General features: G+C 41.8%; 1 protein-coding gene across 5 annotated transcripts; it reads left to right on the top strand.

The window, feature by feature from the left end:
- The first annotated feature begins 9,864 nt into the window (after window positions 1-9,864).
- On the top strand, window positions 9,865-31,945 carry MELK (maternal embryonic leucine zipper kinase). 5 transcript variants are annotated; one of them, XM_026073269.1, is made up of 18 exons: window positions 9,867-9,882; window positions 10,008-10,051; window positions 10,793-10,893; window positions 11,185-11,270; window positions 11,687-11,803; window positions 12,348-12,491; window positions 14,025-14,093; window positions 15,195-15,287; window positions 15,795-15,893; window positions 18,876-18,944; window positions 19,504-19,602; window positions 20,569-20,655; window positions 21,931-22,059; window positions 25,802-26,027; window positions 27,638-27,731; window positions 28,177-28,345; window positions 29,955-30,058; window positions 31,270-31,945. In XM_026073269.1, exons 3-18 carry the CDS (start codon window positions 10,830-10,832, stop codon window positions 31,445-31,447), a joined length of 1,827 nt encoding a protein of 608 aa, XP_025929054.1. In that variant the 5' UTR covers window positions 9,867-9,882; window positions 10,008-10,051; window positions 10,793-10,829; the 3' UTR covers window positions 31,448-31,945. The 5 variants fall into 5 exon arrangements, with proteins under 5 accessions (XP_025929055.1, XP_025929054.1, XP_025929053.1 ...); XM_026073270.1 differs by lacking the exon at window positions 10,008-10,051 and having other exon boundaries at window positions 9,865-9,882; XM_026073268.1 differs by lacking the exon at window positions 9,867-9,882 and having other exon boundaries at window positions 9,932-10,051.
- Window positions 31,946-70,258: the final 38,313 nt, after the last annotated feature.

Genomic DNA, 70,258 nt, shown 5'->3' with positions numbered 1-70,258 from the left:
CCCACAGGCTTACAACACCCACAGCGGGCTGTCCCCTGGTCCTCTCCTCCCAGGATCTGCTCTGGGCCCTGACCCACAGGCTGGCCAGTGGGCCTCTTGCCCCTTCACCAGCAGAGCCCCACCTGGGTGAGCTGCTCCTGCCCCAGCCCCATGTCCTTGCCAGCCCTCACCTCCTTTCACGCACCCGCTGAGAGCGGGGAGCTCAGCCCCCAGCACTCCAGGCACAGCCCTGCTCACCTCCATGGGGGCAGCCCACGAGCTGGCACGCTCTTGCCCCACTTGCTCAGACACATCTTGCCCCTGCCCAGCAGGCCCCTCGCACTCCCTACCCAGCGCCCGCCACCCACCACCCCCAGCGCAGGCACCCACGCCTCAGAGGCCTTCTCTCTGGGCATGCACAGAGCACACTCGACCACACCAAGGTGGGCACCAAGGACATTTTATTCAGCGTTCACCCGGCAGGCTCTGGGTGGCCGAGGCCGACAGAGCCGCAGGGCTGGGGGATGGCTGTCAGAAGGGCAGCAGCCCCTCACTCCACAGGCTCAGCATCTCTCCCAGCAAGTACGCCAGGCGGGCGTAGATCTGCTCGGGTAGCAGCCACAGCAGCAGCCGGTAGAGCAGCTCCTGGTCGTGCTGGGAGGCGTAGAGCACCACAGCGCCCAGCACAAAGCCGACAACCAGCTCCAGGCAGACAAAGAGCACACAGAGTCTCCTGAGGGACAACGGAGGGATGGGAGATGAGGCAGGGCCGATGCATCCCAACCCTCTCCCGCCCCGCACCCACCGCTGGGCTGCAGGGACCCCGTCCGGGAACCCCACCATCTGCCCCCCAGACACTGCTCGTCACTCCCTCATGGAGGGTTGCAAAAGAGCCACCACAAGCCCAGAAAGAAGAAAGCCCAGAGCAAGGAATACACTCCCGGCGCGTCTTTCCCAGCTGCAAAGCCCACAGACAGCGAGCAGGACACCCCAGCACAGGCCAGCTCGCTGCACAACAGCCCACACATGGGCCCCAGGGCACAGGGGACTCGAGGACAACTCACTGCAGCCACGTAGCGATGCCGCATCTCTTCGCCAGCTCCTCCCTCTCCTGCAGGTCAACACTGAGTGGGGACACTTGTGGGGTCTGTACAGGGCTGCACGGTGCCCCTCTCCCCAGCAAGACCCCGCCAGCCATGGCAGGCCTTGGCGCTGCCTCTCCCCCTTACCAGCTGGGCTTCCACCAGCTCTGGCAGCACGGAGCCCTCCACCTCAGGCTTCTGCTCCATCTGCTGCTTGCTGCAGGCAACAGGGCTTGCTTGGACCAGGACTGGCTTCCATGGCCATTGAGACAACCCATAGCAGCATACTACAACCCCTCACCAGGGACCGGGGTCTCCTATCGCGCCACATGCTGCACACAACCCCCATGCCCTCCCTGGGGCTGGCACTGGCATCTGCTGTGACTCCAGGAGTGGCACAGAGCCCCCGCGTAGCTCTGTGCACAGAGGTGTGCCTGGGCCCCACTCACTAAGCATTTTCCAGCTCCAGCTCCTCCACTTCCTCTCGAAGCTGCCATATTGCAGCACGCAGCACCTGGGAGAGGGAAGGCTCATGCTCCATGCGCCTGCTACAGCCTCCTGCAAAGCACCCGGCCAGTGGGCACCCACCGCCCTCTGCCCTTGCCCCCTTGGCACTACCTTCACCCGCTCCTCCTGCTCACGCAGCTGCTCCTTCAGCTGGGCCGAGCGCCCTTTTGCCTGCAAAACACAGGACACACAATGCAGGGAGCAGAGGTGGCAGCGGGGCAGCCCCCTCCCCATCCAGCCCGAGGGCTGTGTCCCCTCGCAGCTCCCCTGCTCCAGGGCACAAGCAGGGCTGGCAACGGACAAGGCCAGCCAAAGGTAAATCACGGACGCTGGCCCCTGCGGCAAACAATCTACCCAGACCCACTGCTGGCCAAGCCTGTGGGGTTCACGGACCCCAGCGCTAGCACCCTGCCATGCACACTGCCAGCACAGCTCTCCCTCTGCCCTGTACCTCGTCCAGCTCCTGCAGCCTCATGCCTCTCTCCTCCTTGGCTGCCTGCAAGCGCTCCTGCAGGAGAGGAAAGCAGAGGAGAGGAGGAGAGGAAGAAAAGCACCCAGTAGGGAACAGTGTTTCTCCCTTGAGATCTCCTGGCAGCAGGTCCCAGGCTCTGTGCCCTGCTGCCTGTCCTCAGCCCCCAGCTCCCACTGTGGTGCTGCCCCTCACATGCGGCTCCCCTCGGGTATCCAGCTCTGCAGGCACCAGGGAGAAGGCAGAGGCCCCCAGCCCAGCTCACCTCCAGCTGCGGCAGCAGCTCCTCCAGGCCCTGGAGCTCCTGGCGGCTGCTGCAGCCCCGCTGGGTGAGGGCACAGTTCTCCCTGCGCAGCTCCTGGGCAGTGCCCTGCAGCTCCTGCTTCTCCTCCTGCTGCGTGGAGAAGGTGCAGAGCAGTGCTTCAGAGCAGGGCAGCGATGGCCCCCAGTGGGGCTGCAGCAAGGGCAGCCCCAGCCCTGTGCACCACCAGCACTCCACACCTACCAGGCACCACAGCAGCTCCCTGCAACAGCCCCTCTCCTGCTGGCTTTGCTCCAGGTGCTCCCGCAGCCTGCTGAGCTCAGCCAGCAGCCCTTCCGGCTCCTCGGCCACCTTCCTGCACCTCTGCAGCCTGCAGCAAAGGGGCGCCATCAGATTTGCCCTGCACAGGCCCTCCCACCAGCCTCCCCTTCCTCCATCATCCTTCACGCCGCAGCCTCCCCAGCCTCCTGCGTCCCTGTGCCCAGCAGCATCGGGATCACCCCACCTGGCCGCCTGCTCTGTCAGGCGGGCGTTTGAGCCCTGCAGTGCCTCATGTTCCTTCTCCAGCATCTCCAGGAGATTCATGAGCTCCCACCTCTCTGCCCTCACACGCTGCAGGGCCAGCTTCAAATTGGCCACCTCCATGGCTTGGGCTGCGCGCTGGGAGCCAGCACAGCGTGAGTGGGGACAGCCCATGTGCTCGCCCATGCAGGGACGCTCACACGGTCACTGCCCTCCCTGGCACACACACACACACACACACACACACACGCAGGTACATTCACACACATGTACTTGTATGTACCGGAAATGATGCCCTTGTGGACAGGGGTTATGAACATCCCATGGCTACGAACAGGCACCCTGCTCCCACGCAGTCGTGCCACGGGTGTTTCTGCGGACACAGCTACAGCCCTCACCCGTGGGCAGGCATGCTCCGGCTGTGGCACTGGCAGCTCCCCGAGCCCCACCGCCCCCAGCCCACGGCCCTTCCCGTGCCAGACGTGCCCCACGCAGCTCACCTCCGCTCTGCAAGCGCGCCCCGCGGGAGCCCGGCCGCCTCCGCCAGGCAGGGCAAGAGGAGCCACTGGCAGCGGCGGCTCTGGCGATGGGCACCGAGAGCTGCTCCCAGCCCCAGAGCACGAGCCCAGCACCCGCCGCAGCACCTTGCTCGCTCGACCCCCCACGCCTCACACACATGCTTGGCAGGAGCCTGGGTGCAAGGCAGCTGGGCGAGACTCTGCAGCCGCCTGGGCAAAGGCAGCGGTGCCGCACAGTCACAGTAGCTCAGGGCCGTTGCCAAAAGCTGTCACAAAGGGCCTGTGTGAGCACTGGCCTGGGGGCGCCCTGTGTCCCTGGGCAGGCACCCGCCTCCTTCTGCTCCCCCAACCACGGCTGCATGCAGGGAGGGCTAAAACACAGGGCTGGAGACACGAGGAGAAAGGCAACCCCTTCTTCCTCCAGGCCTCTTCTGCAAGATTCAGGATGGCCTTGCCTGACAGGGCTGCCCACTAGAGCCACACCTTGGGGACTCTTGGGAAACAGGGACACACAGCCAACACATGGCCGACTCGTTGTCCGCCATGGGGGCAAAGGGCTTGCTTGGCCCCCTGCTCCCGAGCGGGCACGTTTTCCAAAGCCTTGCAGTTGTGTCTGGGGGCTGGCGGAGACTGGCCCTCACCACCTGCCTGCCTCTGGGGGCAGCAGTCATTCTGGGGCTGAGAAGGCAAGGAGAGCAGTGGGGCACGTCTGCTAGAAGCGCCGTGTCCGCCCCCACCGAGGTCAGGAGCGGGCAATGGCCTGCTGGGTGCTGTCCTCCCATTTGCAGGCTCAGCGCTGGCAAAGGCGGGTGCACATCCTGCTGCGGGCAGTGCGGCCGTGGGGGCCACGGGGACAGGATAGCACTGTTAGCGCGTCTCTCCTCAGGTGGGGGGCACTTCCCCTGCACCGCTAAGTATTTCTACTCCTGTAAGGATGTATTTCCCGTGCTCGCTTTAGCGAGGGAACAAAACCTACTTGCCAAGTTTCCCCCTGTAGTTTACCGCCCCCGAGACTGACACACTGCTGTCCTCTTGTCTGAGCAAAATGGCATGAGTCTACGAGTTGTTTTGCCACAGCTTTTGCCACAGGTCACCCTCTCCTTGCAGCCTCTTGAAACAAATCCTAACCCCCAGGGTGTCCCAGCCACGCGCGTAACCATTGACCTGGCCATTCTGCCTCACAGTTTTGTAATGCATTTATTCTAGACCAGTGATCGGCCATGTGACTACTCCACTTCGCCTCAGGGGTTTTTTTCCCCACACACCTCTACCATTCACTTGCCAATTCTTTTTCACACCGCTCTCTAGCCACTGGGTGCCTCCGGCCCGCACAGCATATGAGTCCCTATAGACACAAGGGGCTCCTTGCTCCAGGGCCAGTTCCACCGCTCTGAGCTCTGCCGGATGGGCCGAGCCATCCGTCTCCTCCGGGAAAGCTTCTCTGGTCTCCATCGCCAAAGCTGCAGCTTTGTCTCTCCCCTCTTCCATGTGTTTGGCTGCTTCTTTGCCATTCACCAATGTAGACCAGAAGCCCGATCCCAAACTCAAAGCCCCAAACCCATAAATGCTAACCCTCTCCCTGTAACCCCCTGACAGAACAACTGCTGTGCCACAAATCCTTGCTCCGAGTTAATCTCAGAGGTAAAATGATTTCTTCAGGTTTATGTCTGACGGATCCTGTTTTCCCATATGGTCACTTTAGCCATGAGATGTGTATTGAGGAAGGAATTTTCCCCAGATCTTACTGACAGATTTCACTTTTTTTTCTATGTTTCACAGCCCAACCACAAAACGCAGCATTAACTGCATTAGTCAGAGTATGTAGGTCTGGTTATTCAGGGAGCAGAGAACTTCAGGGAGGAGTTGACTTGACTTTTGTACCTCCTAAACACTTTGAATACATACTCAGTTGCATGGGGATCTCCGTTAGTGAGCTCCCATGACACAACAAAATCCAACAAAAAAACATGCCACACAGAACAACAGGTCTCCCCTGCCATAACTGTGAGCATTAACATAAAGAGCTTCATCAAAGCCAAAACTGCCACTATGGTCTTGGAAGGAAAGGACCTTACAGGCACCCAGCTGTTCCCTCTGTACAGAGCTCCACCCAGTTCAAGCAGTATCATCCCACCAGAGGTCTGCAAACATCTTTCTACTGGACAGATTATTGCCCTGTGGAATTCTGCTGGCAAACAGGGTAATAGGCAGCCTCTAAAACACGCTTCAGACAAAATTAACTGGCTTAGTTAAAACAGCTGATGAGCAAACTCGACTGATTCTGCCTGAAGCTCATAAGCCCTCCACTAAAACATGAGGCATGGGGCATATTCAACTGGCCCARGCAGGAGCCGGAAAAGGATGTCTATCCATTGTCTAAAAAAATACGGAGTGATAATTAAAGCATCTTGACGGTGTTCTAAAATGAAATAAGATTTTTTTTTTATTGTTATTATTTAAAAAGGAAGGAGAGGAAATATTCTTTAATAAGGAAAGAAATGTTCCTGGCTGCAGAAGCTTTGGTTTGCGCCTACAGATCCAGAACCTCCCCTCACGCCAGCCAGAAGAGCCATGGTAGAACTGAAGGACCATTTTGTACAATTACTGAAAACATGCAATCCAAGTTTAAAAGAACCCCAAACAAAAGCTGCTCGGGACACACTGACGTGTTAACTCCATAACACAAAAGATGCCAAAGAAAGTTCACAAATCGCATAAGAATTACCCCGTAAAGTATTTGAAAGTTAGTGTACCGGAAAAATGCTCCTACTCTGACGCCTTTTCCCACACCCTTAGCTATCAAAGCGAACTACATTCCAACTCCAGCAGCTCTGTGGCAAGCCCCTTTTCTTTTGCATAGTACATTTCTTTGCTATCCCCTTCACGGACAGAAGTCTACCTCCTCTCCTCGCTGCCCTTGGCAGGTCCACTATACAAACCCCTACCCATCCACTTGGTGGTAACCCACAGAGAAATTCACACATTTCTTTTTTCTCTCCCCTTCGCCCCAGTTTCATTTCTTGAAGGCAATTAGCAGTTCACTTTGTGGACCTGGAGTCCACAGATGGAGCATATAAAACAGGCGGGTCTCTACCTTTACAGCTATAGCCTGAGCTCTGCCTTTAGAAACTAGATAGAATTAGGATATTGGTACAATTCTTTATTTTCTAATTCTTATTTATTGAACATAGCATCAAATAGACAAGAACTGGGAAATCGGTATAGCGCTTCTCTATGCTAAAAAGGTACTGTCCTCCACAGTCCAAATTGGCAGAAGACCTACGTCAGATTCCTCAACAAGGAAAAAGACGACGGTCATCTGTGTGGCTTCATTTATAAGTACGAGTAACGCACGAGAGCCATTTTGTTCTCCAGAATGATGCATTATAAGGAAAAACGTCAAGCTTGTTTTCCAAGTGCCTTAGGGATGTGCTTCACCAAAGAAAATGCCTGAAAGAAGTCGCATACTCAGAAGAGAGACTTCAAAAGAAATACCTCACACCTAGGCAAGCAGACTCACAGAGCTGTGCCAAAATACTTCACTGAACGGTGAAGCACTTTCAAAAGTACTGACTCTGACTTTCACAGACCACACTTTGGAAAGCTGTATTGAAAGCTACGCCACGGCTATTTCTTGTCAACAGTTTTATTCATTACGTTCCTCTTTTTCATCTCTATTTTTAGGTCGGGTTTAGCCAAATGACCCTATTACCCTTCTTGTGATGCAGCTCCCCTGATCTGGCTGCGCCAGAAGGGGCGGCTGCTTGTCTCTACAGCAACACTCTGTTACTATTCGGAAAAGCAACACAGGCCCCCCATTCCCAGGGAAGCTGACTGCGGGTATTCGTCCTCTTCTTAGACCTGTCCCCATGGGATGAACCCTCAGCCTTTTCAAGGATGAGGCAATTCTGCACAGAAGGTTCAGGTATACATGACAATAAGAAAGTTTAATGGACAGAAAAGAACGACACTTACTAACATTGGAACAAACGCTTCCCAGCAAGGGGGTTGTGCATGGACATGAGCAGCGAGGCTCTAGCAGAGACACAAGCAGCAGCTGGTTTTGAGTGGCGGAAGGCACGGTCACAAACTTCTGTCACCACTAGCAATTTGCAGTTCTGCCGGCACCTCCGGCTCTGGAAAACGGAAGTCAAATGAATACATTCAGCACTTGCTATACACTGTTGCTCATTCCAGAATGACTGGAAAGGCACTGTGATTGATGCAGTAGAACGTGAGATAGCAAACGAGCCGTGTTGAGAATGTGACTGACCGAGCAGCTGAATGCCGGCAACGTGTGCATACAACAACTAAAAGGTGGGCTTGAAAGAAAAAGGAAACAACTGGTCCTCCTCCAAGAATGTCCTATGCATTTGTGTACTTTCAAAAAAGGACTTCATGATTGTTATGGATTAAAGACCCGTGAAAGGGAGAGAAACGTAAGCAGTCTCCAACTCCACCAAATTTAAAAGGAACACTGATCCAGCTGGGATGCAAAATGCTGTTTTGTTTAGTTTGGAGAGTTTTCAGTCATTCCTACCAGCTCTTTGGTTTGCAAAATTCTTTGAGATGAAGTCACAAGGCTTTGTATGACTCTCTGCTTCCTGGAAGACTACTTGACACTCTTAGGTCAACCAGAACTTTCTCGTTGGTTGCATATACGAACAATGGCTACAAAATGGAAGTGGCTAGTGTTCTGTCACTTCATTTTGAAATGTTTACAAGGCACAGTGAATTATGGAGAGCTTTCTGGTAATGCACAGACTGACCCTGGTGTTTTCTGTTACATAAACACATTTCACCATTGCTTTACACGCCTCCCATTAGTTACATGTTTTGGAGAGATAGCATTCCTTGGAAAAGGATCTTATACGAATAGGGTTACCTTCGGCGCTAGTCACGTGCTTATGTTTATGGCTCTCTTTGGACACTTATTCGGCGTTGAAGCCTCTAGATGGAAGGGAACTGGGCAAGAGTTCCTGGAGTCAGAGCAGCAGTCTGTGGTTCAGTGGAAAGAGTAAAACAGGCAGAAAAGCTTTTTTTTTTTTTTAATTTATTACTGAGGATTATTTCTGTTATTATTAACAGAATTATTACTGAAGAATATTTCTGTGGATTGGCAGCAAACACAAAGTGCTGGAGCTGGACTCTACAGTCTGGGCAATAGCTGTTTCCCAAACACTGCTCTACAGTGTTTGACTTGCACTCCCCCTCTCACCAATTACATGCCTTCTGGGGAACACAGCCAATCCTGACAGTACCTTTTAACGTGTCCTTACGGATCCTTTTGGAAAAAGGTGGGTAGGAATGCTCATGCACACGTGACTGGAACCTTTCCTTTCTCCCAAAGGTTTCTCTGTGCCCCATCAGGCAGCTCAGCTGACACGATGCTGAGAATCTTCGACAAAAACTGATGAGGCATTCCTGGATATTCTTGTGGATAGAAGGGTAAGATGTTTCTCGTAACTGCTGCAGTGCTGAAGAAAGTTCCTCACAGTGCAGAATCTTCAAGAAAACTGTGAAGGAGTCGAAGGGCTTGTCTGAAGGGAATTGCAAGGTAATCTCTTCTAACGGAACTGCGACGGGAAAGGAAGTCCCTGCGTTGCAGAGTTCCTGCTCTTCCTCTCCGAATGCTGAGGAAGAAAGATCCCTGCATGAGCTGCCAAAGAGCCATTCACTAAGTGGTGTTACTAGTTTAGGCAATGACTCTAGAAAGTGGACTAAAACTTGCCAGGTCCAAGCTGTTAAAGCTTCCAAGATTTTCTTTTCGAAAAAAAGGGATTGCTAGAAACAGTGAGTAGTCTGTTTTTCCATCCAGAATTGCTCACCTATGATGGACTCAGTGTTCAGGAGTGCTTTCATGCGCCTCGTTCAGGGGTAATACCGAGAAAACACACAGCACAAAATGGGCCCTAGCACTTTGCGCCTTTATCCCATTAGAATTGTCACAACGGAGCGGGTAGGTTAGAACGGGTCAAATGAGGAAAAGTTTCCTGAGACAATACTCCGTCAGAGTGTCCAAAAGCCTGTTTTTGTGAGGGTGGGTGGGGCTCCTTGTCAAATGCAGGTTATGCAGATAACTCAAAGCAAGCCTATTTAACATCTAACCTGTGGTTTTGCAAACAGCTGTTCTCTTCTCCAGATAGTATCTTCTTACCTATACCCTTCAGTATTTGAACTGCAGATGCTCAGAGCTTTGCCACGAGTCCCTGAAGAAACAATCTTAGAAGCCCTCACAACCTGCCCGATGAACAGAGGAAATAAGGGAAAATGAAGAGGCTCTGGTTAAAATAACATCTTACACGGGTTTACCTATCCACTACGACTATGCCACGGAAAAATTTAAATCAGTAGAGAGAGTTCCTACTGCCGTGACCAGCCCTCCGGTGCGGGGCAAGCACCGCCCACTCGCGCGCCGAAGCGGAAGGAGCGCTGACTCTCCCAGCATGGCGTCCATGCTATTACCCCCTCCCCCTCCCCCGCACGCACGCACGCACGCATGCACGTACAAATAACGCGCCGACCTTCTTCCCATCATGAACGGTTAGTTCCCTCCTCTTTCCGGGAAGAGCTGCGACGGTGATTGGCCGCTCAGCTGGCCGGGCCGGATGTGGGCTGGCCGGCCGGGGTATTTGAAAACTAACGGCCGTGGTGTGATCTCTCCTGAGGAGTGAGGTCTGCGCGGTGCCGGGCGGGCGCGGCAGCGGCGCGGGTAAGAGCCTCCTCTCGCCTGCGGGGTGGGCGTCCGGGGCCAGGGGGCTGCCGAGGGCCGAGCGCCAGCCGTCCCGCCCCGGGTTCGGTGTTCCTCGCCGCGGGGCGCCTCTGTGGCACCCGCCGCCCGTGCCCCGACGGGGCTGGCGCTGCGGGCGGAGGGGCCGGGCGGCCTCTTGCGGGTTTTCCCGCAGGCGGATTCCCAGGGGAAGCAGGACGACCGCTCAGTGCCTCTCGGCAGGCAGCTACCCGCGCACCAGGTCCCGGGAGCTGGTGTGGCCCCTGCCCCCGGCGCGGATGAGAACCTGGAACCGGCCTGGTTGCGGCTGGGGCCTCTTTCAAGAGCAGTAGTCGCAGCGACGCGCTTTTTGCGCCGTGACCTCCCGTCTGGGTACGGCCCCCAAGATGGAGTGGACCGTAGTAGTGCTGAAAGGTCGCCTTTTCCCTTGGCCACTGTGTTAGCGAGGACTATGCATAGGTATAACATCACCACTACAGTGAAAACAGTTACCCAGCCTTGCAGCTAACTTCTAGCACTGCACCCTTAAAAGGGACTTATATTTTACATCCTTAGCCTCAGGGCGTTCAGCAGTACTCATCTAGTGAGTTTACAGAAAGATATCTAGCATTTGATTATGAAAGCAGGTGACTGCTATGCTGGAGCTGCAGCACATTCTTTCCAAGCCTATTAGTATGTCTAGCATAGACAAACATGGACACCAGTTACACTTTCTGATTGCAGGTGCTTAGAAGAACTGCAGATCTTTGCCAGTCTCAGAATGGCTGCAGGTGACTATGAGGAAATTCTCAAGTATTATAAACTATATGAAACGATTGGAACAGGTAAGCTTAATCTGTGAATGAAAACAGATGCAATTGATCTTTCTTGATTCTTTAAGTATTTATCTGAATTTAGACTATCTTATTTTAAAATCTATGGATCTGGTGTCAATTGTAGATTTTTTTGGAGCAGAACTCTGAAATTGTAGTTGGAAGCTGATAAAATTGATGACTTCTTCCCATAATGAAGACGCAGCAAATCTTATATGCCACATGTTCTAATGTAACTGAGAGATTATAAGGAAGAAAGTGTGTGGTTGCATTGATCTCTAAATGTCTCTTCTGGAATTTCAGGTGGATTTGCAAAGGTTAAACTTGCACAACATTGTCTTACTGGTGAAAAGGTTGCAATAAAAATCATGGACAAACTAGCTCTAGGGGTAAGTCAAGAGATGCATAAAAGTTGGYAATGTTGTCTGTTTATCTTATGGAGTTCTCAACAATGCAGGCTGCTGCCTGCTCCTTGGCCCTGAAGGACATAAATCTTGTGCCCTGTCTTGGAGAGGACAACATTCTCTGGCTGGAAAACTGATTAATCAAAAACTATTGTACTAATTTGACCAAAATAGTAATGAAAATGCTAGTTGTTTTAGATCCACTTCTTCAGGTGTTGCTGATGAGTGTGCCAGAATTCTGGAGGAGTAATACCAAAGCTGTTGCTGAGTTGAATTTGAGAAGTTGACTTATGCTGTCATTTATATGCAGTGAATTTTTTTCCATGATAGTTTGCTTACTATGATGCACAGTAGTCAGTTATATAAAAGTAGTCAGTTTCATGAATCTTGTTGTCTCCTAGGATGACTTGCCTCGTGTTAAAATAGAAATTGATGCCATGAAGAGCTTAAGTCACCAACATGTTTGCCAGCTGTATCATGTGATAGAGACATCCAAGAAAATATTCATGGTCTTAGAAGTAAGAATTGTTACTGATGTTTCTGCCATGGTTAAGGTTACTATTCTTAGCTTTAGCAGTAGATGATGATAAAGTTCAAATTAAAGTATTCTAAACATTCTATCTCAATGCATGTGTTCAGGATTCATTAATTTAAAAACAAAGCTGATAATCTGTCATGTATTCTATCTTGTAACAACTGCTATTGTATGTTCACAGTAATTAAAATAGTATTATTCTTAACTTACCCTTCAATTATTTTAAAATGACATCAGGAAGAACTTCAGGACCCTAAATATACCAAATTTTGTCATCTCGCAGCTGATCTATAATGATGTCTGACACTTGCCTGAAATTTTATAATTGATACTTTTAAGCTTGTTTGGTCTGCCACAGAGGTGACATATGGCACATTTGAGAACCTTTGGGCATTACAGTAATAAGGCAAAGGAAGTGAAACAGTATGCTCTAGTTGCTGGCCAGTGTCTTCTCTGCATTCACTGTTACTTATGTCTCATTAATAGATTAAATATATTCTCAAGTACTTTTCCCTGTCTTCATGTAGTATTGTCCTGGAGGAGAGCTGTTTGATTACATCATTTCTAAGGACCACCTTTCAGAAGAGGAAGCTCGTGTATTTTTTCGGCAGATTGTCTCAGCAATTGCTTATGTTCACAGTCAGGGGTATGCCCACAGGGATCTCAAACCAGTAAGCCTGAATAGTAGTCAAATATTTATAACAAATAATGAATATGGACTTTTATTTCCATGTTAGTAGCTGAAGTAAGCTATACCTTTTTCATTATCTTGTGCATAGAAGGCCTTTTTCTATAACTTCTGAAAATACATTATTTCTACTTGCTACTACTACACTCCTCAGCAGAGCTGAATGCAGCTGTATCTGAAGAATGATCTTCCTCCAAAAGAGCAGTAGAACCACACGGGCCAGATGAGAATGAAACAGGGATATGGACTTAACTTTGATTTCAGTTAGGCATTTTTATTATCTTCTGTGTTCCAGTTTGTACCTTGAGAAACCTTTATGGTACCTGTCTGTTCAAACTGTCCTATTTTCATGCCCCAAGAAAAAAAGCCACTGATAGTTTGAATGAATGGTGCCTATAAAGAGGGTGTAAGCTGAGACACATCCCATTGTCCCCTTCCTGTGTCTTTTTTGTCATTTCAGCATAGGGATAGTGAATGGAAGACTTGAGTCTGTTTCTCCATGAGTTGATTAAACTTTGTATTTTTAGTGATGCTTATTTCTTACTGAAAAAAGCAAATTCTTACTGTACAAGCAGTTTACCAGATGACTTATGAAATTTTTATCTCCAAAGAACTTCCCCACAGAGAATCATTATTTGTACCTTTGGAGGTAGTGGGCTTTTAGCCAAAGAGCAATTTTGGAGCAGCTGAAAGCAACTTGTAGAGGCTTCTACTTTAACTTTCTGCTCAAAGCAGGGTCAGACCAAGTTGCTCAGGGCTTTATCTAGTCAGTCTGAAGATGGAGGCTGCATGATCTTTCCAGGCAGCCTGTTCAGTCCTTCATTGTCCTCATAAGGAAAAAAGCTTTTCCTTATATCTGGTCTGAATGTCTTTGTTTCTGCTTATGCCTGCTGTCTGTCATTCTGCCACCAAGCATGGCTGTGAAGAGCCTGGCTCTGTCTTCATGCCCTCCTTGTAGATGCATTAAAAGGCTGCTATGAGGTTTGTTTCCTGCCCCACCACCCCCTTCAAGTCTTTTCTTCTCTGGCTGAACATCATCCTCTCAGTTCCCTCTCATGGAGCAAGTGCTCCAGCCCCCAAGCAGCTTCAGGGCCAACCACTGAATTTGCTTCAGTTTGATATCTATCCTGTACTGCAGGGCCCAAAACTGGATGCAGTATTCTAGATGTGGTCCAAGTGCTGAACAGAGTTAAAGTAACTTCCCTCAATCTGTTGACTGTGCTTCTTTTAATGTGACCCATGATACTGTTGGCCACCTTTTCTGCCAGAGCACGCTTCTGGCTTATGTTCAGCTTGCTGTCTACTAAGACCTCCCAAGTTCTTTTCAGTAGATTTGAACTTTTATTCCCCATCTGAAATATGGTGTATATACTCATTAGCAGGCAATCTGAATCTCCAAAGGAGAGTTTCAGGTAGATTCTAGCTGCTAATGGCAAGAAAAAATTAAGGTGAAAGACAATGTGGTTCCTTGGAGAATTATGTGAAAAGCATTCATTACCACTTTCTTTTCCATCAGGAAAATTTGCTGATTGATGATGAACATAATTTGAAGCTGACAGACTTTGGACTTTGTGCAAAGCCAAAGGTAGAAGTATGAGTTGTTTTCACAGAATAGAACTAAGTCAAATACTATACACATGTAAAAGATGCATATTTGATTTCAGAGTGCAATGCAATGACTTAAGCCTCTATGTTCAAGCTGTTTGCATGGTTGTCATGCAATTGGTTTTTACTTGGTAGGGCTTTAACTGCATGTGTGACTATGAGCAAACTTAAACATCACTTTCTCCTCTTACATCTCATCTTTTATTATACTCTAACACTGAGATTATCCTACAGTATGTATAATAATCCTTAATATAAATTTTAAGTTGGTGTGCACATTCTCTCATAACTTTAAACTGTCTTTAAACTGTCTTTGTTCAAAAGATTTGTACATATGTGGAGACTGTGGATACAAGTAAATAAATAGCTTTTGCGGGTGACACTTATAGATATCCTGGTTCCATATGCTTGAATCGAATTGTTTCCTGAGTTTAAAATTGATTTCTATGAGCCTTTTTCCCTTTGGTAAACTTAACATGTGAATTGGGTGCTTCTAAGAAGCAATTTAATGGAAAGAAGGTCTTACTGATCCAAAGACAGTTGCTTTTTCCCAAAACTGTTTCTTTACCTGCAAGATACTCTAATAGGTTGTTAAGACTAAAGTAGCATCTGCTAAGTGATATAATATCCAATTTCCAGCTGTCTAGAATGAAGCCCAGGCAAAGTAATATGGTAATAGTTTCTTCACGAAGCTATTTCATTAAATATTGTTACAGATAGCCAGCTGGCCTCATGCCCAGTAGCTGCTGGATCACTTTCTCCCAAGTTTCATATGTATATTCCCTTCACAATTTTGAAGGGAAGTACTTTTGTTAGATGAAGAGCTGAAGACGACTATTACTTTCTGAAGGTAATAAATGAATGAGCAGTTCGGGAACTGAATGTTTATAGGATGTTCACTGTCCTGAACAATTTTCACTTAGTGAAGTCATAGATTATAGCAAAACAAAAGAGGAGGTCAATGTAGATGCATGGCAGAGGAAAATGAAGCCTCCATGGTCTCTAATGCCTCATTGTTAGAGGCTTTAACACAGTTTAAGTCTAATGCTTCTGTGTGATTCAGTTTTCTGTGGTGTTCTAGGGTGGCCTTGATTATCATCTTAACACATGCTGTGGAAGTCCAGCTTATGCAGCACCAGAGCTAATTCAAGGCAAAGCATATATAGGCTCAGAGGTATGTAGCACAGTGTTGCTTTTTTTTTTTTTAATAACCCTGAAGTTCTTAAGGTCATGAGCTCAGATGCACACACTTGACTTCCCTCTCAAATATTCCTGTATAACATTGCCTAGGTAGTTTTGAGAAGCTAGCCTTAAAAGTCATAGACCAGAATAACACATATTGCACTCTACTAGTCACAGGTCATGCTGTTGGCTAGTTCCTTGTGATGAGTTTGCTTTCATTTTTGCAAGAAAAATCCTTGTAGATTGAAAGTAATGCAGCAATTTCTTTCCCTATCAAAATTTGAAAAGCCTGCTTCTGATGACCTGAGGAGAGAACATTGGTTTTAGCAGTGCTCTAGCTTGAGTGGAAGGAAAATTGAATTCAGATTGTATGCTTGCACTAGGAATGTAAGATTTCTGTCCAGAAGGAAGAAGACTACTTCTCATTAGTTGTACGTGGACTTTGTCAAAGCTGGACAATATGATCTATCACTAAGCCATATCACTTTTATTTTTTTAGGCAGATATTTGGAGCATGGGAGTACTGCTGTATGCTCTACTGTGTGGCTTTCTCCCCTTTGATGATGAAAATGTCATGGCTGTCTATAAGAAGATAATGGTATGTGCTGATTTACTAGAAAGTACTAGGAACACACATGCTAAGCACTAATAGAGGTCTCTGATTTTTGTAATGGCAGAGCCTGTTCAACTATGCCCTGGAACAAATATGCATATCCACTGACTTTTGTTCCTTTTCCTATCAATATTTGTGAATTTCACTCTTGTCTTTTGCTGGCCTTTACAGTACTCTAGTTTGCTCCTGTAGAATGACAGCAAATAGAATTTAGGGAAAAGTATTTTCTTGCCAATGGGTTGAATTTTTGTATTTGGTCCTGTATCCAACTTCTCCCTTTGCTGCCCCTAGTACAATTGCATATTAAGTCATTTGGTTTACCAGAAATAAAGTTCTTAAGTCAGAAGAGCTGATATTTAAGAATAGCAAAATTTTACATCTGCTATTATGCTTTCTTCCTCCAGAATGAAGAGGAAATGCACTAAACACTCTAAAATAGCTTCAGCAAAAAAAGACTAGTAGTAAATCTTAGATTTCAATAATTGGTTCTGTTTCTGTGTAAATTTTCCTGATGTAGCTAAGCTTCTGCTGTTCCACATTGAATAGACACCTCTAGCAACCACTTCTAGCCTGCCTGAAAATTCCTGTTGCTACAGCCTTCAGTAAGTGGATGAGATGAACGGTAGCTCTGTTGCCTGAGAGCTTTGGCTTCCTCTACCCCTTTTTGTTTCTCTAACCTGGAGTCTACTAAAATGTAGAGGAGAATCCTTAAGAGTACTCAAGGACTACTTTAGGAGGAAGCAACTGACAGGTCATCTACGCAGGCTGTGTTTTTGGAGTGCAAATAATCTGAGCTCAATAAAACGCATGATTTGTTCACCAGATAATGTAGTTTTTTAGACGAAACTGGAGTGGACTTGAATACCTTGATAGATCTATAGGAAGCTTAGTCTGAGTTGTTGCAGAAGACTTAAAAGAAAGCAGAGACTAACTGACCCAAAGAGATCTTGTGAAGATGTTGGTACCCAGAGAACTCAGCATTAAAATGATATCACTTTCTTACTTGCATAATGCTTATTAACAGGCTCTTGCAATTCCTCAGTAAAATGTCTATAAAGGGGAGTAGAATAAGTCATCAGTCAGAGCTGAACTACTTTCCCTCTCTACTTATGAACTGTGATGTCATCCATTACAAGATCAGTACACATTAAAGACTTGTCCGCGTGTATATGCATGTTCTCGCAGAACTGCAGAAGATCCTTTATGCTAAAAAGTATGCCAAGATGCAGAACCTGGTAAATGATGTTATTGCTTAAAGTATTTATTTTCATAAAGATTTGTCAGTAGTGGAAATATAAGAACTAAGAGCTTGTATGGAGAACTGTGGTTTTAAGAGCATCAATGATGATTATTCCTGTGTCGCATAGTCTTTGTTTAATATATGCAAGGGCTAGGAGTTGAGTTGTTTGGACTGATTGAACATTGATTAGTGAAACTTGTTTAAGTGAACTGAGATTAATAAGCTTTAAAACCTCTTTGAGTGCAGTAGAAAACTGGTAATTGTAATTATGGATTTTAAGATGCAGGCTTACTACTTCCACTCAGAATTTATTTTAATTTTATGTGATTGTGAACTGAAAATTGATTCAAATTAGGACACTTATACATTGTTGTGGAATTTAATTTCACACATTATAGATCCAGAAATTTATTGTAATCTCAACTCAGAGCTATTGTTCCAAATCAGTGTAATACAGTCTGCAGCTTGGATCTAATTAGGATCATATCACTCACATGCAATATGTTTCTTTCCGTGGAATGCTCTAAATCTCTTCATTTGGGTATTCTTGAGTAAATACCTTTACTTTTTGAGTGAATAATCAAGCATCTGTTGCAGTTTCTCTAAGAAAAACTTATTTATGGTGATTTTCTGAATCCGCTAGGTATTGTGAACTTTTTACTTTCCAGCATTGCTCTCAGTCATTTAGGTGCTAGTTTTGTTTTCCCTTCGCTCATGTTCCATAGCAATATATTAAAAGCAGAACAGATAACTGTAGCTTCTTGGATGAGCATAGAGGTGGTGTATGTTGCCCAGCTTTGCTTAGTCTGAGAATAAAGCTGCAGTGTGGAACTGTGTACTATTTCTAAATAGCTTATCAGGAGTATCTACAAAGACATCATTTAAATTCTTTAACCTGTGATGTCAAAGCAATACATATTCTACTTAGATATATAAATGTAAATATAATACCACCCAATTTGTTATTGAGGCAATTGTCTGCAGAAATGAAACTTTCATGATAAATTGTTGTTTCATGATAGCTGTTCATTGATTTCTTTCCATTTTTACCAAGAAGTAAATGATCCTTCCTGGTGAACACAGGTCTTTTCATAGCTACTGTTGTCCTACCTCAAGTACAAAAGTGGTTCTCAGTATTTAATTAATCAAAGCTGCCAAAAGAATAACACATCATTTGATTAAAAGAAACTCACCTTTTTAGGCCTGTAAATATTTTCCTCTCCCTAGTGTAAGTTTGAAAGATGTAATCTGTTCATAGTAAGAATAGCTAAATCTTGAGGCTGCTTCATTTTTAGTATCTGAAAAATAGTGGTTTGAATGAACCTTCAGATTTCAAAGTACTAATACTGTATCAACAATTCATGCTCCAACTTGTTTGTGCTTCTAAAATTAAATATCAAGTTTATATGATAAAACAATTTTATAGTTAGAGGAGGTTAGCTACAAAAGTGGGTTGAGATGGAAATGTCACGCAAGCTAAGTATCTGAAACTCGCTTAGAAATGCACCTGACAAAAGCAAATATAGTATTTTCCTTACTAATATAACTTTTTCTCAATTTTAACCTTAACCTAATATTAAACTTATTCAGGTGGTTCTTATAGCTAAGTTTTAATGTGCCCATTGTTCTTCCTTTTTTGACTGAAGATGGATGTCAGTCATCCAAATAACATAATTCAGTTTGAGCTAACTGTTCAAAGTTTGTTCTAAACCCACTTTTCTCTGCAGAGAGGAAAATACTATGTTCCAAAGTGGCTGTCTGCTAGCAGTACACTACTACTTCACCAAATGCTGCAGGTAATCCTGTTTTAACAGATATAGCTTCTATTCAAGTAAGTCCATAAAATGCTATTGCATAGCTCAAAATATTACATTGACAAAATACTTAAAATATTCAGTTTATAAACAAGTTTAGTTCTTCCAGGTCTTTGAAGAAAAGATTGACATTGCCTTCTGCTGAAAATTCTGTGGTAAGAATTATTGCTGTATGAAAATAGTGTAAACAGCCATTTGTCTTCAAACAGCCTGCATTCAGGAGTTGGTAATTTTGCTATATAACTAAGAACTAACCTTTTTATAGATGAAGCGTAATGTACCAAATATGCTACAGTTAATCAATGTAACCAGTGCTGAACATTCCTGGAATGTTTATCATCAAGTATAGGTTCTGTAACTGCTCTTCGATTTGATCTTGGTTCTGTAACCACTCAGGTATTTGACCTTCCTTTTGGCAAAGTTATGGAACACTAATTTCTATCTGGGCTTTTGTCAACCCACAGATTTGGGGCAAAAATCAAGTTGTATTCTCTGTTCCTCTGTGCTTTAAGTAACAACTTAATTCTTACTTGCCCACTAGGTGGACCCAAAGAAGCGGATTACAGTTAAACATCTGTTAAGTCATCCTTGGCTTATGCAGGGTTATTCTGATCCTGTTCAGTGGCAAAGCAAGTACCCAGTAAGTACATTTGCCAAATTAATGTCACAATATTTTATGTAAGCATTACTGGCTTACTAATACCCTCATGTGGTGATGTGATGACTGTTCTCCAAAGATGAGCTTTGGGATAGTTGTGGTTGCTTCTTTAACTCTTCTTGCTGTTGAAATGTTTATTTGAGGTTACTTGCTCTTCTCTCTAGTGGAGGAATTTCAAAGTGTTTTCATTGTATTCTGCAACTGCTGCTTAATTTGAAAAGTAACTGACTTTTCATCATAATGTGAAGTATTTCCGTATATGAATGACAGGTAATTCTCTAATATTGCTAGGTCAATACTTCGTTAAAGGTGCAAAATACAAATATTCTTCAGAGCATGTCACACAGTTATGGTTTGTCCTATATCTAGTCCTTCTAGAGAATAGCTAGTTTGGATAAACTTCAAGCTCATTGAAAGTAATGTTTGTCATCTCTCTCTCTCTCACTTGTTTTACTTAAGTGAGAGACTAGGGCAATATGAAAAAAATTCAAGCTGTCAGTAGTAGGTGCTAAAGAGAAGAATTTGAGTATTTGCACCCAGTGCCCACCTTGGGCCATTGGGTGTCACTGTTTCTCTGTATAAAGAACTGCTTTACTGTATGTGCAGCATGGTATCAGTGCTAACTGGCTCTTTTCAAAATGTATATATCTGATAACTTTGAGTATTTCAGCAGAGATGAAAGTGCAGCATTCTAGTAAAACTCATCCGCTTCCTCATTTAAATTTGGGACCTCTTAGTCAGAAGGAGCCAAACTGAAGTTGCAGAAGTTGTATGACTTTCTTTATGCTCCCTACAATATCTAGACATGTTAACTGCTTAAAATGCAAGGTCTAAAATGGTTGATTCTTGACTCAGCCCAGTGGGTTTCATGACAATGTCATGGTCAGATATAGATATAGAAGACAACTTGTAAAGTCTCATGCTTCAATACATATCATGTTCTTGCAGCTGGGACACCTTGATGAAGATTGCATAACAGAGCTGTCTGTGTTTCATAAACAGAGCAGGGAAAGTATATCGGAGTTAATATCAGAGGTAAGAATTATGTCAGTGGAACTAATTAGTCTGTTAATACAGTAAATTTAATGCTCACTTATTCATAAATATAATGCTTTCCAGATGTAAAGAGCCCCTGCAGAGCTTTAGAATCTAACTGTAGGTTGTAACTACAGTTCTGAAGTTCAAATTTATTTTTTCTTTCTCCTTTAATTGTACCCGTGGTTTTACCTAAATCTTACTTTTGTTTCCCACAATGTTAAAATTCTTGTGATTCTCTTAAAGTCAAAAGATACTTGCAGAAATCCATAGCTGAACAACAGATGTCATATGCTGGGTTAACTCTTTGCATTATAACAGTCAATAAGCAAGAGGAAAAACATCAGAGCTTCACTCAGAATAAAAATACTTTGGGGGGAATTCTTATTTGCAATCTAAAGAATCTGTTTAGTCAGTCTTGAATACAAATAATATAAGGTGAACTGATTACTTCTACATTAGTTGTACAAATGTTAGTAATGGCCATCCTAGCTATTTGTAACAGACTTAATGCATGATGTGTACTCTAGCTTTAAGCTGAAAGTGAATTTTCTCCCTTGAAATTGAATTTCAATTTCTTTCTACACAATAGCAGTGAAGTAGTTTTTCACTTTGGAAAAAGTGATAGGTTTTCCATCTAGCTTTAGTAGAATCAAACTTTTAAAAATGTCTGTAATACTGCAAGTGGATCATTTGTGGACTTAATGCTACTTGTTTTTCAGTTATAGAAAATAATTTGAATCTACCTACAAGTCCAGGGCGGGGAGGGGGGGAGGAATCTTTGTTTTATCCAAAACAAGTTTGAATTTGTTGAACTTTACTGGAGGACTTCAAATCCTCTATAATTAAAGTCTAACTGTAGTATGTTGCAAAACTGTCAAGCATCATACCTGTTTTCCTCATGCAAGTTGAGTTGCATAAGATCATGCAAAAAGTTGGTGCCATCTGGAAAAAAAATCTTGATGTCTGGTTGAAGTTTTGACCGCGCTGAACTGTTCTTGTTAGGAATAGGAGTTTTGCCGTTCACCTCAATTGAGAAAGTTTCTGGCTCTAGCGTTAGTTCTCATTATAATTGTATCATGCACTAATTTTCAAGCAGGAACAAGCGTAGTCTGTTTCTTGATCTTCCATGCACAGTGTAAATCAACTGAAATCTGAAACTACACTTAGGTGATCAAACATAAGAAATGCAGAAACTGAAGTCCAAACTTGCTTTGTACTTACTTTTCCAAACATAGATTTACTGTTTTTGTTTTGTTTATTTGTTTGTTTTAGTGGAAATATGACCAAATGTCAGCAACATATCTCTTGCTTCAATCCAGGAAGGCTCGTGGCAAGTGCATTCACCTTTGGCTTCCATCTCTAACAGGGCATGCCAGTACAACACAATTGGCAGGCCTGGTGGTAAGTTTTAGAAATCAACRGGTTAAAATACTGTTTGAAAAGCTTCTCTGCGTTAACCAAGCTCTGCCTGGGAAAACAGACTGGTTCACTAAACATCAGTAAGAGAGAATATGTGCAGTCAGCCAAAGTCTTGATCATTAAACAGTTCAGTCTTCTCACTAGTATGTTTTAGCAAGCTGGGCAAGTATTACAAATTGACATCATTGGGATAACTGGCTGGAAGGATGTAGTGCATTATAACTGACTACCATACAGAATCTCCCCTTGGTTATTCATGGAAATAGATTAAAATTACCTATTGTCTGGGCCTCATGAACGGTCCAGGTGATCCTCCTTTATGCCATCTCTGTTCTCCCTGCAGAAATGCTTTTAGGCAAACTGTCACTTTTCTGTGTTTGTCTAAATACTTTTGTATGCTGCTACTTGCATTTAGCATGGCTTAGTAAGGAAGGTCTTCCAAAACATACTGGCTTGTTGTTTGGGTAACCTACTTTTAAATGAAATGGACAGTACATTAGCTGATAGTCAAAGGGAAGAGACTCATTCCTTCTTATCTGTTCCCTTTTGGAACATTTGAAAACATGCTGTTCAACTTGAGTGAAGGAAACATATTCCTGAAGGTTTTTCTGAACCACTGGCTTCATGCATGTAATTAGGTCTTACGGTAAATTGTTCTTGTGCTTTGATAGCAAAGCGCAAACAGGGCACTTCAGAGCTTGCCTAAAGTTGCTAAGCTGCTTGTAATATGTTATATATTATAATATATAATATAGCTATATATGATATATAGCACACATATATAATATATATAGCACATATAGCTATATGTGATGTCAGTGATAGTCATCTATATTTGTCAAACTCCTCGGAAGCATTCAATAAAGAAATTGCCATAATTCTAAATCATTCCCTCATGAACTGTAAACTTCAGTGCGAAATTTTTGACCAGCTATCTGAATGTGCTATTCTCAATGATATGCAATCAAAATAAATACTTTCATAACAGTCTTATTCAACTGCATGTAAATCACTTCAGGTCACTTACTAAAACTGCTCTGAAGTATAAATCAGAACTCTAGGATTGCCAGTACTGTATAAAAGAGCATAAATCATAAATGTTACTAAATATGTATAATATTCTGGTCTTCTAAACTTAGATAATTTTAACATGGAGCTTCTCTAGGTTCAGTGGAACTAATGCGGTGAAGTTATTTCATCTTTACTGGTGAAATGGTGTCCCAGCTTAATTAGATCAGGCACAACGCTACCATTAACATGCAATATGCTTTGACAGATGATTGGATAATCATGTCTACACAATGCAACAACACATTAGTCCCAATACAGTGCTCAGAACACAGCTTGCTTGCCTCTAAGTGAATATCTACTGAATCTGCTGGAATGTCGAACCAGCAAAGTTCTCTAGCTAGCACTGGTTTAGTGTCTAGAAAAAGGAACTAGTAGAACTTCTAGCAAGTTTGACAGTTGGATGACACAGCCTTACACACAATTATTTCAAGCATTYTGAAGTGCAAGGATATTCCAAAAAATTAACCACTGCATGAACTTCTTGAACATAGTAGCCAAGATATCCTATTCAGGCATTCATAGTGCAATGGAACAAGATTTGAACTACAAAGGGCAATGGCAGTAGTTAACAGGTGTCTGATAAGGACTTTATAGTAAATCATTGTAGTGCCTCTGGTAGCATGCTGGAAAACTTTTTCTGCATTTTGATAGTATTGAAATATCTGATCATTGTAATATCTTGATCACAGGCCAAGATACTCCTAACTGCAGACTGACCATATGATAGCTTCCTAAAATGGCATTCTTTTCAGCTGAGGACTAATAAGTTAATTGTATGCAATTTCAGGGAAGTGGTACAAAACAAGTCCTTGAGAAGAGTTTCCTGAAATCAACAAAAGGTTGTTAGAAACTGAGGATACTGTAATATTGTGATTCTGATTGTATATGGAATGAAAACTAAGCTCAAATATCTCTACTATTTGTGATATTATAGTCTCTACCTGTGACATGTGTCCTGTAATCTGTCTGTAACTTTGCCTCCTCCCCAGAATTGGAATGATATTTTCTATTTCATCACTTCTAAGTAGTGGGAAGAAGGGTGAGCTGTGGCGGCTTGGTCTTCTGCCTCCTCCTTTTCCATCCTCTATAATTTGGAGTCATCTTTTCCCTTCCCAGTGTAATGCTGGAGAAGAGTTTCAACATAGAAAGAGTTGGCAGGATCTGTTTGGTCTGGGAAGGGGTTATAGAGAGCCAAATATCCCTGCTCAACTACCCATGTGGTATTATCTATAGACAAATGCAGCCCCTTTCTTCATGAAAGAATCTTACTGGTTAGAATTCTTGACTAAAGTTGTGAATCCTATTGTTTACTAACAAACTTATTTTACTGGGCTTGCCATTATATGAAGGCTTCTGAATGCCAGTTCAGGTATTGTTACAGATTCCATAATCATATGTTCTGATGTAATGTGTTTGCCTTTATCCAGCCCTCTTTCAGGCTTTACTGCATTATTTTCTTGGGTTCTTTGCAGTTTACATGGCTTTGGTTAAAAGAGCTTGTGGTCTGAATGAAATAAAAGGCAGGTACTTTTGCAAGTTGCTTCTCTTCTTGACACAGATCATGAAAGATGATTCTTTGAGAATAATTTCACATCTGCTCTTGATATAAATGACAACATCACAATGACAATATTAAAATTTTGTTACAAAGCTTAGTTGACTGGCATGGGAACTTCCGTTAGCTGTTACCTATAATTAGGAACTTGGAAAGAAATAAGACTTGACGAAATTTTTCTAATCTTCCTCTTAAAACTGCACTCGAATCTCAGCCATGTCTGTTTTCAGTCTGAAAAGAACATGACATACAAAGATGTGCTAAACAGCAGTGAAGTGCCGTATGCATTTGGATCCATGGAATTTTCTGATTCAGCTTCACTGTCTGAAGAATCTCCATCTGAGGAATTAAATCTAAATATTCCAAGAACAAAGCAGGTGTTTGCAGAACTAATCCTACTTTTAAAAAGTTACTGTTCTTATTTCAAAGATCTTGTATTCTCATTATACATAATGTTTATTGTATACATAAATGTGTGGTTCTATACAGGACTTTGCCCAAGGGAGTAAACTGAGTAAAGAAGCTTTTTAGATGTCATAGCTGAACATAAATTGTAGCTTCCCTCTAGCTGTAGGTCATGATTCATTTGATGTGAACCTGGACACTTGGTTTGCCTAACAGCGTGTAAGGAGTGAGAATGGGGCCAAGAGGATTTTAGAACTCACTGGAAAGCATGAGGCATGATAAAACAAGATCTCAGAGCTAGACTAGAGCTGGACAAGGCTATAAAGGTAACGGGAAGAAGTTTAACTTCTTTGTAATAGATGAGAAATTCCAGCGAAGCAATTCAAATTATACAGTTAGACCAAATGCAAATTCTTAGATAAGTTTAGATGAGTTGGTGGGAAATAGTCTTAAATATGGAAGCTGAAAAATTTAGAACAGATAAAGAAATGGCAAGTGAATTAGCAAGATGTTTTTTATCAAGTGGTAGGGAGAATCAGAGGTATTGAAGTTCGTTTTTTAACTATATCCCTGTATTGTGTAATATAAGCATTGCATCTGATCTGCTTAAATTTTAGAATTTCCTTGTCCACAGCATCCCTGAATGTGATCAGAATACAGCATAGTAAGCCTTTTTTGTTACATCTTTTGTAGCATTCAGAGCATGATGCTGAACTGGATGATATAGAATTCACACTGTCAACTCCAGTGACAAGAAAAGCAGCATTGAAGAAGCATGAAAACAAAGAGAATGTTGCTACAGAATCTGCTGTAAAAAATGAAATGCCCTTTGCACTTCCTGCTCCAAAGACTCCTTTTGCAAGGAGTGTGAATGAGAAGCAAGCACAGCCCATACCCTTTCAGGCACTAGCCCTCAAAGGTACCTCATATAACAAATACTTGTAGCATGTGTGCAGGTTAGGAATTTTGTAACTTAAAATATCCAGCACTTAATAGTTATGTTTCCAGCACATGTTGTTTTGTCCAAGAACACACGTTCACCAGTCTGCTGCTTCTGTTGCTTCTGATAAGGTGCTGCAAGAAGCTTAACCGTGCATCAGGGCATGCTACTTCAGTGTTAATTACAGAAGTCATTGCTTCTTAGTGTCACATGTGCAGGCCTTTCAGTGCACTATAACATGGAACCAAGTGCTATGCTTCTAAAACTCACTTGTGTCAGTTTTCCTTTGTTCCATAAAGATTTAGAACAAAATTTCCTGTATGCTTTTTTGCTTTTCCTTTGTTATTATGTTGAATGAAAATATAGGGATGCTCTTATTCAGGGTAGCATCTACTGCTTCTTGCTTGGATTTCTTACAGTAGCATATCAGCATTTTCACCATAACAGGCCAAAGTAACAGTGAAAATACTTCTGTTAACAGTGTATAAATCTTACTGTTACTTGTGATGAACCACAGACATTTGTCTAAATTGTGTCAATTCTTCTGATGAGCCACCAAAGACTTCCGTCCTCACAGTCTCTAGTCTGTTCTTGACGATTGGTCCTGTACATACATTACTCTTCCCTTTACCCTTTAGCGTAAAAACTTTGTTGATAATGTAAGGGCTAACTCTTTCCTGTTTCAGATGATAGGGGAAATAGTTCAGAAACAGCAGGTCTTTGCAGACTGATTTAAGTTATAAATGATTCTGTCCATACCTATGTTCAGTCATAATATCCTTTGTAAAATACTGAAGGAAGAAGAGCACTACAACAGCTAGATCTTTATACTGATTTGATTTTTGTCTTAAAATTGTACATGGTAACTTGTGAACAGTTTGTCTCCATGTTAAGGTTAAAAAGCAAAAACAGATACTTTTTCTAAAAACTGAATGTAGGAAAAAAGTTCTAGCTCACTTAGATATTTTTCTGAGGATTAAACAAATGAAAGCTAACAYTGAAAGGTCTTTCATTTGGGAAAGGTAGTAGTAAAACTTTGAGAGAAAATGGTGCAAATACATAGGGAAAATTTTGAGGTCATCGTGTGGGGCTAGATGAAATTCTGTAGTGAGCTGGAATTCAAGCTGAAGATGTCAAAGTGTGAATAGAGCTTTTTAGGCTGTTTTTTAATGTGCTGTATTAAAAATGGCTATATAATTCACACCCTTTGTATAAAGGATGCCTCCATATAAATGACTTGGTGCAGAATGCTAATATTTGACACAGTGAATTGCTCAATATTTATCCTGGCACCAGTGGCAAAGCAGTTCCAATCCTCTCCCCTTCCAAATTTCTAATGCTGACCTGTATTGATTGCTGTGAGGTTTGACTTGTAGAACCCTGGGGAAATCACTTTGAATTTTTCTTTGTATAATAGAGGAAGTCTTGTGATTATATAAAAAYCTATTTTCTCATTCTAAAGATACAGAACAGAGGCAGAAAAGGGGGGCTGGTTTTAAGAACAAATTACTAGTCATGAGATCCTTGCTAAAAGAAAAAGTCCTTCACTGTAGAAACATACCTGCTTTGACTTGGATTCTTTCTTTCAGAGATCCAGTTCACTACAGTCACCCCAGTTAAGAAACCCACAAATTCGGCAAATACAGATGAATCGACAACAGCTGACATTCTTCCTGAAAGAAGGTAAAAGTCCAGTTACTTATGCACATTTCTAGTTGGAACAGGACTCCTTAATCCATGTACAGACTAGGAAGCCGTGGCACAACAGCAAACTACTTGCTGTCCCTTGTCTTAGTAAAAAACTTCCTAAAAGCTTTTTCTATGTTCACTAGAACACTGAAGGTAGAGGGAAGCTCAAGAATTAACATAACTGAATTATCTTCAGAATATATTTGTTTTCCATAATTACAAATTTCTTCTTGTTACAGTTCCTCAGAGAGCTGCAGTTTTTATACACAACTTTGGGTTTAAATCTCAAATGCCTTTTGAAGAGAAACTCTCATAACACACTGTGCTTGCTTTGGTTTTATTCATTCTGCTTGGTCTGGTAATCTTTTAGTGATGTATCTGAAATAAATAAGTAAAACCTGAACACTGAGAAAAAACAACTAATTTGTTCATGTAACAGGTGTCACTCAGTAGAATTAGATCTCAACCTAGCTCATGTGGATAGCAGCCAAAAGAAGAGAAGAGCCAAAATGTTTGGAAGTCTTGAAAGAGGACTAGATAAAGTGATCACAATGCTCACGCCAAGCAAAAAGAAACGATGCAGCACAGACGGTCCAAGGAAACTGAAGGTATGGTTGCTAGAAAAGGGTTTGATATTTTTTGTATCCAGTCCAGTTCATTATTAGTCCCTTAAGTAGCCATTGACAGACCAGTTGCTCATGTGCAGAAATGCCCATAGGAATATTGCGGTGAACATAACAGTTTAGCATTGCATTAATAACTTGTAGTACCAAATTGAGAAGTCCAGAAGATGAATATTAGTTTTGCTGAACATGCATCAGACAACATTGGCATACTGCTAGATTTTTGCGTGTAGTAAATAGAATTGCAGGACTAAAAAGCAGCTAGTGTACTTTGAGAGTTATGCAGGAAGGAACTTCTACTTGAATCTGTAGATAACAAGTTTGGAAAGCGAGTGATTAACCTGAAGGAGGTCAGACTTTTACTGAGGCCTAAACAATTCTATAGACGTAAGTGATGTATATCTTCAGCTGTGGAGCTGCAGCTATTAGGATGCCTACTTGATGGTAAGAGCTGTCTATCAGTAAGACGACCATTTTGTGTTGCAGCCTGTGTAAATGCAGTTGACCCACTGTATTCCAGTTGAAGCTTTTCCAAATGGCATTTGTCAGAAGCAAGGTGGCAGTCTTACAAGTTTAGGACATGTTGGGCTACAAGCCTGACCAACTTGTCTGACAGGAGTCTAAACAGCACTAGGAAATCAGGAACTTGAGCAGCAGGGAAAAAAGCTAAATCTGCAGTCTCTAAAAGCTCATCTTTGTGCATCAGTTTCCCATGTCCACAGTATATGCAAAATAGAGTAGGGGCACTGGAATAAAGTGGTGGAAGACAGAACTACTGTGCAGTGTGAAATGAAATTCTAGAAGGGGTTTACATGCTTTTTAGGCTGAGCAGGGACATGTAGAGAACCAAATGTTTTCTCTCCTTTGCATCTCAACCTATGTTCATTTCTCAATCTTTTTTATAATCCTGTCTTTGCAGGTCTGCTTCTGTGACTTTCAGAAGCTAAATGAATATTTGCTAGCTATTAAACAGCTGGCATAGCCTTTCTCCTTTTACATATGGGTGTCTGAAAGATGTTCAGGATGTCCTTTATTAGACAAATTTTATATGCATTATTAACCAACATTGGGTAAAATTTATAGTATTAAGTTACCTTTTTGCTTTGAGTATTGTAATGCTTTAGGATTAGAAAAGCCTCCAACTGTGCCTGTAACAGAAGTGCAGTCTCAGCTGAGCAACATATTATAGCCAGTTTCCCCACTACGGAGAATGCAGTAGGGTGCTTTAAGTCATATGTCTGTCTTCCATAATCCTGTCAAGGAATCCTCCCCTGGCTAGATACAAGGCTTTTAATCTGTGTGCTGCCCTAGACTATCACTGCTACTTCAGATTTTATACTGGATTAGATTTTGTACATACTTTAATATTAATTGTCCAGAAGTTGTTTCTTCATCATTCCTGCCTCTACTACAATGTCTTAATGATGATAATACTGGAAATTTGAAGCATTTGTCACTATGGTTAGGTCTTCTAAAGCTTTGTGTTTGAAAACTTCCCATATTGTCTTTAGTCTTAGGAAAAAACATACATTTTTCTAGTCTCTCTTCTTCCCCTCCCCCCTCCCCCTTTTTTTAATGAGCTGTTTACTTTTAGGCACACTGTAATGTTACCACAACTCAGCTACTGAATCCAGACCAGGTGTTGAATGAAATAATCACTGTCCTTCCAATGAAAAATGTAGAATATGTTCAGAAGGGGTAAGTGTAAAGTCTGGTGACTTAAGCTTGTATTTGTCTAAATAGTCAGTACCCCAGTCCTTGATAAAGCAAAGTATTTAAACTTACCTTCTCTGTGCCGCATTGCTTTCTGTAAAAAGATTCTATTCTACATAGAGAACACAAAGTGGAAATGTGTGCAATAAAAATTATCCAAACAATGAAAGACAAATGAAATGTTAAATGAACTCTGCTAGAGCTCCTTGACTGGCAGACATTAACTAGTAATAGCAAGGTAGTTCTTAGAGACTGATGTGAATTTTGTCTATCCCTTGTGAAATCATAAATGCAAGTGGTTTGTTAGGATACAGTAACACAGCCAAACAGGACAACTTTGTGATATGATGCAGATGCCTATGACCCTAACTCTGAGCAGTTAAACAGTGACTTAGCAAGAAAGAAAACTTCAAAACCTGCACAGAATTCACACCATTATATAAGCCTGTGTTAATCTGTAGGGTTTACTGAATGGACTAAGGTACTGAGACTGGGTTTGATTCCTACTTCTGATCAAAGCTTAATGTCTGTCTTCCTAATTTTTCAATGCATGAAAAATTGTCATGCCTTAAACTCATATGCACCTTCTAAAGTTCTTGAATTTTCTAAGTGATAGATATTGTAAAAGATTAGTATGTATTTCAACTTTTGATACATTTCCAAGCTCAAAACCTGTAAAGATACTTAACTACTCAGAAGTACCTCTCTTCATTGTAGTAATTTAAATTTCAGGATCAGTTTTTCCACTCTGCACACAGGCAAAAATTGAACTATAGCCAGGCTCTTATCACAGGCCTCTCTGCAGAGAGGAGAGTGGTCTTGTGTAGTAAAAATACAAGATTATCTCCTTGCCCTCAAGTTCTGTGAGAGTCAGGGTCTATGGCTGGCAGTAGTTCTTATGGCTGGGAAACCCTTTGGTATTATGTGTTTGGGCATAGAGATAATATTCTGGGGCTGAAGTATCCGAAGTTCTGTGTTCACTGCATTCTCAGTTGGCATGACAATTTTTGGACAACATTGTGATATGCAGATGCCTATGACCCTAACTCTGAGCAGTTAAATAGTGATTCAGCAAGTGTATGCCAGTGCGGTTCTTTACGTAAAGTGCTTTCATACTCTATCCATTCAAACTTTTTGCAAAGAAAATATGAAACAATTCAATGATTATTCTATTTCTCCTTACTTTTTCCATATAGTTATACCCTGAAATGTCAAACACGGTCAGATTTTGGCAAAGTTACTATGGAGTTTGACTTAGAAGTGTGCCAGCTTGGTAAATCTGAAGTAGTGGGTATCAGGAGACAACGGCTTAAAGGTGATGCTTGGGTCTACAAGAGACTAGTGGAAGACATTTTATCTAGCTGCAAAGTGTGACTTGCTGATGCATGTGCTGAGAAGGCAGAAATTTTGTACTGCCTAAGACATTTGAGGTTTTAATCATAACATCATTTAAAAAAACCTGTTCAGAAAAATTCTTTGTCACATTCACAGCTATATTAGAAAACAAACCTGTAATTCTGCCTTTTTAATCACCTGTCTTTGTATACATGCTTTCTGTATGTTTTTGTTTTCTTTTTCTTTGAGAAATTTGTATCTCTTTAAAATAAAATTCTGTAAACTAGTCTCCCCTCTTATTTTTCACGTATGCAGATAAGGGTAACAGTGATCTTATGCTCAAACTTATTTTGATATGTCTTCAGGTATCAAGTACATGTTGTTCAGAAACTCATTTGCATAATTCTCCTCCTGTCTTTGCCTTAAGTAAGATTTATTGAGATCATTAACTCTGGTGACCACAGATGTGACTTAAACTATATGCTCAATACATTGTACAAAATAGGACTGTCTTCAATAAATGTTAAGTCAACAATAGTAGGATTTAAACTATCAACCCATATAAAACATTACTGTAATTCATTACTGAGCCTTCTGATGGTTAACAACTGTGTGTACTTTCTGATGCTCTTGTATTAACTGACCATGAGAATGTTATATTAAGAATTCTAGCACCTTTGAACTGCCTTGAATGAAGAAGCTATCTATAACTGGCACTGTCTACAAGCAGTTCAGAGAGAGGTCATTAACAGAATTGAGAGCAAAATTTTAGCTCTGTTACTGGATATGACAGACAAAACTTTATGCAGAACTAAAAGGGAAATTTGTAAGAGTTGAATGGAGTGTTAGAATATCCTCCTTTTAAAAAAATAAAAAAAGTACCTGTCTCAAGTATTCCATGTTGGCTATCCTGTAGCAGAGCTTATGACCTTAGCCTGATTAAATAATGTACCTGAGCAGGAGTACCACAACCACACTAGTATAAATCCAAGCAGCAGCAGTGAGAAGGCAGGTCTGTTGAAGTCTTCTCTATACAAACACAACACAAAGAAAACATCCAGCTACTGTGGTTAATGACAGTGTGCTGCAGATTTTTTTCTTAAGATGTATATAAAAGGAATTGTGGTGTATGTTATTGGTCCTTAACTAAAGATTGGGTTCACCTCTCCAGGAGCTGAGTATTCATGGAAGCTTCTGGCTAGGAGTCGTGAGATGAAGGTGCTGATTAAACAGTCCACTTATTATGCATATCTCTTAATGCAGCAAGGTAGAAGGAGTTGCTTGTCAAACCGGTTACTGTCAAAGGTAGAAGTGTCTAACACTTTTTTCCAATGCCATGTTTTCTGTGTGCTGCTCTTCACATAGGTAATGAATGCGGGGCACCTGGATTTCAGGAAAGGGTGGAAGTGTTGATAAAGAAAAACACCTTCACTGTGTGTAGTTTACCATTTACAGGTGGTACTTGACAGGAACATGAAATCAAAGTTAGTGTTTGAAAAAAGCATGCCTACTGCCCATTGTTTTAGCAAATTAGTGTTTAAATGTAAACAACACTTAAATACTTTCTGTACTTGGTAACTCTTAACTGCAACATTAGACTCTTGGTTGGATTTTAAGTGTTGAAATTTGAGTCTGCTAAATATCAGTTGGAAATCAGATGAAAATACAACCATGGGGTATAGTTGATATTTTTGGAGTATTGCAGTATTGTGCTAGCTGTGTTTTGTGTGTGTGTTTTGGGATTTTGTTTGTGTTTTGCTTACAAACTGTCTACCCAAGAATATGGCTTCCGCCTGGATCTCATCTGAACTGAAACAAGGCTAGCAAATGGGAGGAGTGATTGAATGAGGTACGTTGATAACATAGTATAGCTAATGAATAGCGTAATATGTGTCTTAGACACCAACCCCAACTGAGTGCAASGTAGAAGTGACTGAACTGAAATATTTGCTTACTTTTATATTCATGGTGTATTAATTTTACTCTCAGGAATTAGTACCAAAGTATCCTGTGCTTAGAAGCACATTCTATGTCAATTTCTACATTCTTGCTAAGAGTGACAAGGCTGATGTTATGAAAGGACAAACAGTAAGATGCCTGGTTCTTTCTTTAATTTTAAAATAAAAACAAAAGGGAGATGACTGTTGCAAGTTGTCTTACATGTTCTGGTGTGTGAAGTAATGAAGTTCTTCACAGGCTACAGTAGTGATTTTTTTGGGCTAATATCCCTTGCTGTAAATATATGACATCTGGTGATAATCACCAGAATGGACAAGAAGCAAGATTCCTTTGTGCTTTTTTTGAAACTAAAGTAGTTCTATGCTGCCAGAAATGTTTCTTTTTACTGAGTTTGCTGAAGATGTGAAGCTGATTCAGCTGACCTTAGGTGGATTTCTGAGCAGGACAAAAGGGTTAATAAATAAAGGAAATGTATGAATAACCAGCAGTATGGTTTGCGAGCCAAGCTTACAGAAGCCTTTGTACATAGGAACACAGGGCCAGAAGGGATGTTCTGCCTCCCAGAGTTCTGAGTACTTACTCTTGAAGGCAATCAGACTGTTTAAAGTTGTACTTTGTCAGAGTTTGTCTTGAAATCAGTTAAGTTTTCTGGTATACTGCATCTGATGAGGCTGTCCTAACTGAATTCCTGTGGCTAGGAACCTCTTTTTAGGTCTAAATTTAATTCATGGTCATTGTACGTAAATGTGTTCTAGTCATTATTGTCAAGCCTAAGTTGTACCTCTCCATGATGCTACTATTTCTCCAAGTTGTCTTTATGAGTATAATCACAACTATTCAACATTTGTTTTGTGGGACTGAATAAGCCAAGCTCTTATGGCTTTCTGCTGTCTCTCCATTTCATCATCCTGGTATCTAGCACTGCCCTAGCTGATTTGAGTTCATCTTCCTTGGAAGTAGGTAGCCAAAATGGTCCCTATTCATGTATTTCCAGTATTCCAGCTGAGGGCTCATAAATACTTCATAAATAGCAAATATTTTGCTCTTCTGCTACAACTATTTACCCTAATACTTTGTGCTATGGATATTCATGTTCTTTCCACTGCACAAGTTCTCAATCCATTCTTTCTATTCCTTTCCATTCACTTCTAACTTAGTGCTATCAGCAAATTTCATTAGCACACTACAGTTCGTATCTGGGCCACTAATAAAGGTATTTAACAAAAATAGTCCCTGATCAATTATTGAAAACATGAGAACCTTTCCCCACTCCAAAAGATCACCTTTCAGTTCTTTGACTCCCTTATCTTTGTAATTCATGAAGTAATCCCTATCCTTCCCAGTTTAATCTATTTCCTACAGGTTGCAATATCAAATGCCCTCTGGAAGTACAAATTGGTTGTGCTGTGTCTTTAGAGAAAGAGCTTTCAAAGAAGGACTGGTGAGCAACTTTGGCATTTTGTCAAAGCTGTATTTCATTTTAATTTTATTCTGAGGAATAGATAGGAGAGGATCCTTCCTGCTTTAGCCACACAGCCCATCTGTTTACATGTTTAAATCTTCTTTCTACTGAAGCTTGATGGAAATACTTCCTGTGCAATAACTTTTAAGTAGGAGTTTTCAGAAAGGTATCTTTTCTAAAAAATATTCTCACATTGTTTTACTTCTCCCTGCCCCTTTCCCTCAGAACTTGTCTGACTGGATGATTTTGCAGAAAGGCAAGCAGGTGATCAGTTAGGATGCCAGTGTAATAAGAAACTGACAAATTTTAAGTGGCCTATTTCTGTAATTTGAAGATGGAATTAATATGGAGAAAAAGTGAAATCAAAAGAGGTTAAAATGTTAAAGCTAAATACGTTAATGATTGAGTCTAGAGTGAGAGCTGCTTTAAAAACAACACAAACACATAGTACAAACTTGTTTTCCCAAATTTGGTCAGGGCTGAGACTACTAGACTAATTATCTGCCATTTGTTTTATTTAACTAGAGTCAATATATTAGCCTAAGGGAATTACTGTGCTGATATCTGTAATTTATGAAAATAGTGAAGAGTTTAAAAAACAAACAGAAAGTTTATCAAATGTCTAGAAACCATCCCAGATAACAAGCGCAGTTACCTCATCATAAAATATTTGAGAGTAGTTGCCAAATCCTAAAGCTTTAATCCTTGGGTTCTTGAGATCTTAAACAGTAAAGTGGCTTTACCAAGAGGTTTGCAAAATAATGTTCTATCCTCAAAGCTTGTTTCACACCTGGAAGATGTTTTTTTGCAACTTCAAAATACTTGCATACATTCTTAGATTCATTCTGCCCTCTGTCACACACTACATATTGCACTTTCATACAGAAAAGTGCAATATTTATGTATTTACTAGAGTGAGTCCGATGAAGGGCTACTAAGACAAAGAACTGGAGTATCCCTCATCCAAGGAGAGGCTGAGAAGCTGTGACTCTTCAGCCTGAGGAAGAGAAGGTTCATGCAGGATTTGATGAAAGTATATAAATGTTTGATGGAGGGAGTAAAGAAAACAGGGCCAGACTCTTCTCAGCAGCACCCTGTGACAGGGTGTGACAGTTAGAAGCAAAGGGAATTCTCTTTGAACAAAAGAAAACACTTTTTCCACAGTAAGGGTGGTCAAGCACAAGAACAGTATACTAGAGAGGTTGTGGCATCTCCACCCTTGGAGATATTCAAACCTCAACTGAAGATGGTTCTGGGCAACCTGCTCCAGCTGGCCCTCCTCTGAACAGGGCAGGTGGACCAAGTAATCTCCACAGGTCTCTTTCAACCTCAATGATTTTGTGATTCTATGAAATCCAAAGTACAGTTCTGGTGAGTAAAGCAGGTGTAAGTTACTACCTTGATATTTATTAAAATTGACTGACTTCCAGGACAGAAGCATTTTACTCCAGGATCTTAAGCCCTTTCTCAAGTACAGAAACCATCCAGTTCCACATTAAGACTAGTTTTGTAATAGTGTATTAGTATTTTTCATTTGGTCAGATCTGTGTGTTTAACTAGATTTGAATAAACTGACTCAGTAAAAAAATCTGTTTATTTCTGGAAGCATTTTCTGCAGTGGTTAAAGCCTTGACTAATCCAATTTTGCATAAATCAGGGCTATTGGATAGACCATATCAACTTATTCTGTATTATGTATGGGAAGAAGGAGAGGAGATTGTACAGTAAGAAAATATTAACATAGTGTGTGAACAACATATGCAGCATCATTTTACACAGGAGTTTATCAAGTTAAAAAAAATACATCATGCAGACATTTATTTTTGTCAGTCAGATCTGACAAAATGATGTAGAATCAGACACCCTGTGAACTCTTTCCTTGGTTTAATATTAGGGCTGTGCTTCATTAGAGAATGTAGAATAATTCATTGTCATTTTTGTTTTTATCATATTAGTTTTTTGGCAGAAAATTTATTCAGTCTCCAATATACAGTTATTTATGTGCTACAGACTAGCTTCTTTGCATTCCCTAGAGAAAGCTCCATTAAAACTCTTAATGTGACACCACATATTTTTAGTAGACTAGAAAATAGTTACAATTTTAATTTAAATTGAAATGACTATGTAATGTCTGGACAAATCATTCTGAGATCCCTAGAGCTCTTAATTGTAATTCTCCATTGTTTCTATGCATAAATTTTCTTTTCAAGTGCTTGTTCTGAAATACTTACTAATTTCTTTAATGTCCTATAGTCACTTATTTAATAATTTTTTATGGTTAACAACTTTATGATTAAAGTTTAATGTTAAATATAAATGGTAGAAACAATAAGCCCATTCAAGTGTTGGGAAAATAAAGTGTGTTTATATTTTAAGATGAGTTTAATTTAAGGAACTTCTTTTTCTTTTTGTGTAAGGAGAGGAAAGAAAAGCAATCTTACTGAGAGTAATGCACAAATTTCATTGTGTTACCATAGCAGAAGGAATAATGGATGCTATAACAAGCAGCTTTTCTTTGGTTGCCAACTGCATGTAGTAAAAAAACATGAAATGGGTGAAATTTTCTAACAACCCCCACAAAAAGCAAACATCTGCTTAGTTTCTTGTCTTATCCACATTCTGATCTCATTTGTAATAAATCTCAAGTATTGTAAGCTATTACTGACATGTTGTTCGTTACTGTCCATTTGCTCGATGCCATAGCTTCTCCTGCTTTGCTGATCCTTTGTTTTATGAGAGTGCTTCCCAATCCCCTTCAGCCATAGTAATCTGGACTCCCATATCTAAATCATTCCAGCTTACCTGGTTGATCTGGCTGATATCAYGTAGCAAGATCCATATGGGCTGAGCTTACCCCCCCGCAGGGAAAGTGAAAAACAACAGGATGGTCTTGTGCCAGTTTAATAGGATCTAGAAGACTGTGCCTATTAACAGCCTAAGATTTCAAAGGAGAGGCTGCCTGTCGCAGAATCACAGAACAGTCAAAGTTGGAAGGGACCTCTGGAGATCATCTAGTTCAACCCCCCTGCTCAAGCAGGGTCACCTAGAGCGTGTTGCACAGGATCACGTCCAGGTGGCTTTTGAATATCTCCAGAGAAGGAGACTCCACCACCTCTCTGGGCAGCCTGTTCCACTGCTCTGTCACCCCCACAGTGAAGAAGTTTTTCCTCATGTTCAGGTGGAAGTGTCTGTGTTTCAGTTTGTGCCCGTTGCCTCACATCCTGTCGCTGGGCACCACTGAAAAGAGTCTGGTCCCATCCTCTTGATACCCTCCCTTCAGATATTTATACACTTTGGTAAGATTCTCCCCTCAGTCTTTTCTTCTCCAGGCTGAACAGTCCCAGCTCTCTCAGCGTTTCCTCAGATGAGAGTTGCTCCAGTCCCTTCATCTCAGTAGCCCTTCTCTGGACTCGCCCCAGGAGCTCCATGTCTCTCTTGTATTGGGGAGCCCAGAAGTGCCCACAGTACGCCAGATGCGGCCTCACCAGGGCAGATATGGGCAGATGTGTCGATGTGTAAGTTATAGCTGCAAAGTAATGTCTCTGCCTCCCAGAACCTGATATCATTTGTTTCCTTTTGGGGACAGCAGGCAGAGGAAACGCTCTGTACCACAGCCAACTCACCCTGCAAGTATAGCTCTGCCCAAGAGCCTCAGAGCTGCATACAATAAATGGGTGCCTTTATGGCCCCACAAGAAAAGCAGAGATTTTCATGTTGGGAAGCAAGAAGGAGGACTTGGCCACATCCAGTTGCAAAGTTCAGTGGGCACCACTGAAAATAGTCTGGCCCAATCCTCTTGACACCCCCTATTTAGATATTTGTATACCCTAGTAAGATCCCCTCCCAGTCTTCTCTTTTCCAGGCTAAACAGGCCCAGCTCTCTCAGCCTTTTCTCATAAGAGGCATGCTCCAGTCCCCTAATCATCTTAGGAGCCCTTTGCTGGGCTCTCCCCAGGAGCTCCATGTCTCTCTTGTATTGGGGAGCCCAGAAGTGCCCACAGTATGCCAGATGCGGCCTCACCAGGGCAGAGGAGAAGGGGAGGATTAGATCCCTCGACCTGCTGGCAATGCTTCTCCTAACGCAACCCAGGATACCACTGGCCACCTTGGCCACAAGGGCACATTGCTGGCTCACAGCCAACTTGGTGTCCCCCAGCACTCCTAGGTCCTTCTCTGCAGAGCTGCTTTCCAGCAGGTCAACCCCCAGCCTGCACTGGTGCCTGGGGTTATTCCTCCCTAGGTGCAGGACCCTGCCCTTCCCTCTGTTGAATTTGATGAGGTTCCCCTCTGCCCATCTCTCCAGCCTGAGAAAGAGGTCCATCAGAATGACAGCACAGCCTGCTGGTGTCTCAGCCACTCCTCCCACTTTTGTAGCATCAGCAAACTGGCCGAGGGTGCACTCTCTGCCTTCATCCAGGTCACTGATGACTAAGTTGAACAATACCGCACCCAACATTGGCCCCTGGGGGACACCACTAGCTACAGGCCTCCAGCTAGGCTTTGCGCCACTGATCCCTGATCAGAATCAGGTTTAATTTTAGGATTTGGATTGTTTATAACTAAAGACATGTTCAGTTTACACCTACATAATAACAAAATTAAAGTAGAAAATAATAAAATGCTACTATATTAGTGTGCTCAGTTTTAGACATGCTTCTGATAAACAAGTCATGAAAGATGATTGTCTTATACGTCTGAATAGAAAAGGAAAATTGTACCAAAACAGGGCCCAATGGGAATATCAGTAGGATCTGATCTGCTGTTGCACAGAAATCAAATGAATAGCCATTACATCTGATCTTCTGTGAAGCGCCCTAAGCTCAAGACAGCAGAATGTGCTTTGCTCATGAGCCTGGGCCAGGACACAAGATCCTGTGCAGAGTAGTAACCCTGGAACACAGCTGCTGATTCTCCAGGCAGCCTGTGGAAACACTGCTCCCAGCCCTGTGCTTGTCAACACATCTTTCCTACATCTGAAATAATTGCCATGTGAATTCGTATGAGAGAAGTTATTTCAGAAGAGCTCCATGTGTCGGGGACATGCTCTCTGGGTTGAGAGTAGGTTATTCTGGATCCCATTTTTAAAGTGGATATCATTAATTTGGGGGGAAAAAGGGCATTTTATTTTGGAGTAAAGATGGGCACTTAGTCTCTAGTTTTGTGTGTAAGAGGGCATAATTGGTTACTCTTACCCAAGTACTCCCTAGGCAGGGCAGTAAAAGAAAGCTTATGCATTGGGGATGGGAGAGTGGTTCTTCCCTCTCACTCAAGGGCTGATGGGCATTTTAGGAGAGGCAGGAGGAAAAGGAAGTGATCTGCAGTTTAGATCAGGTTCCTACTCTTCTGTTTTGTGAATGAAATAAGCTACTTTCTCCTCTCAACTGCTGCAAGCTCAGACTTGGGAGGTAAAAGCTTGTGCTGCATTTACATCCCCTTCTGGGGAAATYGTGGGTGATAGTGTCCCTGTAGCTACCTGGAGAGAATGAAGTGTGAAGCAGGCCTGGGGCTGGGCTGAGAAGAATTAGCATCTGGGGTTGGGAATGAGGGCCCTGTAGTTTAATGAATTGAACCTTAGAGCAGGGAGATTGGAAGGAGTCAGCTGGGGACAGCATTTCACACAAACTTCATGCATGTGATTTTTCTGTGTGCTTAAAATCTGTGTGTTTTAATTGCAAGGTGTTTCTGGACGTGTAGTTTAGAAGGCTGGGGAAGAAAGTGCAAGCTCAACCTTTGGTACAATTTATTTTGTTGTTCCTAAATCCTGAATTCTTGGCCCTAATGCTGTGAACTCATAGCTAACTAGTCATACAAATCGTGTGCCTGTCCTGTGCAGGCTGCACTCTAGCAGAGCTGTGAAGTACTGGCTTGAATATAAGGTTTAGGCATATGATTAACCTTGAGCTCAGAAGCATCATTAGTGAGGTTGTGGATGGTGACAGTGGCAGGGAAGATTGCCTGTGTGCTGGTTGGTTTGGCTCAGTGCAGGGTGGAGAGGGACTAAGCTGTGAGGAATACAGTGGTGAGCTGGGTTGCAGATCATTGGGCTCCTTTGCCATCTCAAAATCCTGGCTAATGCTTGTAGTCATTCTTTGGCAGGGATTTTCTGTGCACCTTATGTGGACAAAGCATGTCTTCCCTGGGTAGGAGCAAATCCGTGAGACTGATCTGAGTGTTTGGTTTGCTGGTTTCCCTTTCCCCATAAAAAGCCAGCCAGAGGAGCTACTGCAAACCATTCTGCTCTGACTTTGCTTTCAGGGTCATGGGAGATGTTTTGTTTAACCTGAAGTGAAATGCACATCTTGACTCTCAAGCAGATCTCTCTCAGAAAGGAGCTGACTAAGTTGCAGGGGAGTAGAAATAATTTCAATATACCCAGCAGAAGATTTTGAAAAAGTTCATTCAAATCATCCTGCTATGTAAAAGAACCCACCTCCCCCCCCCCACCAAGAGGACCCATTCCAGGCCCTAGACTCACTCTCTCTATTCTTTCCCTGACAGCTCCAGAGCCTCTCATGTCAACTCTGGTGTTTGCTAGGTTTTGTGCAGAGTTCTTTCAGTCTGCAACCTGACACAAAACTATATGCTTTCCCGCCACCAAACACACATGTTATTCTGCTGCCACGTTAGCAATTTGAAACATCTCATGGAGGAGTCTGACAAGTGCCAGGACCCAGAAACGGTATGCATCAGCTCAGCGCAAATTCTTTTACGTGCAGGCAGCTAGACCTGGCAGAGGAGATTGCGGTAATCTCTTTGGACTACAGAGGTGAAGGGCAAGTCCTGCGCTTGTAAATGCCTCTGATGCTTCTGTGGTATGTTAGAGGCTGTTGCATAATGGACCCCATAAGATGTTTTCGTGGTCTTCTGTGTTGCTTTGAAGTCTTGCTTTCCTGTGTGTGTTTTTTTTTTAATGCTCTGTGATTTTGCAATTTTGACCAGATTTTCAGCTATACAGTCAACTTGTCCTTTTCATTTGTTTGGGTTTCTCTTCTGTTTCTTTAAGCAGTTTGTAAACTTGAGGATTCATGGGGTATTCCTGTCCCCTTGTTGTGTTTCTGAGTTGGAGATCAGCTCACCTGAAAGTGAGGTGTCTGAAGCCCATGAACTATAAATCATTATTTGGTTGGAGAATATTTACAGAAAACCATAATAAAGTGATTGCCCTCTTGTTATGCTCTTCCTCAGCCATCCTGTGGTCACAGTCAGAAGGGCTGGAAGAACCTGCATGGCTTTTCTTGTTTTTCTGCTTTGTTGGGGAAAATCTAACAATGAATTCTAATGACTTTTCATGCATATAGTTTACTTAGCAGTGGTCTTAGGGAGAAAGCTAATTTCTTTTTAAAAAGAGAAACTCAACAGCTTTTATAAGTCCCATGCAAAGCGTAACAAGAGTGGTAAGTGGGTTCTTGGTGTATCAAATGGCATTGATTAAACTTGATACCAGAGACTGTGGAAGGTAAATTAATTAAATTTATTAAGTAGGGCTCAGGTGGTCATAGGCAGGTCACAATGATCTCTGGCTTGCTGCTGGCATGCCAAGGTTTATTAAAATGATAAAGTTACAAAAGCAGAAGATCCTGCTTACTATGCACAGAACAGAAAGGAAGAAAAAAAGGTTAATCAACAAATCATAATCATATAAATGAGCACAAGCTCATCCTGAAAAGCAATTACTTCTCTGGGCAATTTCATTCAACAATAGTAGGCTGTGGTCTTGAATCATGTTTCTAGTAGAGACACAATTAGCACCAAGATGGCCTCATTATGTCCTATCAAATGTAAACAAAATACAAGAAAATCACCAAACAGGAGGTATTTGCAAGGGATTTTTTTATTAATACATTTTATGTTAATTTAATCTTGGAATGGATCTTTAAGGGTATGCCTTGTAAATAATTAGTAAAACTCTATTTAACAATACTGTGCCAAACATTTTCCCCAAAGGATGCTAAGCAATATGCTGTGTTTTCTGCATTGTGCTATCTGAATATTACTTTGGCTGCAGCTTCTCTAACCCAAGATTTTAGCCCTGTGCTAGATGGAGTCAGCTGGAATTTTGTCACATTTGATATTATGACGGCTTTGTATTTTTCCTAAGATTTTACATTTTCAACAGTAGAAAATTGGTATCTCCATGTGCACTGTTTATGTCCTGGCTGGCCAGAACTTGCTGCCTATGATAGTCCATGAAACCACCTCCATGGTGTTCAGAGAGCTTGAACCCAGACAAACATGATTAGTAGTATTTAGTATTAGTACCAAACAGGCAACACCAATGTGTTGCTTGGATGACACTCTCTGTGAAAGGACCTTTTGAACTTGTTGCTGTATGTCTTGTGGATCTGACAGTGGCTCTGCTCACACAATAGCCACATACACTGGCTTATGAGAAACAAGCCACTAATGTGACTTTGGCCATCATTTGTAGAGCAGGAGATTCATACCATCTTCATACCATCTTTCTCACACCACATCTCTCTCACCTCTGCATTTCCTTTAATGTTTGCAAGCTTGCTTGCATCACAAAGATGATTAGGGGACTGGAACATCTCTCTTATGAGGAAAGACTGAGCGAGCTGGGCCTGTTTAGCTTGGAGGAGGCTGAGAGGAGATCTTATCAATGTGTACAAGTATCTGAAGGGAGGGTGTCAAGAGGATGGGACCAGACTCTTKTCAGTGGTGCCCAGTGACAGGACGCGAGGCAACGGGCACAAACTGAAACACAGACAGTTCCGTCTGAACATGAGGAAAAACTTCTTCCCTGTGAGGGTGACAGAGCACTGGAACAGGTTGCCCAGAGAGGTGGTGGAGTCTCCTTCTCTGGAGATATTCAAAACGCGCCTGGATACAATCCTGTGCAATGTACTCTAGGTGACCCTGCTTGAGCAGGGGGGTTGGACTAGATGATCTCCAGAGGTCCCTTCCAACCTCAACCATTCTGTGATTCTGTGATTCTGTGATCCTGGTACTGCCATCCTTGGTGCGTTTCTGTAGGAAAGTACTCAGTGCCATCAGGCACTGGTATGCATCTCTACTTATGTGCATTTGGGCCAAAGTTACCTGTAGCTGTCCTTTAAGTTTGTACAGCAGCTGATGCTCAAGCCCAGCTTGTGTCTTGCATCCAAGCTAACCTTTAATAATAGAACATCTGTTTTTTCAAAGACTGTTTTTAACATATTCAAGCAGTCCACAGCTTTTAATGCCTGGTGTTCTTGAGCCTCACAGTGCTGTGTGGACCAGTGGCTCCCTGGGAGCCAGGGGCCTGTAGTCAGCAGGGCAGGGCCTTGCAGCCAGGGCCCACCCCACCACCGTGTGAGGGCGCAGAGCAGGCCGAGGGGCAGCCCCAGCTCCAGGCCTCGGTACCTCCGTGGGGATGGGGATGGGCCAAGGATGGGCCAGGCAGTCAGCCTGCGGGTGAGAGCCCAGGGCAGCAGAGCCCTTTCAGGTCACTAAAGAACCATTTTCTCATTCGCTAAGGACAGCTTTGCCGGTGCACTCCACCCAAGCTAATCTCGACAGATGAAAATGCCTCCTAGCACTTTTGTATTACCAGCATATGTCACTTAGTTAGTTTCTACTAGATATCAGAGATGGGTCTAGTTACTGATTTTATTTGCTAAACACATAAAAGCTTCAGGTGGAAGGAATGATTCTGGAAAGACTGAAAATGAAACATTTTATAGCTGAACAAACACAAGCTGCTTGAAGGGAATCTGAGCAGAAGATTTAGGGAAAACTTCTGCTCTCTTTTTTATACAAACATCTCCCTAGTAGTGTGTGGTAGATCGTTTTTACGGGAACGCTTTTGAAAACACAGTAATGTCTACAGCTCTCCTCTTATTAGGAATTACAGATGTCTCAGGCACCGCTGTGTTGTTGTGGCCTGAGCACAACGAACAGTGGGTGTCTGATTGGGAACCAGTGCGTTTGTCATGTGCTGTCACAGTAGGTTGCCGAGATCACGTGTCATATGGTGTACCTAGGTGAGCGATGATAGAATATGTCTTTGACAGCAACGCTGTGTGTGGGGCTTGTGTGCTACTTTTTCCGTTTTCATGGCTGGCCTGAGCTGAAGGTCCAGTACAGTGCTAGGCAGCGGCAAACAGCCCAGCAACTGGCTCTGTATACGGTAACCACGTGTCTGCCAGCAACGTCAGAGCTTCTGTGCTTTATTGTCTCCCAGAATGTTATGATTCCACTGGGGTGAAATGGGAAATAATTTTAAACAGGAATATTACAGGCCATATTCTGCCAGTCTTACCTTGGATAGCCTGAATCCCAGTGAGTGCATCCTTTCACCACAAGCGAAGCAGACAGGTTTTTAACACAGATAATAGAAAAATGACTTTGCTGCAAAAAAAAATTTTGTTTTTTTTTTTTTGTGTGTGTGTGAAAGTTTTTATCTTTTGGTTCTGGTGTGCACAGATCCCAGGGAAGAAGCCTGTCAGTGTCTTGGGAGCTGTTTTTGTTGAAAATGGATATTATTTTTTGCCAATTTTTCTGTTTCCTTTCAACTCACTAGCATCTGTGACATTTTAATAGACTAGCTTGTGGTGACTGAAATCGGGACACTAACTATAGATGCCATTGCTGAAAGAACAGTTCCCTATTTGATCGAAACTTCTGAGGAAAACAAAAATGTACTGCATGTTTGGCTTATGCAAACCAGCTGAGAAGACTCTGGCTCCTCCAGCTGACAGCTATTCTCAGTTACCACATCTGACCTCCCTGAGTGAAAGATGTGAAGTGTATCACAGAGCAAAAGCCAAGCACAGTGTACAGGCTACCTTCATAAGCCCTGATGCAGTTTAGCTCCCCTACTAGTAGGAGAAGGAAAGAAAATGTTTTCTATTTCATGTCATCTCACTCACTGGAGTAATGAATTCCAGCATTAAAAAGAAACCAAATTACTGCCAACCAATTTGAGACCTGAGTCAAGAAAGACTCTGTCTCTGCAATTTGCTTCACTGGGCTTTAGATCGGAGGCAGAAGAGGTTCAACACAAACCTGAGACACATCAAGAAAGAGGAAGCCATGTGTCCCAAAATAAATAAGTGCATGTTTATGCTGGCCTGCTTTTACCCATGTGTCACTGTCTGTGTCACCAGACATTTCCTGGTGTTGCAGGGCCAGAACAAAGTGAGTAATTTCTGCTCTCTGTTACAATAAAAAGCCTCTTTTCTCCCTGCAATAGGTAATTCTGGGCTTGGGCATGAGAGAAGAGGCAGAAAGACTCAGAGATGAAGGGAGACTTCTGGATATTGTTAGATTCTCTATTTTTCATTAGAAACATCTTAAGATGCTTAGTATAAGACTGCAGTTTCCAGTCCTTCCACTTTTGTTTCCTCCCCTGTCTTGAAACTTTAATCACAGCTATAATAAAGCTTACAGATTCTCTTTGCAAAGTCCCCTATGTGAGAAAGATGGTCTCTCCTAAGCCCTTCTCAGTTTTTATGTTAATATTTTTTTCAAGGAGAAAGCATTGTCAGTTTCGCCTTTCAGAATCACCACTGATGCAAATGAATAGCCACGGATCTCATGGTGTATGTTTTCTTCCCCTGGAAATGCATACGACAGCTTCTATCCTATACGGACAAGAGCACAAGACTCCACACACCTATTTAGTCATTTTAGGACCATAAATGTACATGATAATTTTCTGGATGTGGAGCCATCAGAGCTTCATTCTTAAGTTGGAGCTTTTTCAAGATCATGGCAATGTAAGGGCTACACGTCCGCTAGCAGCTGTGACACACAGAAGTCTTGTCAAGACCTCAGACCTGATAATGACCCTCATTTGATTCCTGACATCTCTGCTTAGATCATGGTTATCAGATTGGTCTTGCTCCATTCATCCCTATCCTATCAAGAATAAGAAGTCCATTACAGAGTTCACAGTCTACTGTTCTGCTCTAGGCTGTGCTGATCAGGTGCAAGGCTGCTTGGCAGGAAACCATGAACAGCCCTGAGCACATGCTTTGTCTTACCTTGTATAACCTTTTTTTCCTCTCTCCCAAATAAACAACTTATGACCACTTACTCTTTCCACACTGAGTTCTATTTTGCTGATTTAGCAACTTTATCTCATTATTTTGGCCTTAGTCAATGTCCCTGGTAAGCCACTGCTCCTTTTCAGTTTACTTTAACAAACATCACTGGAGAGAGTTCCTCAAGCTGTCCTTTCACTGTCTGGTACTTTCAAAGTCTGTCTGGTCATTTCTCCTGCTATTGCCTTGTTAATCTAGGCCCAGGCTGGAGTAAACCAATCACTTTTCCCCTTCCATTATCTGCAAAGTTCAGCAGTTTCTTGCAACATTACCTAGCTTAATGTCCAGCTAAGTCTGGCAATCTGCCACTGTGCTTTAATACTTCAGCCATCCTTTTAAGAAGGCAGATAGAATGACTTAGATTTTAGTTGGGATTTTCTGTGTTGAAAAACAAGTTCAGCAAATGCATTGCAGGGTTCTCATGCTTTTGTGCACTTGTACAATAGTCCTCAGTGGGGAATTCACAGGCTGTCCTCAAACTTGCAGAGGTAGGCATATGGCAACTCAGGCTGAATGTGAAAGGGGGCACATGGGAGAAAATTACAACATCGCAAAAAGGTAATGGTGATTTTTTGTGTGTGTTTCCCAACATACAGAAAATACATATTCTCTTTTCATTAACATTATTTTGATAATGAATAGTCTGTACTGTTCATGTTTTATACAACAAAATTTTCTGATGTGCTCCCCGTCAGCTAAAAAGCATTGGAGCTGCCAATGCTAGAGTTCCCGCTAGTTTGTTATTCTGCCTCAAAGCAGAGATAAGTCACCCACAGAGCAGCTCTTAGAAGAGGACTCAAGAGAATGTGGGTTAGAGGATAAAACCAGCATCCTATAGAGAGCTTTGGTGCTAGTCCAGATATATGCTACAATCAAGAAAGTCTTCTCAGACCAGGTGGTAATGGTCACTTGACTATGTACTCTTGTCATTCGCGTAAACCTACCCATGGTGAAAAATGCTGGTTCAGCATTTCTGGGTTCTGATAGGGGATTGAACCTGATAAGGAGGGTCAGTCTGGGTGCATGGGAGATTTTTTATTTTTTTCTAGAGTTGTTGAGGTTGATTTGCCAGGCTCTTGCTAGGAGAATAGATCTCAGGTTGGATAAAGAAATTGAGCAAGTTGCTTTTAGCTGGAGCTCTGCTGAGGGACTAAATCAGGTATCACTGCAAACAATCTGCATCCCTCTTAGGACCCTCTCTGTTTCCAGTATTTCCGAGCTACCTCTGTTCTACCTGCCTCCCCAGTCTTTTATATCTCCAGACCAAAGGGAGCAGTGGCAATTGTCTCTTGCAATTGTCACTACACTCTCCCTCAGAAAAATGGAGCACGCTGAGCTCTCTGCGAGGGGAGGAAGAACCCAAACAAACAATGAACGTGTTGAGACTGAAGTGATTCTGTGGCTTTGTGGCTCTTTGGGATTCAGCTGCCATGCTGAGAGGCCTATTTGGTAGATCCTGTGCTAATTCTCCATGATGAAAAGCTGCCTGCCTCCAGGGAGCTACCTACAGCCTTCAGGAGTGGTCAGGTCTGGCACTTTTATCATGCACACTAAGAGAAGACATAATCAATTCCCCAGTTGGCACTTTACACTGAATACCCACTTTTTCAGTCTGATAGCAGGACTAAATTAGTTATTTAGCAACGAGACCCTAATTTAAAGTGAGCAAGTGCCCTGACAAGGATCATTGTTCAAGGCCGTCCCCCCTTTGCTTTCAGATGAGAGGCCCACAAATCCCTGGAAAGTGATAAATAGACAATTAGAAAATAGATATATTTTGTTAGATCTACAAAGCTCCCTGGTGCTGTCAGGCTCACAATAAAGGGGGCTCCAGTAAATTGGTGGGCAATGAAAGCCAGCTGTACGGTCATCACTCCTACAGACACAAAGCCATATGTGGCCATTTACAGGACATCCCTGAGAATAGATTGGGCCAATAAGACCAGAGGGAACTAAAAATACTTGACAAAGTTGGCTGCTCTTCATTTAACAAGAATAAAATATCTAATGGAGTGTAATGGAAGCTATCAATCACCCCCGTGTAAAGTACAGCTTTAATACTTTACTTTTAACTATTAATGCAAGTTTTTATGCCTCTGTAATAAGTCAGAAATGAGTATCTTCTGTGCGCGGCAAGATGATATTGTGTTACTAGCAACAAATGATGTGTGCTCAACAGCAGTGGCATAAAACCTATCTAGACCTAAAAACCCGATGGGAGAACAAACCAAGAGAACTCTAAGCAAGAGCAACAACCCACACAAAGATAACAAGAGATCTACTAGCCCTGCTTAGAAAGTATCCCATTTAGTCTTGCCCAGAAACTGCTGTTTTTCATATTTAGTTATCAGGCTCTTTCTAAGCAGGGAGACTGGAGTAGGTGTCAGGGGAAGTTCTTCAATTATTTGGCTATTAAGGAAAAAAATATTTAAAGGGTTTCTCTTGGAAGCAAGAATTACAAAGTCCTAGTATGTACTCAATTCTGCACCAGTAGGATTTGACTGTAGAGCTTAACACCAGACCTGCACAAATTAACAGGGATTTTGAGAGTGAAATTTAGTGCTATGGCAAACAATTCATACGTCAACATTTTTGCCTTCGGGGCATTTGTAGAATATGCATAGCGCAATATAATAATCACAAGAATTGTAAGGAGTTACTTCTTAACATAGCAAATGTGCTCTGCAGGAGAATAGCCAACAAAATGCCAATTTTCATCAAAATAAAATCTGAAAATTTTGTGTTGTCTAATCACTGGTATGAAACAGGCCTTAAATCCCCATCTTTCATTTGTGTGCAAGAGGCAGTCAGACAAAGCTGCTACAGTGTGTGGAATCTGATATTTATTAACCAAGGAGTCATGACAGTGTCATGAGATAAATCCCCTCCAAAACACCTACTAGCAGGTCACAAAGCACTAGCAATATACATTAGTGTTAAGACTCTCATCTCCCCATAAAGTAGGAGACTTTGTAGTGCATTTAGAGATGGCATATGCTGCAAGGTAACTGTCTGCTCTCTCTTACCTATTTTTAGCTGCTCTCCCAGGACAAGAATCATAATTTATTTTGCAGATAACCAAATGTCACACTCTATGAGTACTTTGTTGTACAAAATGCAATACAGTAGCTGGAGAAAAGTGACCTTCCATAATGGAAGTGTCCTATAGAACTAATAGAAAATGATAACCAATAGGATTTACTAGATAATTATATCCCTGTTCTAGAACAGTTTTAAAAAGCCAAGGACATCTCTCTCTATAACATTGTACAGTTTGGGGTTGTTTGGGGTTGGCTTTTTTATTCTTTTAATTTTTTTAAAACAAAATTCACTTAATGTCTGGTCATTTCTAAGGAAATTCCACTTCAGTGTTATCATGGCTTTTAGTCTCAAGGGTTAAGCTTTTGACTCTGAACAACCAGGACATCCTTTGTGCAGGCACAGTGACTTGTCATGAGCTTCCAAGATCTACACAGTCTTCGAAATCTAGTTGAAATGATCTTAAATTTATTACATTTTATTTTTATGGGAATTGCTGACCAGTAACAAGTACACACTTACTTACACATACCTACAGCCACAGACGAATCCCAATTTCATATCTGATCTGTCCTTATCGTAGGGTGTTACTCTGAAATGAAGCCTGTTTCATAATTTTTTGTGTTCAAATCCTCTCTGCTTGGCAATGTTTCAGAGCTAGAACATGAACCATTTCCTGATATCAGGAAATGTTAAAAAGGCATATCTTTTAAGCTGATATTTAGATGCTCAAGTGGTCTATGAAGCCCTTACCAGGACCTAGTGAACTTCAAAGAGAAGCTAAAAACTAAACAAGAGAAAGAAAGAAAGAAAGAAAGAAAGAAAGAAAGAGAAAGAAAGAGAGAAAGAGAGAAAGAGAGAAAGAGAGAAAGAGAGAAAGAGAGAAAGAGAGAAAGAAAGAAAGAAAGAAAGAAAGAAAGAAAAAGAAGACAGACAGACAATTAGGGGCCAGGAGAAGGATTTGGAAAGAATGTGTAAGTTGTACTGTCTTTTGGATTCTGGCACAGATACTGCTCCTAGCAGCAAGAGAAGAGCTCATTGCAAACCATTTGCAAAGAGAAAAATTCCTATTTCTGTCTTTCTGGCAAGTACTGGATTTCACAGTCATGCCTCATCAGTCTTTGGCCAATGCAAAGTTAGGAGATGTACTCAGAGAGGGTGTCTGACTTCATGCAAACGTCTAGATGAGTGGTGTGAGTGAACAGGTTCGTGCAAGCTTGTCAGCCCAGGCAGACAGTTTCCCACAACACTGAAGAGATAACCCACTAAGGGGGAAAGCTGAAATAAAAAGCAAAAGTAAGGAAAAATGCAAGATATAATATAAAACAAATAAGAGAAAAGCTAAGAAAGGGAAACTTAGGCATATGTGACTTTGGGACCCACACCCAAATTTGCCCAGTGCAAGAATAGCCAGGTGGCAGTTCATGAGGATAATGGCTCTGTCATTGTATTTACATCCCATTCTGTGTGCTAGCATATGGTTTGTTTCTCCCATGGCACATCCAAAATGTTTCATTTAACCTATAGCCTTTCTTTTTTTTCCTTCCTCCCACTGAAATGTGCAATTTATTCCCCTTATGCTTAGACTTTTGAAATGCAGTCCCTGGGATAGCCCTGTTCTTTCCAGTGTCTGCCTCTCCTGGCCACTTTCAGGGACTAGTTCCCAAGGGTGGAGCTGTAAATTCACTAACCAAGACTGGTGTCCCAGAGCCTTTCTCACTCTGCCGACCAGGTTCACTCAGCCACATAATTTTATCTGATGTTGGATTTCCAATAGGATCTTCTTTATTCTGGACTGCAGGGTAGGTAGAAAAGGAGCAGTATGTGTACAGATGACCTAACAGCACATTGTGGGATCCAGTTCTCCAGCTGTCTGAGTTCCAGCTATGCTCACCTCTAGGTGTAGTTTAATCAAATCTGTATACATTATACCAGGCATTTTCCTGTTGGTTATCATTGTTTAAAGTATATGTTTAATTGGTTAATCATTATATCCATAAGCTAAGCAGGTACTCAGGTTCCAGATGCCAGCACCCTCAGGTTCACTTCACATGCCCTATTTGGGAACTGCCTCATCTGCATCTCCTGCTCTGGAGGCACCATGAATGCCTTGTGTAGGCTGGCTTGTTAGTTATTACCTTGCTGCTTCCAAGTAATGATTTCAAGCTTCCAAGTCACTTTAGCTGTATAGTTACAGTAGGCTTCATACAGCATAAATATTCCTGGCATTGGGGAGAGTCAGAGCTCTGTCTGAAGTACTTCTTTCTCTAGCTGAGGCATCACAATGGTGCCCTGACTGCAATCCTCATACCCCTCGCACAAGAGCTGCCAAGCTAAGCAGGACTCCCCAGCTTGGGCTGACTAGAGTTGGCTGCCAAGTGTTAAGAAATGAGAATAGGAGCCTGTCTGTCTCCTCAGATCATCATCCTGCTGATGTGCAGTCATTATGCACATGAAGGATGCTAATGAGGGAAAGGGGACCTCTGGGCTCTGCCAGTGCTGAGCAGACATTGGCATTTAAAGGATGACATCAAAATGTCAGTGATGATGTTTATAGCATTCATATTAATACTAACTAACAAGAAGGGCATATATAAATAGTTATAAAAATCATTACAAGAGATAAAGAGTTAGTGTGTTAATAGAAATACCAGCAGTAAAACCAGCGTGACAATGGAGAATGTAAGATAATTGAAATAAAAAAAAAGTCTATGCATCCTTGAGCTGGAGCTCAAGATGGGACTAGGAGGCTGGTGGATCCATCTGTTATGTTTACAGCTTGCCACAGTAGTTCAAACCACTGTGGAAAGAAATATCAGGTTCTTTGTGGACCCATGGATGGTGTGGAACACACTCTTGGGGTGAAGGGGAGCGTTCCTGTGATTTACCCTGTGTGAGATTCATGTCATTGTGAAAGACTTTCATGAAGACAATGAGAATAGCTTGAAAGCAGGCCACATACTGTTCACTGCCATACCCTAAATGGAGTCTGTTTCTGGATTATATATAACTTGTTCTGACACCAAGAGGAAAGGAAAGAACATTCAGTGCACTGGTGTCCACATGATTTTCCCTAAAAAATTACTGATGCAGTTTAATCCTTTTCCTCTCTCTCACGGCTGGAACATGCTAGCTTCCAAGGCTGTATTTCTCTACATGTGGATTGCAGAAGTGTGGTCTGTTTTTGTCTGCATGAGAGCAGCTGAAGCAGTATGATTAACCAGAGCAGTAGAGAGGATGAGCCTTTAGTCTGCACAAGTATCCCCACTTCACTGGAAAATCAAGCTTCTTGCATGTGCTCAGGTTAATGCTTCCAGCTCTCCACTGCTTTAGCTCAGAACAGCTTTGGCTGCTAAATCTCATTCTAATTTGCTGACTAAATTGTGCTAACCTCCCTAAGACCAGGTTTTTATCTTTGCTATGACCTATCCTATTTATAGTCCGACCCGGATCCCCCAGCTCAGCAGCATAGTGTCCATCCTTCTTCCAGTACTGAGCATATATACCTATCTCAGGAAGTGACTGTATGGGAGATGGGTCTGTATTAGCAAGAGACCAAGCATGGTGCCTTTACCACTGTGTGGGACAGCCAAGGAGCACGTGGTTCTAACTGGCTTTCTCTCCATCATGGCAGCTTGAGTTAAGCTGTCAAGGCATTTTGATTGAACCCAGTATCTAACTGAGCAATAAGACATGACAGTGATGAACAGGGATTACTGGATGCTTACGATAAGCTGCAAGACATTGGGCCAAAGTTTGTCATCTTGGTTACTGAGAAAGAGAAACTGTAAAAGAAAAAAAAAAAGCAAATGCATTTGTTGTAGCTGCCAGGCTTCAGCCTGCATAAGCCACCAAAAACTTGTGCTTGTTCCTGTGGGGGCATGACTGGGAGAGCTGCTGAAGTCTGAGGCAGTGCATTTAAGGGGGGGGGGGGAATCAGCTACCCTGAGTACAGACCTGTACCCATATTAGGTACAGGACCTGAAAAAGTCTGCCTATTTTGGTCTTCCTGGCTAGAACGAACTCTTATTTCCACTATAAAATATTTTCCAGCTAGATAGCACAGCACACCTGGACAACTCGTCCCAACTTTCCACTCCATCAGGTAAAGAAAGCCCATGGGCTGTGTGTCCTCTGGAGGCAATATCTGCAGAAGTGATGCTGTGGTCTTGATAATGAGCCCTTGAAAATTCCCTGTGGTCCGGGCAGAGCAACCTGCTGCCTTTATAATACTTGTTCCTTTTTTAGAGAAAGCAAAATAAAGTCCTGGGATTTGCTATGAATGCAGTTGTAGGGAGAGAACCATGGACTGTCCTCTCAGCTCCACAGTGCCTCTGGCAGAAGGCTTCTATATATCCATGAGAAATGGGGGATAGATCTTGGGACTGTTATCAGGAGCAGTCTTTTGCAGCTCCTGTCAGTAGCTGCTTGAACAAAAGTTTTTGTGGGTCCTGTTAAGTTACCTCTGCTTCTGTACAAGCACAGTCAGGAGAGGGTGTGCAGCAGGTACTTCAGATCTTCGCAGTGACACACAGCCTCTAAGAAGACTGAAGTCTGGTACATCTGACACTAGAAGAGCAAATTTGGCACTGTTTTCACAGTGAAACAGACACTGTCCCTACATAAAGTGCTAGGAAAGAAACAAGGAATTAAAACACATGGAGCTCCATCATTATCCAATTCTTATAGGGAACATAGCCCTTTATCTTAGGAAACCTTATTCTGGTTAAAAGCATCTTTCAACAGTGTTAGTGTTGGTCCTCTCTGTGGATTCATCCAAGCAACATGATGGCTTGGTGTAGTATGTTCCTGTGGAATATTACTCAAAATTGATCCATTTCACAGGATCGTAGGATAACTCAGGCTAAAAGGAACATCAGGAGATCTCTAGTTCAACCTCCTGTTCAAAGCAGGATGAGCTGCAACATGAGGCTGTCAGACCAGGTTGCTTAGGGCTTTATCCAGTCTGGTCTAGAAAACTGCCAAGGATGGAGACTGCACAAACTTTCTAGGCAAGCTGCCCCAATGTTTGACTATTCTCATGGAGAAGAAGGTTCTCCTTAAATTCTTGTTTCAATCTCTCTTCTTTCAAATGATGATTGTCTCTTTTCCTCCCACCATGCACCACTGTGAAGAGCCTAGCTCTTTCACACTGATAAGGTCCTCATGATTATTGGTAGACTACTGCTAAATCCTCCCAAAGCACTCTCTCTTCCATGCTCAGCAGGCCTAGTTCCCTCAGTCTTTCCTCATAAGCCTATTTCTGTGAAACACATTGCATTTAACAATTAGATAACTTATGATAGAAAAAAGTTTGATACTCACTAAGAAGGTTGGGTTTTGGCAGCTGTGTCTGTCACAACATAAGGTTGAAGGCCTTGACCAACCTCTAGATGACAAGGGTGTGCTTGTGTGAGATGTTGCTTTCTGTCTCCTAAAGTAGCAGCTAAAGCTGTTAGAGTTGCCTGCATTGGCTCCTCTTCATCAGTACATGAAAATTGCAGGCTGGCATTGCCTGTGAGGACTTTCTCATATGCTCTCCAGCCTGCCATAGCCTGTGTTTGATAAATTTCTGGATGTGCTGGAATGGAGAAAACTTTGGAGAGTCTGAGACATACCCATTTCATCATTTAGGAAACTTGCTAGAAGGACAAGTCCTTATGGAACTAATGATTTAATGTGGTTGAGATTTACTTTAATTGTATAGTGAATCACATTACCATACTACCTGCTTCATGCAGCTGGAGGTGATTACCAGTCCTTACCTTTAACCTGAGCCTGGCAGGTGAATTCCACAACTGATCTGTGGGCGCACAGTGCTGGTGTTCTTCCAGCGACTGGTCTGACAGCAGTCAATCAAACTGCCTTTCCTCTTCTCCATCCACACACTTCTTTTTCCCCTACTGAAGCAAGTAGGCTGTTGCTGTGCTATGATGTATATATAAGAAGCATTCTTTTGTGTGTGAAACAGAAAAGCTGCTGTAGTTGAAAGGCACTGGAGTATATTGGAAATCACTTCAAAAAGCTTCCCTAGCTCCCTGCATTATATATTTCACAAGCTGCTTCTGGTTGCCACGCCAAGTTACCTTGTGCTGTAATGGAAGGAAAGGGAGGAAAAAATATTTCAGATCTGTGAACCCTTTGCTGCTCTGTGATACAGGTCAACTACATGTGTCATGGAAGAAAAGAAGTGCACCTGGAGTTTAGTTCACAGGGTGTGCTTGATGTTGACTCCACATTTAATTACTTCCACAGAAGTCAAACTGCTAATGTGGGGCTGAATGACTCCCACGAGCAGTAAAGGAAACAAACCCTTTAACCCCTTGGTCACTTGCTTTAATCCAGCCTGGGATACTAGGCCCTAAAAGTTATTACTTACCATGTTAATCTGTGAGAGGAGTTAATGTCCCTAAATACGTTTGCTAGCAGACAGGTATCTATGAAATTAGCCTTTAGACATTATATGAATTCGTGTTGTCAGAACCTGGATATAATACTGTAACGCAGTAATACTAACCTGCATTATGATCCCAAAATAGAGCTTAAACTATGAAGTAAACTTTGGTCTTTGGTGCAGTTTTAGTTGCCTCCAGCTTACCCTACCTAAATATCAAACTCTTACTGGAAAAATTGTTAATAAGATGTGTTGGGGATCTGCTAAGCTTTTTTAGCAAAATTCAGAGGTAATCTGGATGTGGAATACTTATTTAATTTATATTTTATCAGCTTATAAGGGTGACTGTAGTACATTAAAGTGCCAATAAAAAAAAAAAAAAACTCTGATAGTAGGTAAAAGAGAATTCTTTTGAAACAGTTATCAAAATATCACATGGTATACCTACAACTAGCTCCATAATAATTTAGTGATTTGATTTTGTAATAGATCTAATTTTTCTTCGAAAGACAATTATGGTATTCAAGATCAAGAGGATGTGATTGATTAGCTGAATGCCCTCTTAAAAATATTTGTAGATGGTTAACTTACTTATTCCACCATTTTTAATGGCTATTGTTGTAACCGATTGAAGCTGTTTACATTTACACTTTGTGAGAGACACTGTCTCATGAGGGCCAAGAGGAAGGTGCCATTAGCTCCTTCACATGTTGTTCATATTTATAATATTCACTGACTGTCTCAGTCAAGTCATGTTTTACATGGAGCAGCCCTCATAAAACTGGACTCTGCGTCCAAGTGCCCAGACCATTACAGCATGCAGCTTCCATTACCACTGATGATACTATGGGCTCCTAGGATCATGTAGGAGAAATCCAGATTCATTTTTTTAATGTGTTTTAAATTAAACATAAAGGAAAGAAATCAGGAGGTACCCAAGCTGTGTCCAGTTTTTTCGTGTCTCAATGAAGGTTATAAATCAAAATGAGACATCTTCCATGATTATGTTTTCCATTTCTGCTATCTAGTGAAAATAATGACACATGGGAATTAATGAAAGAATTTATTTTTTTCCCCTGGAATTTACCTTGGTACCTCTGTGTACAATGATGCCTAGGAAATTTTACAGTATATGTGAACAGACGTTAATTTTAAGGTTGAAATAACATTAGTGATGAATACTTATTCCTACTGCTCATCTTCACGATAACAAGTCAACCACAGGGCCCAGGGTGCAACAGAATCTGATCTCCCTGTAAATTTAAATTCATTCTAAGTTATGCACTTTTCACATGCATTCAGTGTGCAAAGTGGAAGTCTTTCTTCTGCACTATGAGGCAGCTGAGGCTGAGCTCTTCATTCTTCTCTTGGTGTAATTGATGAAGTAATTGAAATAATTGAATGACAGCCAGTCTTTGGCTTTCAGATTTTATCTGTAAATGTTTGAAGTAAAAACAGACAAAGGAAGATTACCAAGTGGTAGGAAGGAACTGGTGTTGCTCTGTGGGATCCATGCTGACTTTCTTTCCCAAATAAGGATCTGTCCTCCTCACATCTGTATCACACACAAATCATACCACAATCCATTACAAGCTAACCTTGTGAGGGGCATTTTGAGATCAAAATTGCATTAAATTCATGGGACTCATGGGTCTTTTGAGAGAAAAATAGTGTAACTTACAGTGCACTAAGCAAAGAAAATATACTCTGTCTGTTTCTGAAAAAAGAGCTGGAGCTTATAGGTTGTATTTGACCCTTTCGAGAGAATGCATTCCATTCTGATAAATCAGATCACAGGGAAACAAAGATATGCTGCCAACAAGATTAAAGTTGATTCACAGCCTATTAGCTGTGTATATTAACATGAGTCCAACTGCTCTTATTGGTGTCTTGCTAAGTAAAGGGGCTTGCAATTTCTGCTGCCAGAATACAAACAGGTTAAAAAAAAACTGTTGTAGAGCAGCAGCAGGATTACCACTGGAAGAGACCCCCTTGTACCAAGCTCACAGTATAGAGGGAAGCACTGGAGATCCGGGAAAAGGGGCTACTGCTTCCTTTTTTTTTTTTCTTCCTCATAGCTATAGATAGGATCGAGGTATGTCAATGTGTACAGAAAGCCCAGCTTCCCTTGTTTCATAGATTACCACTCAATGCTTAGCTGTGCCTTTGGGCAACTCAGAGCCTTAGCTAGAAGCCTCCTTATAAGGGGACTGCAAAGTGAAAGGTCTTTGTAGAGAGAAGAAAATTCATGCATATAGCGTCCTAGCAGACAGCCAAATTTCCGCAATCAACATCTTATATCTGAGCACAAAGAATGTGACTTCTATTAGGGTAGCTTAGGAGGGGGAAGAAACAGAGGGATCTTCGCTCAAGGAAGGAGAGATCTCTCTAGCCAATGAGACTTCTTCTCTATCATTTTAAATTATTTGTTTTTTTATACAATCTAATACTGTTAATCAGACAAGCATTTCTGAGTCATTTACAAATGCATTATGAATATGCCAAACATTAGAACAGCTTGAATGTTTCTGGTGTATCACTGATACTGGTATGTTGGAAAATTTTCCTGAGCCCAGTACGAATTTAGAATTTGCCTCTGCAGGCAGCCCAGTGAAAACAAAAGCTAAAATCTTACAGTAATACTTTGCAGCAACTCTGCTTGTGCTTCTGCATTCATTAACTTTTTATCTTAAACAACAAAGGAAACTGTTTTTTATGATCCTTTCACATGGTAGTTGAGTCAAAAGCCACAGCAGCTAAACATCCTGGAGGATTTTTCATCGTCTAGCTGCACTCAGCCCTTCTCAGGTTGCCTCCCATTAGTTTTCCAAAGGCAAATCCAAGAAAATAATTAAAATTGTAATTTATTTATGCATCTTCTGTAGAGATATTGTAGATCTCACAATTGCTGTCTTCTAATTTATTCAGGCAGTGTCCTTCAGGAGCTGATTGCAAGTAGACATATTAGCGTAGAAATCTGTCCCACAAGCAAAGTAAAGCAAACACTGCTATCATGGAATTATTAAGCTGTAGCCAAAACAGTATATCTAGAGGGCTAGGAGACCCTGTTGTTGGGTTCCTAAGCCCTGAAAAGCTAGCTGGCAACATGCATATCTGAAAAGTAGAAACAGCCAAGCTGGCTGATGACTTACAGCAAAGGAACAATTACACTTCGCTTAATCCTTTCAGCAAATGTGTAGCCCATGTTTTCAGCACCAGAATCCATTGTAACAGCAAGTGCATTATTGAATCACGTTTCTTTTCCTAAGGCTCATCCTTTAACATGACAGGCCAGGAGATGGAACAAAGGTCCTTTTATTCAGTTTTTTGGTTGGAATGTCTGTTTTCTCAAAGAAGTGGCTATGTTTTTGCTTGAATATGTAATAGCTACCTCCACCTGTGTGACAGGCACCTCCCATGACTCTCTGGGACTACCTGACAACAGCAGAGCTGCAATTTTAATAGATTCCAAGTAGTTTTCTCAGAGAGAAGCCTTAAAAATTCCCCAAGGGGAGATCATCAAGCGGAATGGTCCCTGGTGCCAGATTTATTAGCAGGCAGGACGGGGAGGTTGATTAGCCTGTGTGGCTGAACAGACATGCTGTCAGACAGGCCTCTTAATCCAATCAGTTACCTGTCGGAGGGGGAACTGTCTTGAGTTTCCAAATGCAACACATCCACAGTGTGATATTCCACCACTCCTGCATGCCTGCCACTGTCAGGAATGCTTCCCCTGACCTAGAAAACTTGCAGTTAATGACCAAGGGTGTCTGAGAATAACTTTCCTTTAGAGAAGGGGAGAAGGTTGAAGGTGATGTTGTGAGCCTTTCTCCCCTAAAATGCACTGCTTAAGGTATATAGATCAGAACCTGCTCAGGCTGGCTGGGAACACATTGTATAAACACAATTAAATCTCTCTGAGTTATTCTGGCAATTTCTCCAAGCCTTTTCATCTAGGCAGAGACCTAACACTGCTCATGAATAGGTTGAACATAGCTTTAGTATATTTACATCTGCTAAACAAGCTGCTGACCTAGGTTGCCCCACCTGGGATCTGTTGAAGCTTTTTACAAAGACATTAGTCATATGAATTCTATTTTTCTGAAATTTTATACACCATGCTACCAAAAATAGCTGCCTAGATATCCAGAGTTTCTTAAAACTAGTAGAAAGTCTTTTTGATTTCAGTGACGACTAATCTGGGCTCTTACTAATAAAGATGATTAGAAAGCAACAGTTCTGCTTTTGGTACATGTTGAAATTTTAAAACTTTTTTTTTTTTTAGAAGAGGACAAACAGTGCTCTCACAATACCAGAACTGTGCAGGTAGCAGGTGCAATAGCCCTATGTTTCACTGACTGGCTGGAAATGTGAGATGTTCAAGACCCTTCTCTCCCTAAACTGGACAAAAGTTTTTTTTTCTACAGTGTTTTTAACAAGGAAGAGGGGAGGTTGGAATTTCAAGTCAGTACTCAGCTTCTCCTCAAAACTAGAGAACTTTGAATGAAAGTTTTAAGGCAAAAAAACAATTCCAGAGGGAAACGTGTATAGCTAAGTCCTAAGCCCATCACTTTATTCCTCAAGGGGAAAAAGAATCCTCAGTTTTAATGGAGGCTCTGCCTACTTCAGACTTTCTAGAACAAAATAAAATTCTTTGCAAAATTCAGATGTTGATTTATCCAAATATCAGGATGGAGCTAAGTCTGGGAAAACCCAAATGGTGAGCAAGGCTGATTTGAAATAAAAACTCTTCAGGCTTGCAAGCCCAATGAGTAAGATTAATTAAAGTCATTAGAGGGTAAAAAATTATATATATAAAAATATATATCTCCAGCCTCTTATTGTTATGAGGCTTTCAAAACACATGCTGAAACATGAAATTTTAAAATGTCTGTGGCAGTAAGGGTTGCTACTTCAGATCTTTTCCTTCTTGGTCTACACAGTTCCTTCTTTGTCTTCTTCCAGATACAATGGTAGTTATATCAAAAACAGATGTCAAGAGAAAGATATTTAATTTTCAGATTTAAACCTTGAAAAGTCAAGAAACGCAAGATACAGAGCTGTCTGTGCCATATAAAAATAGAAGAAGCCACAGGAACAGTTTATAATGGAAAGCATTGAGTTACTTCCCTATACCTATGGTAATACCTTGTGCAGCAACAAAGTGTCTTTTAGAAATCTTCACAGTGTAGTGTGCTTAACCATGCAAATGTGAGAATCTCTGCTTTTTCACAGTTGGGAGAGAGAGTGAGGACAGCAGTGAGAAAGTTGTTGGTTTGCAGTGAAAGTGAGATACTGCTAAAAAGCATTCTGCTGGGATCTTTGTAAGAGGTACTGAAGTAAAGGGAGAACTTTAGTGGCAGGAACACTTACTGCTGCAGTATTCTGTACCTGAAATTAGTTTGCTTATTTTAGGGTTTTACTAGCTGCATTAGCTAAATCCACTTCATTCTAAAAAACAAGCCTTAGCAGTCTTTGGGGATGCAGTTTGCACCTTTTGTCACTGAGCAAGCCAGTGACAGATTCTCTGACCTATTATGACTGGTGCTTGGGAATACAGAAGGCCTCTCCCAGTGCAATAGTTCCTGCCTTCCAAGGGAATTACATTACACCCCCTTATTGCTTGCATATCCACTCCCCCTTCTCTTCTTCAACCTGCCACTTGGTCCCCATGGATGGTGAGCGCATGAGTTTGAGCCCTGAGGATGCTTTTCTTTACTGCGTACTCTATCTTCCTAGCTCCAGACCCCAGCTTTTGTAAGGGTTTCCCAGTGGTCTTTTTCCCAGATCAGGAAAGAGAAGCTTATTATGAGCTCCAGAAAACTGCAGTACTGCTGGTTGGACTCCCTAGCTTTCCACTGTCATTCACTGTCCACTCTCTCCATACTGCAGAGGCACAATATGAGACAATCTCAGCTGTGCTACTGGAAGTGAGATCTGGCATAGCAAAACACTTACACCTGACTAGAATCAGTGTAAGTGTGGGTGGTTAGTTTCTTCTGCTCAAATAACCTCAGAAAGGCATGCTAGATGTGGAGTCTGAAAGGTATTCATACTAACCTGTTTCTAAAGCCAGTGGTGAAACACTTTGGCAAAGGCAGATCACAGGTGTAGTGGGGATTTCAGAAATGCTAAGCTTTTGTAGATAAATGTTTGGAGGTGCATTCCTGCTAGTACCTGATGTAGGTATGATGGGGTATGCCTGCCCTGCTAGCTTTAAATACTCTGACTGAAGCTTGGACAGTCTAGAGCTATCAGGAGTAGGGCAGCCTGGGAGGGTTTACTGGTGTTTCAGTAATATATGAAAGGCTAAAGTATGCCAGGCCCATATAAGCACTGAGGCATGGCTTCCTCTGAGACAGAAACATGCACCAGTTGTCTATGATGGGGGTATATTAGGCACTGTATGCAATGACTACTACTCAGGTTGCAAAAGCACTCTGTTGCCCTCCATCACTGAAATATGGTTGATGGTTTTTGCTTGTTCATGACTCTCACAAACTGTTCACTGATGTTGCTATCTTCTTATGGCTCTCCTTGTCTCAAAGACCAGCCTGGGTGTCTACTTGGTGATAGATATGGCACAAGTTCCACCAGCAGTAGAAGCAATGAAAACTGCACTGCTCCTGCGAGGTTTTAAATGACATTGACCTCAGTCTCCTGTATGCCAGATAGCTCTGTGCGTCTGTCCTCCTCTCATAAGCTGGGGACGTGTTCAATAGCTGGCATGCGCCAGATGCTGCCATAAGCCAGGTTTGTCACGTGTAAATGATTTGCGCTGGTTAATGCACTCCTGAGTGATGCTGGCCTGGCGGGGAGAGGGTTAGAGGTGGGGAGTTTCTAAGGTGGTGCCTTACCCAGCTTCCCCCAGTAGATGGTACCGAAGAGTAAGAGAAGCCTGCTTGAAAGCTGAGGCAAGAGCAGGTTCCCCAGTTCCTGCCTGTGTTACCTCACCACGTGAAGGATGGGGGACCACGAGGTACATGAAGGCAAGCAGGTGAAACGCCAACCTTGGGAAGAAGGGAGAAGATCGTCCTGGGACTGACAAGGAAGAAAGAAAGCATCTCCCAGGAGGTGGTGGTTTCTCCATCCCTCTCTGAGGGAGCACACACAGGCGAGACTCCTACAGTGCCTGGCAGCAGGTGCTGATCCATCTGCACCAGCTTTGAGAAAACTGTTTGACTGGCAGAAATGTGTGCAATGCTGCATGTCTTATAATCAGTTCTGGAGTTTTCACATACTGTTTCTGCCCCCTCCCCAGAAATACTGGGCACACTAATTCTCTCAAGAAACAAAGAATGCAAGTGAAACAAAAAAGTGCAAGTATTTGAGAAATGGAAACTAACTGCCTCGTTTTAATATGTGAATATCATAGAATACCACTTAGAATCAGCTCTTAAGGAAAAAGTGTTTGGAAAAAAAATGTATCTTTAAATAACAAACAGCAAACTCGAGCAAAGTGAAATTAATTTGCAGTTGATCTGTGAATGAAAAGAAGCTAAATCTGACAATTTGAAAAGCTACAGCTAAAATATTTTAAGTGAGCAGAATAGTGAATGAACAAAAATAAAATTAGCTTTATTTTTTATATTTCTCTCTCATTTGCCCAACATGTCTGTTGAAAACTAGTTTTACCCTTTTATGTGTTAATGATGTTCTTCTGTGACCCGCCACTCAATAGATGCAAGTATCTTTCCAAAACATGGAGACTATTACCTGGGATTCCTGAAGTCATAGTTTCTAGTCTTGCTACAAGCTTTTGTGACCAGATTTTTTTTATTCTATTGTAAAAATCTGGATACTTATTTTGTTCTCTTGCCCCTTGTCTCTCTTGAGTATTTAAATAGGACTCTTGTAGGTGTAATTAGGGTAGACAGAGTATTTGATTTAACTGGGGCCAAAAGATAGCACTAGGGTATAAATTATATGGAATATAAACCTCTACCTAGAAAATAATTTACACATAGAGCAGAAGAAATAAAAAAGTTTTCCTTAGAATAAGTTCAAATAATATCCCAGCCTGCATCATCTTACACAATTTCTGTTCAATAATCCCAGCCTGAATGTGTGAACATGTTATTTTCCAAAAGACCAGAAGCCCAATATAAGCTGATAGAGTTTGCTCTGTTAATTGAAAATGATCAGACCCAATGTTTTGCTTCCTGGTCCTCTAAAGAAAAACTCAAATGTTTATATTTTAAGTGTATATAGGACTACTGCAAAATTAAATGGGATTAATTATTCTCTTCTCTCCATCTTCTAGAGAACCTGCCAGGAAAGTGCAGTGGTATTGCTTTTTATCTTTGTATTGGTCAGTCCCACCTTCTGATCAAGAAGAAAAATTTTAACATGACTGGACTAATATTTTCACTCATTCCAAAAAGATTGCTCTGTTTGAACTGTTCTTGAAAGCACCATCATGGGGCTGTTGCTAAGGTTTATGAAGCTATGCAGAATGCTAAACCTCAATATGGTAGTGCTGTGCACTCCAGGTCATCAGCGTGGAAGGAAATAAACACAGGTCCATGTGGACAGGACTCACAGATATTGACTGCTTATGGAATTCACGGGCACCCCATTGTCTCAGAGTAATTCTGTTGCAGCAGTTCTGAAGCACAGGGTTTTGAATCATCTCTCGTTGGAGCAACTAAGCTCAGAAACTTGCTGCATCTATTTCTAACCACAAGCAGGACTTGTGTGCCTGAAAGCTCTTTTTCATTTTTCTAACTGTGCTAGCTTTTACTCTGCCTACCACTTCTGCCCTGCTTAAATTATCTCAGCACTTTGCTGTAGCTTGCTCTGATGCAATAGGTACTTTCTGAGGACCAAGCTGATGGAACAACTGATGTGATGCCACAGCCAGAGTCTGTCAATCCCACTAAGCAGCTGGGAACTCTCCTTGTGCACGACCAGAGGGAAAAGCAGAGTAACACACCAGGGGCTCTCCTTTATCCATGGATAAACCACAGAAGCAGCATGCTTGTGGCTGGAATCTAATCCAGATTAAGACTGGATGTGAATTCAAAACACAGCTGCTGCTTTTGAATGACTCTGTGTCGACTGCTCTTATTCCAAACGAAGAATGCAATGTTTCTGTCGAGCTCTAGAAGAGGGGTGTCCTTTATGATAATCATGCTGAGGGCAGACAAGCCTTCTTTCCCTCAATTTTCTGTTCTTGAGGCAAAGGCAGAAGTATGATTGACTGAGTGACCTTTCAAAACTACTTGCTTAGCCAGCCTGAATTTAAAAAAAAAAATCTAATCAACAATTCTTTTGATGCAATTGTCCTTTCATTTTATTTAATAAGTCACTTTACCTCCCAGTTCAGTTTTTCATCAGATCTCTTACTGGATTTTTTTTTTTTTTTTTTAACACTGAACGTCACAAACTTAAAAATGTTAAATGCAGTTTATGAATATTTCGGTGTCAGCAAGAAAGGTATAAATTTTTACTTCCATTTTTTCTTCCATGTTATTAGTAAAATTCACCATTATAATAAAATTTACTACAGTAAAGTTTAATATTTGCAAGGATAAATTCTAATAAGATGCTAAAACACTGAAGTTCAAAATGTCATAACAGTTATAGACCATAAAGTCCCCAAACAACCTGCCCAATCCCCCCCAAATAGTGTTCATGCTGAAGAGTGAGAATCTGATGTCTGCAAATAGATGCAGTTACAACTGCTCCTGACATGGCGGGAATGCTTAATAAAAGTTGAAAGACAATCTCGTCCTTCCACATCCACAATGACATGGAAATAAGCTAAAGCAGTAATAGAAAGGAAGTGTGTAACAGTTAACAAAATATAAATAGAGTCGGCAGGGCCTGATTCAAAACTTAGGGTAGTTGTTAGAAGACTTGGCTTCAATTGTCTGGACCTTTATAATCATAGCCTAGACATCTGAAAACCATACATACTAGTTTGTGCTTTTCTGTTGCCCATGTTCTTCCTCTACTCTAATTAAGGTACTTAGAAATACCCATACTAGAAGACAATTAAGGAGGCATTATTTAGCTGTACAGAGGTGAGGCTGCCTGGACACTCAAGGAAATTTTTTATGACATAGATGCATTATCTGTCTCCTGCATTAATTGCTGATCATCTTGTACCAGGCACCATTCTCCTCATTTTTTCTTTGCATTACCAGAATCTTTGCCAAATGAGGAAGGAGAGCGGTCTAAGACACAGATGCCCAAGAAACACTTTTAATTTTTTAAGATAACTATTCATCTGGTATTCTCTGTTTGTTTTCATGGAATTGTGTCATTTTTGGAATTAAGAACACCAACCTCTCAATTTCGAATGGACCAGAAATGTCTCCTCTTCCTTTGAAAAAAACCACCCCTCAAACCAAACAGAGAATAACACATTTTTAGTGGGGTGGGTTTTTTTTTTTTTTTTTTTTTTGGTGACAGTACTTAATACAATTCTATTTGTAGGCATAGAGGAAGCAGATTAAGATGACAGACTTTCAAGAAACAAAAACCTCCACCGGATAAAAAGTAGTTCTCAAACTCTGTGAGCTGTACAGCAAAACATTCCAAAAATACAACACCCAACAAAACAAAACCCACTGCGCTCATGTACTCTGGTCTGAGCCACCCAGTGGCTTTGTTCATAGCAATAATTGAAGACCCAGTTCTGCTGCCCTTAATGTCAAGTTTAACACCTCCATGAACTTTGAATGGCAAGAAGCCTCACTGTGGGGTGTGAGAGCGCAACCATAGAAAGCCCACAGTATCATTCAATATAGGTTGGAAGGGTGGAATACACTCCCTGATGGTAGGTACATTGCAGGTTCAGTATGTGTGAGTACTTAATGCTGCTTCAGGGGATGTGGGTGGACAGACAACCTTATTTAGCAGTTCATATCTGTGCACTGTGTAGGATATCGCATTTTGTATAGAAGAACACTCATTAGTGTTACTGCAGTAAGGAATTTTTCATAGGTTGTACCATGCAGTACGTACAAAGTACTACCCATTTCTTACTGTTACCTAGATTAGAGAGAAGTCTATTGAGTGTATTAGAGAACTTTGGTTTTGTTCAAATTGTATTCAGGATAAAAGAAATTGGAATGAAAATTCCATGCATTTTTCCATTAACTGTGAAGAGAAGAAGTAAGAAATCCAGATATGCTTAATATATATGATGTCCTGAAGTGATTCAGCTAAACATGGGGAGGTAATTCAAAAAAGGTCACTTAATCACAGTGCAGTGTTGTTATAGAGCAGTAGACTGTTATTTTTCAGGTTTTATATGATGTAAAAGTACAGGCTTCTTTACATAGCTCATAGGGGTTTTTTACACATAATTCACAAGCTATTATTTATGCATAAGAAGAACAGGCATAGAAAAAAAAGACTTTTGTAAGTTTTCCCTTTCTTTACAGAGCAACTCAAGCATCAAGGTAACCATTTCAGAAGATTTCTTATGTGAAACTATTTAAATAATACGTGCTGCAGACAATAGAACTGCAGTAAATTCTTCAGAACAGTGAAGTGTCTAGGAAGCCTAAATAACATCAAAAGTCAGTGGGTTTTTTTAATGTCCTTGGGCCATATTTTCAAAGCCAGCTAGGGGCAGAAATAGAAGTCTAACCACAGATGACAGGATATAGGCCTCAAAATGACACTGAAGGTCCAAGCAGAATTTTACAACAGTATGCAAAGCAATGAAGAAAATCTTAAAATGAGTGGTATGGATGGAGATGTTGCTGCCTACTGCTGTCATTGCATTCCATTAAAAAATGTCATAGAAGAGTAGTGAGTGGTTGTGTACTTACTTTAGGCAAGCACCCCAAACCTTTTCAAGTCTGTTCAGCTTCCAGTTCCAGTGCGATTTGCTTTTGTCTAAGAGATCTGTGCTGATCAGAAGTTTTCTGGAGTTTGATACAAGAGCAAGGGAGCTGCGCTGGCAGGTTCTCCTCAGACTGACCAATTCTAGTGTCAAAACAAGGTGTGGTTTATTTTCCTTGAGGTAATTGTCAGGAGAAGCTGTTCTGATATAATTTGTATCTGTACCAGAACACTGTGCGCACTATAAATGTTGATACAGATAATACTGGTCTTGTCTTTTAAGAGAACACTTGTCCTCTGACGTCTACTGCAAGATTGTTAAAGCTATGTGAAGACTGGATGAAGACAGTCTCACCTTGTGCTAGAGTTTGGACTAGGCTAGTTCTTTAAAGATCCTTAATCAAGAAAATTACATTACTCTTGGAAGAATATCTGTCTATCCATTGACTGAAAGCAGTCCAGGCCACTAGAAATCCCGCAATGAAAAGGCTTTCTGGAAGCCTCAACATGACAGTTTACACATGTGGGCACTTGAATATCTTTATAAATCTAATCCAAAGTGTTTAACTTCTGAAGACAGGTCTTGGGATGTTTTAAAACTTCATTCTGTATGCTTTTCTGGTAGAGTTGGGCGGGAACCTTTCAAGGATGTGGCTTCAGTTCCATGTAAAGAGATGAATGGTGATGCAGAGGTTGGTGAAAGCCCAAGGACAGATAAAACAGCAAGGTTCAATTACAAATCCACTTTGCAGAAATTTGGCTTCCAAGATTTTGTTCCTTAAATGGAGGCCGAACAAAGTGATTCTGGTATGCCAAAACAAGTTGGGTCCCTAGAGTCCAGAGACTAGTTAAAAAACATGGCATTATATGGGAAGAAACCAATCAGCTTTATATGCTTTCTTGATTTAAAAAGTCAGGTATAAATTGCATTGCTAACTCAGTTATCTAAAATATGGACTTCAGAGCCTGACTTCAGACACTAATTATTGGCCTTATATGTTTAAGTGCAGAGTGTAAACACTGTCATTTCATTTGGTGACTTCATAGGTATTCAACCAACTTGTATTTTTTCCCCCTCCAGAAGAGCTCTCCATAAAAGCAAGACCAGGAAGGAAAGACAAAAACAACTGGTGATACATTGGCCAATAACCTTCTCTGCAGTAGGTTCTGTCACCCAAGAGCAGACACAGGCATACAAATCTTCTGGAATATATAGCATTCATTTTGACCTTACAGCATCCAAAAATAAAAGCAATCAAGGTGATGACAAGATGTATCTATTGCCTCTCAGCCATCAGTACATTTGAGAGGTTGACCCTGAAGCAGGTGGAATGCTTCCATTATGAAGGATGAGAAGAGTGACAGCTCTCAAGAGATTCACTGGGAGCCGGCAGTTGTTCAACAAACTATGACTTCCCTGGAAAGGATTTGACAAGATCAGAGCACTCAGTAAATCTACAAAGTTTAAATTTCTCTTGACTTTCATTTGACCAGAAATACCTTGAGTGTTGTGGTGGAGAACAGGCAACAGCATGGAACAGCAAGAATAGGTTTTAAAGATGTGCTTCTGCTGTTCCTGATGGACACGTGGTAAGAAAGGAAAAGCAGTAGTTGATTCAAATTGCCCTACTGCAGGCGGCTGCTAATTTTTGCCTTGCCTTAACAGATGAATTCCGAAAGACCAAATTCAAGTCTGCCTTGAACAGGGCCTTTTATTACTAAATCAGCAAAAGTTTGGGGTTACCATAACAGCCATAGCCTAATGCAGAACTGAGGCTGAGATCACAGAATCACAGAATACTTGAGGTTGGAAGGGACCTCTGGAGATCATCCAGTGCAACCCCCCTGCTCAAGCAGGGTCACCTAGAGCACTTTGTACAGGATTGCGTCCAGGCGCGTTTTGAATATCTCCAGAGAAGGAGACTCCACCACCTCTCTGGGCAACCTGTTCCAGTGCTCCGTCACCCTCACAGGGAAGAAGTTTTTCCTCATGTTCAGGTGGAAGTGTCTGTGTTTCAGTTTGTGCCCGTTGCCTCGCGTCCTGTCACTGGGCACCACTGAAAAGAGTCTGGTCCCATCCTCTTGACACCCTCCCTTCAGATACTTGTACACATTGATAAGATCCCCTCTCAGCCTTCTCTTCTCCA

The sequence above is a fragment of the Apteryx rowi genome, unplaced genomic scaffold (genome assembly GCF_003343035.1).
Source record: "Apteryx rowi isolate R43461 unplaced genomic scaffold, aptRow1 scaffold_364, whole genome shotgun sequence".
NCBI classification, from domain to species: domain Eukaryota; kingdom Metazoa; phylum Chordata; class Aves; order Apterygiformes; family Apterygidae; genus Apteryx; species Apteryx rowi.
Note: the sequence above shows the minus strand (reverse complement) of the source record. Positions and strands in the feature narration are given on the sequence as shown.

What these genes read in the sequence shown, in the direction of transcription:
- MELK (XM_026073267.1), top strand. An exon ending in TATCGGAGTTAATATCAGAG is followed by an intron (nt 20,656 to 21,930) that starts GTAAGAATTATG and finishes TGTTTGTTTTAG; the next exon opens with TGGAAATATGACCAAATGTC. An exon ending in CACAATTGGCAGGCCTGGTG is followed by an intron (nt 22,060 to 25,801) that starts GTAAGTTTTAGA and finishes CATCTTTTGTAG; the next exon opens with CATTCAGAGCATGATGCTGA.